This window comes from Mytilus edulis, chromosome 13 (assembly GCF_963676685.1).
Source record: "Mytilus edulis chromosome 13, xbMytEdul2.2, whole genome shotgun sequence".
NCBI classification, from domain to species: Eukaryota; Metazoa; Mollusca; class Bivalvia; order Mytilida; family Mytilidae; genus Mytilus; species Mytilus edulis.
Genome location: NC_092356.1, coordinates 61,400,915 through 61,473,003, shown reverse-complemented (window position 1 = coordinate 61,473,003; position 72,089 = coordinate 61,400,915). Strand labels below are relative to the sequence as shown.

The 72,089-nt window shown below is 33.2% G+C and overlaps 3 protein-coding genes across 5 annotated transcripts in view; 2 read left to right on the top strand and 1 right to left on the bottom strand.

Moving 5' to 3' along the window:
* The window catches only part of LOC139500025 (peroxisomal sarcosine oxidase-like), an 11,662-nt gene extending 1,291 nt beyond the window's left edge, over positions 1-10,371 (top strand). The window contains exons 2-6 of one of the 2 annotated variants that reach the window (XM_071288716.1): positions 1,566-1,710; positions 2,649-3,138; positions 4,628-4,746; positions 9,474-9,620; positions 10,072-10,371. In XM_071288716.1, the coding sequence (XP_071144817.1) occupies positions 1,566-1,710; positions 2,649-3,138; positions 4,628-4,746; positions 9,474-9,620; positions 10,072-10,316 (1,146 nt within the window). In that variant the 3' untranslated portion in view covers positions 10,317-10,371. The remainder of the gene's footprint in view (positions 1-1,565; positions 1,711-2,648; positions 3,139-4,627; positions 4,747-9,473; positions 9,621-10,071) is intronic. The other variant, XM_071288717.1, reaches the window with a different exon arrangement.
* Positions 10,372-12,496: 2,125 nt separating this feature from the next.
* On the top strand, positions 12,497-21,082 carry LOC139500023 (N-methyl-L-tryptophan oxidase-like). Of its 2 annotated transcripts, XM_071288714.1 has the most exons (6): positions 12,497-12,806; positions 13,476-13,620; positions 14,809-15,298; positions 17,805-17,923; positions 18,945-19,091; positions 20,526-21,082. In XM_071288714.1, the coding sequence occupies exons 1-6, from the start codon at positions 12,690-12,692 to the stop codon at positions 20,765-20,767; spliced, it is 1,260 nt and encodes a 419-aa protein (XP_071144815.1). In that variant the 5' UTR covers positions 12,497-12,689; the 3' UTR covers positions 20,768-21,082. The 2 variants fall into 2 exon arrangements, with proteins under 2 accessions (XP_071144815.1, XP_071144816.1); XM_071288715.1 differs by lacking the exon at positions 13,476-13,620 and having other exon boundaries at positions 12,659-12,806.
* Positions 21,083-27,970: 6,888 nt separating this feature from the next.
* On the bottom strand, positions 27,971-63,798 carry LOC139500597 (uncharacterized). The gene is made up of 13 exons (XM_071289351.1): positions 63,700-63,798; positions 61,336-61,431; positions 57,169-57,255; positions 53,002-53,097; positions 47,209-47,273; positions 44,870-44,927; positions 43,439-43,759; positions 41,483-41,896; positions 40,780-40,904; positions 39,025-40,242; positions 34,974-35,442; positions 33,321-33,650; positions 27,971-29,390 (listed from the first exon to the last, which is right to left on the bottom strand). Coding segments are annotated over exons 1-13 (3,345 nt in total). The 5' UTR covers positions 63,764-63,798; the 3' UTR covers positions 27,971-29,388.
* Between the last annotated feature and the right edge of the window lie 8,291 nt (positions 63,799-72,089).

The window sequence follows — 72,089 nt, the reverse complement described above, 5'->3', positions numbered from 1 at the left end:
ATTATGAACATTCATTAAAGATGGGGTCGGGGCAGAGGCGGATTTGGGGGCGCCCCCCCCCCCTTTTCTGGAAAATAATTGGTTGCTTATATAGGGAATCACTGAAGCATGACCGGAGCGGGCTCCTCTTAGGCAGTCAACGGGCCCCTGCGTATGAAAATTTCTGGATCCGCCACTGCGTAGGGGCCCTGATCCCAATATCCCGGGCTTGAAAACATGAAATCCCGAGATTATGAATTTATTATACAAATTAAATATCTCGACATCCCGAAATTCGAAAAAAGAAATCCCGGATCCCGAAATGGTCAATCCTGAAATTTCGATCTTAAAAACACCCGTTCCAGACGTCCCGAAAGTGTATTTTCTTTTTACAGTCAATTCTCAGTTTAATAATTGATCCACAGCGGTCATTAATATATTATTCAGACCCTCTCTATTAAATAAACCCTGTGACTGCCGTGCCGTGGATAGTAAACTTGAAAATGATATCAGACAAAAAATACACTTTATTCGTAGTATATGTATTTGTTTCAAAGTAAAAAGAAAAACGCAAACCGGAGGTCTAATCTGACTTAAATTTCGTCCAATGACGGATATAAGACAGAAAATACACTGTATTCGTAGTATTAATGTATGTTCAAAGTATACAGAAAAACGCAAACCGGAAGTCTAATCTGACTTAAAATTTCGCCCAATGACGGAAACATATCCGGACGTCTTTTTTCTCGTTTTTCACCCAAAATAACTCAATCTGAATAATCATATGAATGGATGACAAATACGATTATGCACTGTACCCATAGGACACAGAGGCATGATGATTAATTTATTGTGGAAAGAAGAGAAGCGACACCAAAAATGAGGTCTTCTCATTTAATAGTATAGATATGTTGCTACGTACTGCTCCATTTCTTTCCGCGGCGAGAAACTTATCTTCACATGTGTACACCTCTGATTCCTGCAACTTGTGATGCAGAATATTCGTTTTTCTCATATCTTCTGCAAAGTTATTCATCTTCAAATCTTACCAGACCAACATATTTATTTTCAAAATCCCCATGCCCATCCCCCCAAACTCCTAAGAAAATAAATGACTGTCTACATTTTTAGCATCATCATTACAGGAGTTACATTTATGAAGAAATAAGAAGAAGTGGTATGAGTGCCAATGAGACAACTCTTCATCCAAGCCACCATTTGTTAAACACAAACCATTACTATGTCAAAGTACAGCCTTAAATATGGACCATTGGCTCACACCGAGCAGCAAGCTATGAAGGGCTCAAAAACGACAATCGTAAAATAACATGAACAGGAAAACCAACGGCATGCACCAACAGGAAAAAATCTTCACCCCAAGCTGACATAGTAGCATAACACTATACAACATAGAACAACACACTATAACATATCAATTGAAATGGCTTCACTCGATCAAAAAGCAATATAAACAAAAACAAGTAAACAGACACTGATACGAATACATTTGATCTTTGACACAATGTAAAAACAATATGTAAAACAATGTCAAAAATACACATATATTGTTTTGACTTAATTTACAGTCACGAACACTAGACGATGCTCGAGATATTTATGGAGCTCATTATGATGAAGGTCGAATGACACGATGCATAGCACATGATCCTGTATGGGCAACATTATGTCAAAACTCCATTGCTAGGTATAGAAAACTAGAGGCCGACTCAGGTATGACATAATTATAGAAAAACGTAAGTCAAGAATAGATGAAAATTGATATGGACAATTAAAGAAGATCGTTTGGTTCCTATAAATTAATATACGAAAACATAGTTTTTTTTTTTTAAAGAAACTATTAGAAATACAAAGATCGGCTTCATACGATTTCTGAATAGAACTGGAGTCAAGTCTGTCATTTGAATATTTATTACAGAACACAGTACTCTACACACCGACATGATAACTTAGAAATGACTTCATTCAATATCATTGTTTCGAACTTTTTCAAGGTTCAATATCAATTAAATTCATTGAAAAATCACGGTCTTCTCGGCATTTGATACAGACAGTGATTGTTATTCTCTAGTGACAATTAGATTGGTCATATGCACATTTCGTTTATCCTCTTCATTAGTTAAACTTGAGATCAAATGAAAGAAATTTATATTTTTAACACCGTAACTTTACAAAAAAATTTAGAGTAGAATGAATTTTGCAACAACAGAATTATCTTAGAATGTACCACCAAAAGTATGGTATCTTTGATAAGTTTTGTTCACTATATATAAGTTTTGTTCACTATATATAATAAGTCGGATAGCACGAATAAGAAATAGATAATAAACATAATAAATAAAAATAATAAATAATTAACATATTACAACATATGCAAGTATCAAATGATATTGATAAGATAAAAGCAGATTTTTTTTATGAATCAAATTCGTTTGCTGCGACTGTCGTACAAGTGAGAGCTTTAGCGCTATAAAACCGGGATCAATCCACCATTTTCGGCATTTGAAAATGCCTGTACCAAGTCAGGAATATGACAGTTGTTGTCCATTCGTTTGATGTGTTTTTTCATTTGATTTTGCCATTCGATTAGGGACTTTCCGATTGAATTTTCCTCGGAGTTCAGTATTTTTGTGATTTTACTTTTTTGATAGGTATATCCTTTTATGATGAAGTTGGGACGTTAGTGCTTGGTGAAAATAATTCTGAATATATGAACCAAAACGAAAATGTGATAAAGGATCAAAATGTGAAAATAAGTAGACTGACATATGCTGAACTTAAAAAACAGTATCCGTATTTAAATGTTTCGTCCAGGGATTATGGTTTATACGAGGGTACAAATGCTGGTTATATCAGTCCCCGAAAGGTTGTAAAGGCACAGATCCAGCAGGCTAAACTATACGGCTGTACTTTTATTCCGGAAGTCGTTAATGAAGTGTCTAGAGTGGTACAAGATGGCGAATATTATATGCGCATTACCACTGACTCCAAACATATACTGGCACGAAAGGTTTTATTGGCTACTGGAGCATTTACTCCATTTAGAAACCTTCTACCACGTGGTCTTGAACTTGACCTAAAGTTAATCCCGATAACGGTGGCAAAGGTGGAGATTTCCGACTTAGATTTCAAGAAAATAAAGTAAGTAAAGTATATTGAAAAACTACCCAAGCAACTCTATTACAACCAAGAAATGATCCTTGTAAACTCTTCGATCCTTTTAATAAACTTATTATAAAAAATTACCAATTCAACACTGTAATTTGATCATTCTGTAATTTGATCATTGAATGTTGTTTTTATTGGTGTTAATATTGATTTTGTTATCAGTAAATTAAAAGCACACTAACTATTATTGCTATAGACATATATACACATTCATGGATCAACAATCTGTTGATACCTGTATCTTAGCATTGCACAAGGTCATGTTTTTCTCTGACTTTTTATGACGTCTACACTTAATCAATTGGATGTTGGATGTGAACTGATTGATATTTTTTCAAATGATGCATGGTTTATATTTTAGTTGTAATTGGCTTTGAACTAGCTGCCAGTAACTGCGAGTACTCTCAGATCAGTGTTGAGTGTTTTTTTGTCGTTGGGGTATACAGGTACATGGCCACGTCCTCTCTGTGTTTTTGTCAGATGTATTTTTATTTGTGTCCATCTGATGAGTTAATCCTTTTTAACTGAATTTTATAGTTCGTTCTTATATTGTATTGTTATACCACTGTCCCACGTTAGGCGGAGAGTTGGGATCCTACTAACATGTTTAACCCCGCCACATTCCGTATGTATGTGCCTGGCCCAAGTCAGAGCCTGTAATTCATTGATTGCCGTTTGTTTATGTGTTGCATATTTGTGTTTGTTCTTTTTTGTACATAAATTAGGCTGTACGATGACCTAGGCCTATAGCGGTCAAGTTCTGTGCCATTTGGTCTCTTGTGTAGAGTTGTCTCATTTGCAATCATACCACATCTTCTTTTTCATATCATGTACTAAACTATATATCATTTCAAAAGCAAACACTTTGATAAGGTATCCGAAACCAATATATATTTAATTATGAATGGTATTCAGTATTGTCCAGATCCAAAGTTTCGATTTTTTGTAAAAAATCGTTAAATTTGTTTTTGTTATAATTAAAATTTATTTGCAATTTGCCACTCAATGAATTTTGAATCGAACCCTTTTAGAGAAGCCTCACTGGGAAACATACAATTATGAAGGTTCCTGGTTCGATTCCCGTTTGGGATGAAAATTTCAGGAACTCAATTTTCGGCTCTCCCTTGACACCATCTGCGAGTTTGGTCTTGAGGAAACGATGATAGTCCGTCGGAAGGGGACGATAAATGGCTGACCCGTGTGAAGAGAGAGCCATATCTCTTGCACGTTAAAGACACCCTTGTAGATTTCGAAAAAGAGTAGGCTAATTCCGCTACAAGGCAGCAATCGCACCCGCAAAGTGAAAAGGGATTAATATAAGTTGCAAAACTTGTTTCCCAATCCACTATAAATAAATATGTTTAAACTAACTCACATACTGACAAATGACTTTAAATTTGTAATTTTGTTTTTGCAAATAGAGAAAAGAGGTTCAGTGGAAATCCTTTTGTTTTAATTCCAGAGACATGCCTGGTATGGTTTATTTTGGAAAAGGTACTGACGATTGGACGAAGGCGTTTCCACGTGATCAAACTGGGGTAATATGCTGGTATATGTTACCTCCAGTAAAATACCAGGACGGTAATATCACATTATTTGTGTAAAGATATATAGGTACAGGAAGATGTGATGTGAGTGCAAATGAGACAGCTCTACATCCAAATAACAATTTAAAAAAAGTAAACCGTTATATGTCAATGTACGGCCTTCAACACGGAGCCTTGGCTCACACCGAACAACAAGCTATAAAGGGCCCCAAAATTACTAGTGTAAAACCATTCAAACGGGAAAACCAGTACCGGTATTTGAAGTTAATATTTTTGTTCAAATAAAGTTTTTGCGTTTGAAAAGATAATACAAGTTTCAAGAATTGGATTTAAATAAACTTGCATTTCAGAGGAAAAACTTAACCCGCCAAAGCACCCGCCTTTCCTCCTTTTGGAGTGCATGCGGTTTCCCAGTTTTTTGTATTGTTATATCTTGATTTGTCTTCCGAATTGATTGATGATTTATGATGTCGGTAAACTACTGCAGCCTTTATTTAAGACAATCCGTATCAAGACAAACTGTTTGGACCATTTTTAGCTCACCTGGCCCAAAGGGCCAATTAAGCTTTTCTCATCACTTGGCGTCCGGCGTCCGTCGTCGTCCGTCGTCGTCCGTCGTCGTTAACTTTTACAAAAATCTTCTCCTCTGAAACTACTAGGCCAAATTGAACCAAACTTGGCCACAATCATCATTGGGGTATCTAGTTTAAAAAATGTGTGGCGTGACCCGGTCAACCAACCAAGATGGCCGAACATAGGAGTAAAATGCAGTTTTTGGCTTATAACTCAAAAACCAAAGCATTTAGAGGAAATCTCACAGGGGTAAAATGTTTATCAGGTCAAGATCTATCTGCCCTGAAATTTTCAGATGAATCGGTCAACCCGTTGTTGGGTTGCTGCCCCTGAATTGGTAATTTTGAGGAAATTTTGCTGTTTTTGGTTATTATCTTGAATATTATTATAGATAGAGATAAACTGTAAACAGCAATAATGTTCGGCAAAGTTAGATTTACAAATAAGTCATCAACATGACCGAAATGGTCAGTTGACCCCTTTAGGAGTTATTGCCCTTTATAGTCAATTTTTAACAATTTTTCATAAATCTAAGTAATCTTTTACAAAAATCTTCTCCTCTGAAACTAATGGGCCAAATTAATCCAAAGTTGGCCACAATCATCTTTGGGGTATCTAGTTTAAAAAATGTGTGGCGTTACCCGGTCAACCAACCAAGATGGCCGCCACGGCTAAAAAAAGAACATTGGGGTAAAATGCAGTTTTTGGCTTATAACTCAAAAACCAAAACATTTAGAGGAAATCTGACAGGGGTAAAAATGTTTATCAGGTCAAGATCTATCAGCCCTGAAATTTGCAGATGAATCGGTCAACCCGTTGTTGGGTTGCTGCCCCTGAATTGGTAATTTTGAGGAAATTTTGCTGTTTTTGGTTATTATCTTGAATATTATTATAGATAGAGATAAACTGTAAACAGCAATAATGTTCGGCAAAGTAAGATTTACAAATAAGTCATCAACATGACCGAAATGGTCAGTTGACCCCTTTAGGAGTTATTGCCCTTTATAGTCAATTTTTAACCATTTTTCATAAATCTAAGTAATCTTTTACAAAAATCTTCTCCTCTGAAACTAATGGGCCAAATTAATCCAAAGTTGGCCACAATCATCTTTGGGGTATTTAGTTTAAAAAATGTGTGGCGTTACCCGGTAAACCAACCAAGATGGCCGCCACGGCTAAAAAAAGAACATTGGGGTAAAATGCAGTTTTTGGCTTATAACTCAAAAACCAAAACATTTAGAGGAAATCTGACAGGGGTAAAAATGTTTATCAGGTCAAGATCTATCAGCCCTGAAATTTGCAGATGAATCGGTCAACCCGTTGTTGGGTTGCTGCCCCTGAATTGGTAATTTTGAGGAAATTTTGCTGTTTTTGGTTATTATCTTGAATATTATTATAGATAGAGATAAACTGTAAACAGCAATAATGTTCATCAAAGTAAAATTTACAAATAAGTCAACATGACCAAAATGGTCAGTTGACCCCTTTAGGAGTTATTGCCCTTTATAGTAAATTTTTAACCATTTTTCGTAAATCTTAGTCATCTTTTACAAAAATCTTCTCCTCTGAAACTACGTATATATATATATATACTGGGCCAAATTAATTCAAACTTGGCCACAATCATCTTTCAAGTACCTTGTTTGAAAAATATGTCCGATGACCTGGCCATCTAACCAAGATGGCCACCACGGCTAAAAAATAGAACAGGGGTAAAATGTAGTTTTTGGCTTATAACTCTGAAACCAAATCATTTAGAGTAGATCTGACAAGGAGTTAAATTGTTAATCAAGTCAATATATATCTGCCCTGAAATATTCAAATGAATTGGACAACCGGTTGTTAGGTTGCTGCCCTCCAATTGGTAATTTTTAAAGAAATTTTGGCTGTTTTTGGCTATTATCTTGAATATTATTATAGATAGAGATAAACTGTAAACAGCAATAATGTTCAGCAAAGTAAGATTTACAAATAAGTCAACATGACCTAAATGGTCAATTGACCCCTTAAGGAGTTATTGCCCTTTATAGTCAATTTTTAACAATTTTCATTAATTTTTACCAAATATTTTTCTCTGTTACTAATGGGCAACGTTCATTATAGATATAATTGTAAGAAGCAAGAACGTTCAGTAAAGTAAGAACTTCAAACACATCATCACCAAAATACAATTTTGTCATGAATCCATTTGTGTCCTTTGTTTAATATGCACATAGATCAAGGTGAGCGACACAGGCTCTTTAGAGCCTCTAGTTTGTTTATTGTATTGTTTTTGTGTTTCATTCTACTTTAATTGTCAGATGTTAGAAGAAAGTAAAATAAAAACAATGCTGAACTCCGACAAAAATTAAAAACGGCCCTAATCTGGCAAAATCAAAAGCTGAAACAAACACCTCAAACGAATGGATAACAACTGTCATATTCCTGAATTTGTACAAGCATTTTCTTATGTAAAAAGGGTTGATTGAACCTGGTCCTATAGCAAGCCAAACCTACCACCCGCATGACAGACGCATCAAATTAACCACATTGACCAATGATGTGTGAAGAAAACAAAAAGACAACAGGCAAGCATTACAAAACTAGAGGCTATAAAGAGCCTGTGTCGCTCACCTTGGTCTATGTGAATATTAAACAAAGGAAGCAGATGGATTCATGACAAATTGTTTTTTGGTGATGGTGATGTGTCTGTACATCTTACTTTACTGAACATTTTTGCTGCTTACAATTATATCTATCTATAATGAACTTGGCCCAGTAGTTTGAGTGGAAAATGTTAGTAAAATTTTACAAATTTTATGAAAAATTGTTAAAATTGACTATAAAGGACAATAACTCCTTAAGGGGTCAATTGACCATTGCGGTCATATAGACTTATTTGTAAATCTTACTTTGCTAAATAGTATTGTTGTCTACAGTTTACCTCTATCTATAATAATATTCAAGGTAATAACCAAAAACAGCCAAATTTCCTTAAAATTACCAATTCAGGGGCAGCAACCCAACAAAGGGTTGTCTGATTCATCTGAAAATTTCAGGGCAGATAGATCTTGACCTGATAAACAATTTTATCTTGTTAGATTTGCTCTAAATGCTTTTGTTTTTGAGTTATAAGCCATAAACTGGTTTTTACCCTTATGTTCTATTTTTAGCCATGGCGGCCATCTTGGTTGGTTGGCCGGGTCACCGGACACATTTTTTAAACTATATACACCAAAAATGATTGTGGCCAAGTTTTGATTAATTTGGCTAAGTAGTTTCAGAGGAGAAGATTTTTGTAACCGATTACTAAGATTTACGAAAAATGGTTAAAAATAGACTAAAAAGGGCAATAGCTCCTAAAGGGGTCAACTGACCAATTCGGTCATGAGACTTATTTGTAAATCTTGCTTTGCTGAACATTATTGCCCTTTACAGTTTATCTTTATCTATAATAATATTCGAGATAATAACCAAAAACAGTAAAATTTCCTTAAAATTACCAATTTAGGGGCAGCAACCCAACAACGAGTTGTCCGATTCATCTGAAAATTTCAGGACAGTTAGAGCTTGACCTGATAAACAATTTTACCATATCAAATTTGCTCTAAATGCTTTGGTTTTTGAGTTATAAGCCATAAACTGCTTTTTACCCCCAATGTTCTATTTTGAGCCATGGCGGCCATCTTGGTTGGTTGGCTGGGTCACTGGACACATTTTTTAAACTAGATACCAAATGATGATTGTGGCCAAGTTTGGTTAAATTTGGCCCAGTAGTTTCAGGGGAGAAGATTTTTGTAAAAGTTAACGACGACGGACGCCGGACGACGACAACGGACGCCGGACGACTACAACGGACGACGGACGCAAAGTGATGGGAAAAGCTCACTTAGCCCTTTGGGCCATGTGAGCTAAAAAGGGATAAAGCAGTCAGCGTTGAGTTACAACCTCAATCACTACAAAACAAACAAATATGTAACAAAGTAGCACAAAAGGGAATAAAGAAAAAAATATTAGGAAAAAAAATAAAAAAAGAATACAAAAATATACCATAGGACAGTAGTGTCTTCTGTACCGATGCTAAAATGTTCTGATGTTGTTGATGATTCCTGATTCGCCAAATGTTGATAGGAACTTTATAATGTAAGTTTTCAAATGTTTCGGTAACACACGGACATGATTACAAATGTTATGGTTGGTATATTTTAGGTAAAAATTATATTAAGCTGGGGCATTTTCATAATGCTTTTCCTACACATTTTACCACCAGCAAAGATATGAAGACATGGTTTTGTAGTACTGGGGATAAACACATTGTTGACGCTACTGCTGATTTGATTGGCAATATTGTCAAAGGTAAGGATTGATCAATACCAAATAAACTCATCTTATATATAAGGATTGACATTTTGTACGACAGATCTGCGTTCCGTCTACAAAATAACCAAGGGGGGTTGTAAATGTATGAATTAATAGTATTGCAAAATTTCAATCACTTAAGATTCAAGTCTTATTCGCATATTTCGACTACAAAAGACTATTAAGTGTTATGTCCTTGTTTGAACAACGGTCAAATGTTGACTTATATGCAACATCTATATCTATTTTATTCTGAAATAATGAGCTGAAACCCTCTATCAATGAAAATATGATAAGACATACAAGTCAGAGAATATCACATCAACTGGGAGATATTTATTCCATGCCTTCCATATGCATACATAAGCGCTGTTTAAATGTCCTTTTGGTATTGTTCGTCTCTTTTTAAGCATCCGGTGAAATAACTATTTGAACATACTTATTTTAGGTGTCAACAGGGTTTCATATCATGGAGATTGTTGCGTTATAACAGAGACACCAACTGAAAGACCCTACATTGATATGTTACATTCCCAACTTGGTGTTGCAATAGGTGGCAATGGGTACGGTGCCAAGTCCAGTGATGAGATAGGACGAATCGCAGCGGCAATGGTATTGAAAAATGAATGGGATTCAACTATTCCGAGGACAGTATTTCAGGCTAGATTTAAAGATGTGGATTCAAAGTTGTAGACAACATACAGATGTGTGCAAATTTGTAAATTAAAGAGATTCAATTTGTGAAAAAGTATATATAAACAGAATTAATTGATAATATGAAATTAGATATCTATATTCTTTTCTATTACTTTATTGGATCACAAATAATTGGTATAGAGTTTTGATTAAACTATTTCCAAATATTGATTTTTATGCAGAAAGAAATTCGTGGATGTTCACTGCAAAGTCTTTATGTTTGTTTTTATATCTTATAAAAATAACAACGCCAGTGATACGGAAAAAAACTATTATTTTATTATGGTATTATACTATAAAATTCAAGTATTTTAACTCTCTGACAAACCGTAGTTTCACCAAACATGTAAACTATATCAGAACGTATAGATTAGCGAACCGTTTACCCGTCATTGGTTATGTGACATGTTAGGATTTTACACAATACACGAACACTTTAAAGTGATTGAAAAAACCTCAACCATGTTTTGAAATGTAAAAAAGCTAGTATGATTATATATTATATAAAATACGGAAAAAAACCTACATAATACCGTTGTATTTTCTACATTAGCTAGTATATAAATAGTCTGTACAAGCTGTGTGCCGTGTTAACTACCTCATGACAGGCGTTTTAAATATAAATCGACCAGAGCGGTTCTCTATTTGTACTTGAATAACATTGTTTATGATAAAATGTTTGAATAAAGTGTCCCACAACTATCTTGGATTTCTTAATTAAACGTAGCTTATTTTGGCATGAGCATTTGTTTTTTCTTACGAGCCAAGATTGTGGAAGGCTCATATACATCTTATGTTAATGGATGTACTAACTGACACACATTTGTTTGGTACCGTTGAATGAGTTGAAGATTTTGCCACTCATTTTGTAGCGATACCAAGAGAGCCGAAAGATGCCAGATGGACAATATAACGCGTGAGTAGAAAATAAACTGACAACGCTATGGCTAAAAAAATGAATACTCAATATATAAGCTAAAGTTTGAACATCATTTATTACATTAGAATATCTTTTAATCAATACTCCTTCTCCAGTTTAAAGTTTTTGTCCTGATACAGTTTTAGATCTTTGAATTTCATAGAGTAAACGACAAAAGAATACCAAAATTTCACTCTATAAAATTTGTGTGATTTTCCTAACTTACCTTCAACAGGACCGTCCAAACCCCTATAATAATTGAAGGCTTTTCAGTTATTCAGACTTCAAATTTAGTTTTTTCATAATTCTTCCTAGGACTTTTACCTCATCATAACTAGATTCATAAATACATTGTTCATTTGAGAAACATGTTCAAACGATTGTGAGTGCACATCTTAATTTATGTGTTTGTTTTTGAGTTAATCCAACACAATAAAGATGTTGATAGGTGTTTCATTTACCATCAAAAATAATTCAAAATGACTACAAAACATATGAATATTCAATACTGAAAGCAGGTAACACACTTCATAATCATTCAATACCAACATGTATTGCGAAATTTGTGTCGATTATTTTTTACCAAAATGAGTTTATAACAATGTTTATAAAACCTACGGATACAAAAAGACTAAACCAGAACATATAGAACATATAGAAAAGATTCCTATGATGAAATGTATATCAAGATCTCATCGCTTTAACTGAGCTGTATTGGGAAAACGTTTACGAAGTTGTGGTCCTCAATACTCTTAAACTTCAGAATCGTATTTGGCCTCTTCAACTTTTCTATGATTCGAGCGTTACTAGTGAGTCTTTTGTAGATAAAACGCGCGTCTGGAGTAAATACAAATTTTTAATCCTTGTATCTATGACATGTATGATGAGTTTATTTATTTAACTCGTATTACAATAGTGAGCAATATTCAAGAACGTACTAGCTGGAACCTAGAAAATTACAAAGAATATCAATACTGACACAATGAATGATTATTGCATGACATACAAATAACTAAAGCTAAAATTGTAGAATTGTATGGCAGTATCATATGCACAGCTAGACTGAATACATTCATTTATGTGTATCGTACCTGTATAATCGTCAATAATTATGTACACACATTTTAATATACTTGACACATAAGCATATTTTCTTGATTAGAGACCATTATTTATATAGTGGCAGTAATCTAAATAATGACCACTAAATCACTGATCAATACTACGACCAATGCAAAGGTCTCAATAATATCATTGCATTCGAATTAATAAATTGAAAAATAATGTTGTTTTTTAAAATGTCTAAAAATAACTTTACACTGAGTCTTAAATTAGAATCCACTTTACTCATTTCAAGGTCAAATAACAATAAAATTTTAAAGTGTTATAGTTACGTAATTTGATATTATGTATAATTAGTTGTTTACCAACTGTTAATCATATAAATCAAAATGGAGGACGATGTGTATGATTTGTGTATAGTTGGAGCTGGAATGATAGGGTCTGCAGTAGCAAAATATGCATCAGAATGGGGTCGTGTTTGTTTAGTTGGACCAGAAGAACCAAAGGTATCATAAAGACTGTAGATATGGATTTTTTAAAGACAATGCATATTCTGGCACGTTAAGGTGCAATGTAAAACCTATTAAAAATGTTATAATAAAATTGACAATGGAAATAGGGAATGTGTCATCAGAGACTTCAACTCTACTGAAGAGCAGTTGACATCTGAAACTCTTACCAAAATAATATACATTTAATACAACATAATAGTTATCAAAGATTCCAGGCTTATAGCATAAGTGCGATTCGACGATTGATGTGATTCAGACCAGGTGGGTCAGCCGAGTTCGCTTTCAACTCTTGAGTTCATCTATTCATGTCTGAAACAAACAAAAAATAATATTCTTGTAACGATATGAAAATGAGGTATGATGGCCAATTAGACAAATATCAACAAGAGTTTAGATGATGTAGATATAAGCATGCAATTAATGGTCATTATACGGCATTCAAAAATATTAGGTTATTTTATTTACATAAATCAAGTCAAGAAAGGACCAGGCAATCACGAGAATAAATGCAACATATCACAGATATTTTGAAACAAGAATAGTTGAATAAAATCGAGTATCTTTCAATTTAATGGAAATAATTGAGATAAAAGAGAAGCTTACTTTAAAAGGAAAACAGTAACGGTTACAAGCTAACAAATAACATAAAATTGATTGTCTTAGGAAAGGGATGTTAATTGTAAGAGAGATATATTTGGATGCCATTACGATGAGGGAAGAATCGCGAGATGTTTAGCTCATGACCCTATCTGGACACAGTTGGCACGTATCTCTATGTCAAGGTACAGACAAATAGAAAGTGATTCAGGTAATGAAAATTCGAAATGAGCTAAAAATGCTTCCGTAATTTATACAGTATCAATATTTTTTGGCATAGCTCAATAAATAATAATATGTATCGGCACGAAGAATGTTTTTACTGCTATGATAAGATACAGCGATATTGGTACCAGATCTATTGATTTAGAAGGTACACTCGTTCTCTTATGATTCGTTCTGTATTCAATCAATACATTGACACGTTAGTAGTAACTATTCGCTTTGCTAATCATTGTTTAATACGAAATTGATACTGCATTGCCATATCTGTGTCTATTGCATTGTATATGTCTTTGTCTTTGTATAATCAAATGTCACCAATAAACAAATACTTAAATCTGGTATGATTGCCAATTGGAACACTTTCTATGAAGGACCAAAGTACGAGATAATATATCAAAATAAAATAAAACTATATACCAATAAACATAGGACATGTACAAGAAAATATGTAAAAAAAAAAAAGAAGGATCAATATAACTGATCAAACATCCTGAGAATGGTTCAATAATTGAATAGAATTCACATAAAATCTATATTTAAAACTGTATGTAAACTATTTTAAAAGTACCTGAGTGTTCTCTTAAACTAGTATAGATGATTGTTACAAATTGGTGTGTTGTGAAAACAATATATTTCCGCTTTAGCATTGTGAAATATTTGTATACTTCAGTTGGGGTAGGCATAAGTCAAAAATGTAAATCCATAAAAAGTGTTTTTTCGAATTTTTTACAACCAATATCGTCACAGATTTGTTAATACATAAAAGTAATTGTAATCAAAATCTTATAGAAGTCTGTGGAATGATCCATTACGTCGTAACTACAATCCCCTTCCCTTTCATGAATGTGACCTACCGTATTAGACTATTTACCGGATTTGTTATCACATAAGCAACAAGACGGGTGCCACATGTGGAGCAGGATCTGCTTACCTTTCCGGAGCACCTGAGATCACCCCTAGTTTTTGGTGGGGTTCGTGTTGTTTATTCTTTGGTTTTCTATGTTGCGTCATGTGTGCTGTTTTTTGTTTGTCTTTGTTTTTTAGCCATGGCATTGTCAGTATGTTTTACATTTACGAGTTTGACTGTCCCTTTGGTATCTTTCATCCCTTTACTGTAACTTGATCTTTTATTACGTTTTTAGTGACTTACGTTGTAATCTTATTTTTGATTTAGGGATTGATTTTTATGATGAAGTTGGGTCATTGGTAGCCGGAGGAACGGATACAAAATATATGATTGACAATGAAAGGGTATCAGAGGAACAACAACTGGAAAGCGAGATTCTGTCAAACGAGACACTCAAAACGAAGTTTCCACTTTTAAATTTCTCTGACGTAGATCATGGTTTATATGAAGTAAAGGCCGGACATATCAGTGCAAGAAATTTGGTCAGTGCTCAAATAAAGCTAGCTAAATCCAAGGGTTGTACATACATCAATGAAATTGTTGAAAAAGTTACTCAGATGGAAGAAGATGCCAATAATAAAATGATTGTAATAACAGAATTAGGCAAACAAGTCGTATGCAGGAAAGTACTTCTAGCAACTGGCGCATTTACAGCTTTCAGAAATCTACTTCCTGTAGATCTAGAACTGGAAGTAGGATTGTGTCCCCTTACCACTGCTATGATTGAAGTAACAACTGATGATTTCACGAATATGAGGTTAGATTGTGTTTCTCATCTTTAACATACATTTTTGTACACATTCATCTCAGTACCATTGACATACACAGTCATCTCAGTATCATCTTTGACATACACACTCATCTCAGTACCAGAATCTATGACAAACGAGGAGAATTTGATTTTAAAATTAAAAATTTTCCCACCTTAGTAGCAATATACCAACTTCACCTGCATATGTGATATACATTTCTCAACTTTTTCGATATTCAAGAGCTTGCAGCTTCTACTCAGACTTTGTAAAACGTCACCAGTGTCTGAGCAGAAAGTTGATGAGCCAGGGGAATGTCAAAGAACGTCTCGTCCCTTTTCTAAAATAGTTCATCAGAAGGTACCAAAACCTTGTTGATAAATATTCCGTTTCAAGTAATACATGATAGTCTTGATGTATAGATTCTGCGTACTGACGTTGTTTATCATCTTTACAACGTGTTTTATGGTTCTTTCCTTTGTCTCTGTTCTATTATTAATATTACTTTTACTGTTTGGCTTGTTATCTGTGATATCCATTTGACGTCAATGTGTTTTTATTATCTTTCATTTTTGCTATTTTGTTTCTTTGGTTCTGATAACGTGACTCTGTACTTTACAAGATCCCGTCGGTATGTTATTGTTTTATGATATGTCATTATGTTATTGTTCTATGATATGTCATTATGTTATTGTTCTATGATATGTCATTATGTTATTGTTCTATGATATGTCATAATATTATTGTTCTATTATTAATTGGAAATTACTTTGAACGAAAACGATAAAATTATTTACTCGCGTAATGGTATTTACCGTAATATGTGGATTCTTAAAAATTCTAAAAAAACTTCTAGACAGTTTTAAGTCTTGGTCTATTTCTGAAATTAATTCTAAAATAATTTTTGATTTTTTAACCCTGTATACCACCATTCCCGTTGTGAATTATAATTGTTTTGAATAAACATTGAACGACAAACTTTCTTTCTATGTGACGTTTACATTTTCTGACATCAGACAGGCGAAGCAATGAATATGTGTTTTTTTATTTGATAGATGCTTTTGTGATTTTTTGTAAATGATTGTTTGTTTTGAGATTTTAACACAGTGATGACCCATATTTTGACTTTTATTTATTATGTCTGTTTTGTTCAAGCATCGTTGTAAATATAACGGATTTGATGCGACTGTCACATAAGTTAGAGGTTTAGCGCTATAAAACCAGGTTTAATCCACATTTTTCTACATTTGAAAATGGCTGTACCACGTCAGGAATATGACAGGTGTTGTCAATTCGTTTGATGTGTTTTGTCATTTGATTTTGTCAATGGATTAGGGACTTTAATATTGAATATTCCACGGAGTTCAGCTTGTTGTGATTTTACTTTTTTTCTCCCTAGTAACTATGATAAACATTTCCAGTCTACATATCCAATTACATGTTGGAAGATATTTTTTGTTAAAAACATTAAGTAGGTACAAATGCCAACGTCATTTCGGAACAATGATTTACAATATATTTTCCATATATTTATGATAATCATTCCAGCACTCAAATTGATTTGTTTAAGCCATTAATGTGTTACTGATATTGGTATATTTTGTAATACGGAGGATCATGTCATTATGTATAACGTAACAGTACCCAAATTGCACCGAGTACCCAAATTGCACCTATTTAGCAAAACTAGCAGCGAAAATCTTACAAGATTTTCTAGAGACTAAACAATTTTTATTTTTTTTTATGATTTGATACTAAGCACATCTTTCAATATAGGTAAAACTATTTAGATATGCACAAAACGTTCACAGTATCTATCAACAGATGAAGTATTTACTGAAAAAGCAAAATGTATTGAAACGTCGCCATGCGACGTCATCAAAACGTCATCTTTTTAAAATGAGCAAATACAATATGTTACAAGTATCCATTTAAAAAATAATGAAGAGTAAGCATGGACTAATATCCAATTGTTCAAAATATTTTAAAAAAATTAAACAAAAGCTCTGTTATTAGACTTTTGACTATGTGAATTTAAGCATGGAAGCAATTTGGGTACTCCTCATTTCAGAATCATTGATGATGGCGATCAGTTTAGACCAATTTTTCTATGATTCCATATGGAATAAAAATCAAATTGGTGTACCTTTATAATAAAGAAGGATAGGGCTACAAAATAAACACAGAATGGACATTTTTGTTTTCATCATAAAAAAACGTAGATGAAAAAACTGTCAAAATAGGTGCAATTTGGGTACTGTCACGTTAGTTATGTTATAGTCTCTCTTATGTTTGCAAAAGTAAAATTTATAATCTATTAGTATTAACACGTAAAACTTCGATAGTCACTTAAGCAGGTTATCAAATGAAAGAGGCAAATTTAGTATGAAACTTTAGTATGCAACTGCTAGAAAGTAAAACATATTCTTATTTTAAAAAGAAATGATTTAAAAAATATATTGTATCATTTACCTTGCAAAAATGAGTTATGTTAATGTTTTTGCCTGTTTTTAGAAAATATCCCGCTGTGATATATTTCGGAAAAGGAGCCGATAATTGGAAGAAGGATTACCCGCGCTCAAAAGAAGGTGACTACAGCTGGTATATGTTGCCGCCTATTAAATATCCAGATGGTAAATATATAAATAAGAATTGCATATTTTTATCTATTGTATTTATTTTTGATGTACAGGTTTAAAAAACTCAATTTAAAAGAATTATTCAATATTTTTGCGATAACTAAGTGCATTATAAATTTGTCTTCTTTTTACAAAAATGTTCAATATACTTGATGTTTGAGTGTAAAAATACCTTTATATTGTTTTAAAAATTCATATACAGTACTATATTGAAAGAATAAGAAATCCAATTCTGATATCTGTATGCAGAATCTTGAAATCCCTATGAATAATCTCACATTGATGTTCATGCTTCTAAAATCGTATTAACAAAAGCACTCCATGATCTCTGAATTTACAGTACCGCATTTCCCTGTTGTTTTGAAAATCTCATAATGTCGCCCATGTTTATGTTCCCTAAATGGTCCTTTAGTATTGATTTTTAAGACGTATGGTATAACTTTCCTGCATAAATGTGAAAGTAAGAAAAAGATGTGATTTTCCAAAACGACGACTCTCCACAAGAGAATAAATGACACAGACGTTTACAATTCTATTACACAGTTAAACCTGCAACAATGAGCAGAACCCATATCACATGTTTTGGGATACATTTGAGAAAAAACGATTAAGACAAAAATGATAGCTAAAATGTAACAGTTGAAAGACTTAAAAACCAAAAGGAGTTGCAACCTAAGCTTTACTTGAGTTATATCGTTTGAAGAACTAGACATTGTAGACCAAATACCATTTGGATGGTATCAGGGATTCCGACTGAAAGTGTCCATCATCAGTTGTTCTGACCTAGTGGGGTCGAGTGCATGCAAACGATTTGCTGAAACTTTCAATTAGAAGGTTAGCTCATCTATCCGTGATCTATGTTAAATGTGTGGAATTTAATTTTTATTCAAACAGTAAAACCGTTACATAGTTAGTTTGATGCGTCTAACAATAGTGTTGTTATTTATTAAACATCCTATGCTATGGGTGGTATTTTTTGGGTTCAGACCGTTATAGGTTTTCATTCTCATTTTAGAGAAGTACTACATAAAGCTGGGACATCTACAGCATGCAACAACTAAACGTTTTACCAACAGTGGTGAAGTAAAGGAATGGTATTGTAGTGGTGGAGACAAAAAACTCGTCAATGATACAGTTGATCTTTTCAAAACTGTCGTTCGAGGTAAGGTTTCTATTGTAAAAAATAAAAGAAGTTTACTGAATCGGATTGATTTGGCTATGACAGGTTTCGTAAATTTAACACGATATTGTGTTATTATGTGATTAGGAATTGTAATTGTCGGTTAGTATACTAGCGATTTGATTCATTTCGGATATTAGAGTTGTATCATTTAACACATGAAAGTACGGACACTGGGTTTCAACTATTTAGACGGGTAGTTAGTTTTGCTCAATTACACAACAGGAAGATTTAACTCTTTAGATTTCATGTCGCCATCTTGCAAAATAATGAATCGAAAGCATAAGGTTGTTCCAACTAATCAAATGATTTTCAAAACGACGAAATAAAACCCAAACATTACAAATGTTGCAAACAACTTAAACACGAAAAAAGAAATTAACAGTATCGTTTTACTTTTCTTTCCGCTATATAGATGATGTTCTCTCACTTAATAATTAAAAAAGTTGGTAATTTTATTGGACGCAACTATTCCATCGAACTTGACATAAAGGATACAACAGATACAGTTAATTATGCCTCATATTTTGACTTACGTCTCGAAATTGATACTGAGGGTCGGAGGGAAGCAAACCGTTACGATTTTACGACATAAAAGATGATTTCAGCTTCCCAATTGTGAGTTTTTCATTTCTATATAGCAACATTCCAGCAGCGCCTGCATACGGAGTATGTATCTCCTAGTTCATACGTTATTCTAGGATTTGTATTTCCTATCGTCATGATTTCCTTGATAGAGGGTTGTTGCTCACATGAAGTTGTTAAGAGTTTCAAGTGGGGAAGTTTCAATCAACACTTCGTAAGTATAGACGCAAGAGTTTCAAGTGGGGAAGTTTCAATCAACACTTCGTAAGTATAGACGCCATCACGGCTTGGTTAAGTGGTATGGAATATCCGTTTCACTGTTGGAAGCGGATATGTTCAAAATGTCCAAACTACAATCCTGTCCCCTTTTCTTGAATGTCACTACCGAATTAGACTTAGGGTTTGTATTAAGCAGCACGATGGTTTCTTCCCTTTCTTGTAATATAATATTTTAGATGTAAAATCTATCAACTGTACTGATTTTGAATAAAAGACTATTATTATATACGATTGCGAGTATCAGATCAGTACCTTAAAGGTAAGTATGTACATCTGTTAACTCTTCTAGAGCACCTAATATCACCCAAGTTTTTGGTGGGGTTCGTGTTGCTTAGTATTAATTTATCTATTTTGTGTCTAAGGTACTATTATTTGTTTGATAGTCTGTTTCTTTTTAAGCCATGACGTCAGTTCATTTTCGATCTATGAGTTTGAATGTCTCTGGTATCTTTCGTCCCTCTATTATGAATGGTCATATGTTAAATATGGAGCTAGAATTATATCTGCATTATTTGTTTTATAAAATGTTCTTCTTTTGTGTTTTTATTGTAGGCGTTAAACCGATTTCCTGCCATGGTGATAGCTGTGTTATAACAACAACCCCAACTAAACGACCATACTTAGATACAATACATCCACAGCTAGGTGTCGCTGTAGGTGGGAATGCGTACGCAGCAAAATCAAGTGACGAGATAGGAAGGATAGCTGCTGTGATGATGATGAAAAATAAATGGGATTCATCCTTAGAAAAGACAGATTTTCGTTTCAAAATGAAAGAAAAAAGGTCAAACTGACAGTTTATATCTGCAAATGGTACCTAGCTTATTTCTTTGAATGACCCAACAAATTCAGGAATATGGCAGTTGTTTTATGTTAGTGTGATGTGTTTGAACTTTCCATTTTAAATTTTACTTGGAATTATACATTCGTTATTTTTTCCCTACTACTCATTAATCTATGATTTCAGCAATGTTTACGACACGATCTACTGCAACATTTTTCTATTTTTCTATTTTTTTTATTTCACTATATTTTATTGAACACACATTAAAAAGAACTAGTTATTTCTTGTGGCTAATCTAAATTCTGAAATATATATTACTATATTATTATGTATCCATTACTTTTTAATTTTTAGTGGGGTCCGTGTTGTTTTTGTACCCCTATTAGTGACATTTTGTTCACGTATCGTTGTCAATGTGATGGAAATTGATGCTACTTTCATACAAGTGAGAGGTTCAGCTAGCTTTAAAACCAAGTTAAATCTACCATTTTCTACATTTAAAAATGCCAGTACCAAGTCAGGAATATGACAGTTGTTGTCCATTCGTTTGATGTGTTTTATAATTTGATTTTGCAATTTGATTCGGGACTTTCCGTTTTGAATTTTCCTCGGACATGTCTAAGTTCAATGTGTTTGTGATTTTTCTTTTTACTTCCATAGTATAGTCATCTTATTATCATGGTTTGAAATTTTCCTACAGTTGTCTGCCCTTAAATTGATTGGTTGGAAAATTGATTCGTTTACAAACAAATATTTGGTATTGACTAAAACAGTCTAAATGATGCAATATACATAACATATTTTCTATATCTCTATTTAATTGACCAGTGTTACACACATTATGTAGGGAAAGAACTAGACCGCCTGTGTACTGCTATTTTACAATCCAAAATGGTGGTTTTCTGTTTATTTTCCATAAGTTAAAATTCCGGTTTAATTGGCCTTGTTATACACACTAAATAAATTAAGGCAACAACAATTTACAGCTTTTCAATATAAAAGTTAAAAATCGATTAAGCAAAAACAAACCGGGGTTACAATGCCAAATCGATGGAAACACATCAACTATAAGAGGAAAACAACAGAACAATAGAAAATCAATCTGCAGCACAAAATAATGCATAGAAAAGAAATATTAACTTCGATGATGACCAACGATCATGGTAAATATAGTCACGGCCCATTCATAGTTCAAAGTATCTGAAGCAGGAAATCGGTGCCTGACAAATAAACAAAGAGGTTAGTGCATTACTAATCGTCCCTTCAAAACCAGTGACCAAATATGAAGAAGTTATCCTGCTCAGTAGTACTGACACAATGTGTGAACAAAACACATAGATATATTAGGTAAAAGTGTCAAAAAAGGTTAAAGCAGTAATCATTATGTTATGATCTTTATCAATATAAAATCAAACAAATTTATCTACAAAGAAACACAAAATGCCACAAAGACAAAGCACATCAGCAAAAACGTAAGACAAACATATAACGTGGATTTAAGCTATATACCTCAGCCACATTCTACATCTTGTAAGCGATATCGATAATTTTTCATGTTAAATTAATCAATCGTTAATTGATCTTGCTGACTGAGTAGTTCTTGTACGGTCAGGGATATCACTGATTTTCTGAGGTTTGTGTCGATCGTGCGACCTATGTCGCAGGAACCTTAACATATAGATAGTGATCCGGCGGAGGCGTTGGCGTTTACTAACTTCTTAAAAGCTTTATATTCAAGAAAGTTGAAGATCTGGATGCTTCATGCTTTGTTTATAGATGCCTTATGTTACAAAGTGTCTGTCTGTCACATGATTGTCCTTGACCTCATTTTCATGGTTCAGTGACTACTTAAAAAAAAGTTAATATTTATTGTAACGTTAATTTCTCTCTTATTACGGGTAATAGGATAACTATATTTGATATGTGCGTACCTTTCATCATGCCCGTCAGGCCGTTTTCACTTGACCACGACCTTATTTCATGGATCAGTGAACAGGGTTAAGTTTTGATGGTTAAGTCCATATCTCAGATAATATCTACATAAATATATAGGTCTAATATATTTGGTGTATGGAATGATTGTACGGTGTACAATTAACTAACAGGTGTCATCTGACTTTGACCTCATTTCATGGTTCAGGGGTTAAATTCAAGTTTTGGTCGTTGGTTTTTCTAATACTATATGCAATAGGTAAACTATATTTCGTGTATGGAAAAGTGTGTGATGTACATACCAGTCTCTTAGGTTTCATTTTACCGTGACCTCATTTTCATTGCCAAGTGTTAAGTTTTTGTGTTTTGGTCTGTTTTTTTTAAACTATAAGCAAGAGGTCAACTATAGTTATTGTATTGAAAGATTGTAAGCTGTTCGTGTCTGTCTGGCATGGTTCATCTGACTGTTACCTCATTTTCATGATTTATTGGTCAATTTTAAGTTTTCTTGGTCTGATTCTTAGAAACTCTAAGCAATAGGTCAGCTATATTGAATTGAATGATTGTAAGGTGTATATGTATTTCTCGTTTGGTTTATACGACCTTGCCCTCATTTCTTTGATCATGTTAAGTTTATGTGATAGTTGGGGTAAAGCTTAACATTTAGGACTATCTACATAAACTCAATGGTTAGTAATGAAGACGAGGCATTGCAGGGTGTGCACTCATGTTTACAATGAATGACAAAAGAGATGAGTTTAATTTCCCAATAGTGAACTTTCCATTTCTTTTTCGCAACAGTCCTGTCGTGATAGCATATGGAATAAATATCTTCAAATTGACACGATATTCCAGAACATGCATCTAATATAATGATTTCCTTGATATAGGGTCGTTGCATATATAGAAGCCATTCAACCACATCGCTCTTACCCCATATGGAATTTACTAACCCCTTATATATCCTATTAGGTCAATACAAAACTATGTTTCTAATAATATGGTCCGGGTAATTAATACGATGGATGTTAAAAATATAATATAACTGTAAAGTGTATAAGGTATGAAGGAGCTTTCAAAGAGTTACACATTGTAAGTGAAAAGTTTCTTAATTTTAAACGCAATTTTGCATGATCATTACGTAATTTTCCATCCGAAAATGAGTTTGTCGACTTCGACTTTGGAGAATGATTTCAAGAAATGTTAGTGAATCATAGTCATATATTTTAAGTCATAGGCAATGTGGGCTTCAAATCAATTTTCTTGTTTAAATAACAATACTTCATATGTGATTTCCCTCAGTTTATGATTGGGTTCAAGTTGCTCAGGCCCAACTTTTCTATGTTGTGTTTTATGTACTTATGTTTGTCTGTTTCCCTTTTTTTTGCATGGCTTTGTCAGTTTTATTTCGACCTATGCAATATAATTTCATTGTGGTTTCTTTCATCTTCATCTTAATGTTTTTGTTTTTCTAAGTTAAAATTGGGTGTTATTGGTGAATTACATCCCTTTATTTAGCGCCCATGCCCTTACAACTATGGGCCCAAGTATAGAATACGTTTAAGTAGTTCCGGCAATATTCGAAATATCCATACGCCAATACTTTAAATATGTTTAGGCGCGCAACAATCTGAAGGCCTAGTTCCGGCAATAATCGAAATATTCATTCGCTGAAACATTAAATATGTTCTTGTGGGTCGGTGTTTTTGGGGGTTAACATAACAGCTGTTAATATGTCAATGTGGATAGGGACTAGCATGAGGTTGGATACTCAATTAAATAGTCAGCAAGTTTACAGGTAGACAGGTCAGCAGGGCGACAGGTCAGCAGGTCGACATGTCAGCAGGACGACAGGTCGACAGGTCAGCAGGTCGACAGGTCAGCAGGTCGACAGGTCAGCAGGACGACAGGTCGACAGGTAAGCAGATGTTTCATGTTATCCATAGATTTTTTTGTCATTAAGTCAGGATGTTGTGTAGGGGGAAGTTGAGTACTCAATAAAAATAGTCAGCAATACAAATAGACAGGTCGACAGGTCAGCAGGTCGACAGGTCAGCAGTTCGACAGGTCAGCAGGACGACAGGTCGACAGGTAAGCAGATGTTTCATGTTATCCATAGATTATTTGTCATTAAGTCGGGATGTTGTGTAGGGGGAAGTTGAGTACTCAATAAAAATAGTCAGCAATACAAATAGACAGGTCGACAGGTCGACAGGTCGACAGGTCAGCAGGACGACAGGTCGACAGGTAAGCAGTTGTTTCATGTTATCCATAGATTATTTGTCATTAAGTCAGGATGTTGTGTAGGGGGAAGTTGAGTACTCAATAAAAATAGTCAGCACTACAAATAGACAGGTCGACAGGTCGACAGGTCAGCAGGACGACAGGTCGACAGGTAAGCAGATGTTTCATGTTATTCATAGATTATTTGTCATTAAGTCAGGATGTTGTGTAGGGGGAAGTTGAGTACTCAATAAAAATAGTCAGCACTACAAATAGACAGGTCGACAGGTCGACAGGTCGACAGGTCAGCAGGACGACAGGTCGACAGGTAAGCAGATGTTTCATGTTATCCATAGATTATTTGTCATTAAGTCAGGATGTTGTGTAGGGGGAAGTTGAGTACTCAATAAAAATAGTCAGCAATACAAATAGACAGGTCGACATGTCGACAGGTCAGCAAGTCGACATGTCAGCAGGACGACAGGTCGACAGGTAAGCAGATGTTTCATGTTATCCATAGATTATTTGTCATTAAGTCAGGATGTTGTGTAGGGGGACGTTGAGTACTCAATAAAAATAGTTTATTTGGCGCTATTTAACAGTATGTATAGGCTAATACAACAGTAGCATGTCAGGTTTGAATACCGGTTGTGAAATAAAATTTACATGTAGTCTGTTTATGCGTTTTGTTGTGTGATATAAACATAATGGTCAGTGTAATCATCGCTATTCAGTGTGTTAACCAGTATGGAAAGATTAAGTAAATGCATATTCATGTAACAGTATTTCTCATGTTTTTATTTGGGAATTGTTATACACAGCAAAGTTTAAAAAAATATCACACTTTCATGTTCTTTTTTTTTTCAGAAGTCCAAACTGCCTCTACGAAAACTGATGGAACTAGTTTACTACTTTGGAATAGATCTTCAAATTTACGAAGTGGAAAAACTTTCCGATATCAGTCATGTCAGTGTTATTGAATGGTATGACCAGTTCCGGATAGTATGTAAGGAATCGTTAACAAATGATCCAGTCTTATTGGGATCAAACAGTGAACATTTGATTGAAATCGACGAAAGTCTCTTTGGAAAAAAAAGAAAATATCATAGAGGTACAGGAAAACAAGATACCTGGGTTTTTGGAATGGTGGAGAAGGGGTCAAGGAAAGTGATTTTGCAAATAGTGGAAAAAAGAGATCGTAAAACCTTGTTACCAATTATTCAGGAAAATGTTGCCGAAGGAGCACACATTAACTCTGATTGTTGGGCGGCGTATAACACATTGGAAAAGGAAGGATTTGTGCATAAAACTGTAAATCACAGTAAAGAATTTAAAGCACAAGATGGAACCTGCACAAATGAAATTGAAGGCATATGGGGGCTTGCAAAACTGAAAATCAAATCAATGAAAGGAGTGAGACATGAAAGAATCGGTGACATATTAAATGAATTTTGCTACAGATACAGATACGGGTTTTCAAATGGAGACGTTTTCCATAAATTTTTAAAGGACATTGCAATCTTTAATGAAAAAAAATGAAACGGCCAATAAAAGATGAACTAAAATGGATTAAAAAGCGCCACTGTAAACTTAAAGAAAAAGTAATTGACGAGTTTTGTTTTGTTGAAATTTAATTTTTCCTCTCAAATAAAATATACAATCACTTCTTTTATATATTAGATGAAAAACTATAAATAGCTTATACTGTTATTGAATGTGTTGATGCTTATGTTTTTTTATCTGTAGAACCGTTTGCCTAAACTTTTAACAATTATAAAAAAATAAATAGCTACATTTTCGACTTGACTTACTGTCAATCAAGCTAATTGTTGACATGTCGCTGTCGATCTATCGACCTGTCGGCCTGTCGACCTGTCGGCCTGTAGGCATGTCGACCTGTCGACCTGTCGACCTGTCGGCCTGTCGACCTGTCGGCCTGTCGACCTGTCGGCCTGTCGACCTGTCGACCTGTCGACCTGTCGATCCAAACTTAATATGGCGATTAAACATAACTACAATCTTCAAATAATAAACCTGGAAAAATAATTTAACTTGTATAAAAACCGATTTACTTCATTTGACTTAAAAATAAGTCTGATGGTACTACAATTATGTAATTTGTATAAGAACCGATTTACTTCATTTGACTTAAATATAAGTCCGATGGTACTACAATCACGTATTCTATACTTGATCCCAACTATGAAGGTAACTGTAGAACGTACCATATTCCAACCCTTGAACATATTAGCTAAGGAATACCGATGCGTACAGTTTGTGCTAAATTATCTGATACTTTTGTGTTTGTTTTTGTTTTTTTTTGTTTTTTTTTTCTTAGAAGAAACCGTCATTTTATAATATGATTTTTTAAAGTTGCATGTAATTTTGGGGATAACTAATTATGGTCAGATGTCAAATAATTGATGTCAGCACATCACAAGCTCAATTTCCAAAATTGTTTAAAATTGAAAAATTAACCCCTAACTATTCTAAATATGTACCATTTGTAGCTCAACTATCATGTCATTAAACAAAAATTATATTTTTTTATTCCATGATTAATTTTTAAGATATTTCATATTTGTACCTCACTGAACAAGAATGTGTCCATAGTACACAGATGCCCCATTCGCACTATTATTTTCAATGTTAAGTGGACCGTGAAATTGAGGTAAAAACTCTAATTTGGCATTACAATTAGAAAGATTTTCATCATAGGGAACATGTATACTAAGTTTCAAATTGATTGGACTTCAACTTTATCAAAAACCACCTTGACCAAAAACTTTATCCTGAAACTTGCACTATCATTTTCTGTGTTCAATTGACCGTGAAATTGGGGTCAAAACTATAATTTGGCATTATATTTAGAAAGACCATATCATAGGGCACATGTGTACTAAGTTTAAAGTTGATTGGACTTCAACTTCATCAAAAACTACCTTGACTCAAAACTTTAACCTCAAGCGAGACAGATGGACGAACGGACGGACGCACAGACCAGAAAACATAATGCGTCTCTACTATCGTAGTTGGGGCATACAATCACAAGACCTCATTCCTTTAGAGATTTAAATTTATTAAACTGTTCATTTCATAACGTATCAGTATAAGTACATAACAGTGACACGAAGAATAGGCTATAAATTGATGCAAAAAACACATTACACATTTATCTAATAATCCTCAAAATCTTGCATTGAAATATAAACGTCAAATATCTTGTTGTAGTTCACCACCGAAACACGTTGTTTGTGTTAGTAAGTTACATCTGCTGCTGCTACTACACTAAAAATAAAAAAACTCGTAAGACAAAAAAGGGACATTTATACTCGAAGGTCGAAGGGAACGTTACAACTCTATAGTAAAAATATTAACGTAGATGCAAAAAAAAAACCCGGAACAAACTACCACATGGAAATGTAAGGACTGAGGAACACACATTCTAGTAAATACAGCTTACAGGAAACAAAATTTCTTTAACTTTATCTCCCACTTTATAGATAATGTCTTCTGACTGTTTTGAAAACAATACTTTCATTGCAATTCTAAATAGAGAATATCATAGCGACAGTCACGGATATATCATATAATGATCTAAATCATGACAGTAACAACGGACGGATGAGGACAATGTTTTTACCAAAAGAGATATTTAAACCTTAAACAGTGGTATGAAAGCCAAAAATATGCACAAACTGTAAACATCAGTTGACAAAATCTATTGACCCACAAGATTTACAATCACAGAAAATACATAACTAGTTAAAATTACTAAAGATACATAGCACCGATTTAAGAGGAGTACTCGCAGTTACTCAACACTATATCAAAGCAATTTTTCAAAAATACTAGGGGATGAATAATGTTTAAGACGTCATAAAACAATATAAGCAATATAAAAAGAATATTGTACAATGTCAAAATGTAAGCATTGAAAGTTTGCAGGTCCTTAAGTGTTGTGTTGTCTTTTTGTTTTATTGGATTATATTTTTGATATAATCCGATAAAGGTTAAAGTATATATGACACAATGATTGGAGCTAATATTATTCGGATAGCAGATAATAAAGGTATAATTGTTTTCGATGCAATCAAACTTAAATAATATGATTTCTAACGAGTATGACACTGATGTGTTTCTGGGACATGCAATTAAAATCATATCATACATGATCATTTGACATCAAACGTTTGCTTTTAAATAACCAACTGCGAAAGTCTTCAGAATTTGCTAATTTAAATTTAGACTATGAATTGCTCCCAAATATTATACAGCGTTAAACAAATCCTTAAATAATAATTTCATACAATAAAAATGCACATATATACATGTAGCTAGTATAAAATGTAAAAGCATTATACATTAAGCTAAAATACAAAGTACAAATTCTGATTAACCGTTCTTCATTCTGTAAATGGTGTTTATGTTAACTCCGACTATATCCACTGAATACGTCACCTTTCTGTACAATATTTCTAAAAAGAACAATCACATATACGAATAAAAAGGAAATATTTTGAAGAAAAACTTTTCAAACAAACGAAAAAGGCAGAAACATGAAAATGTATGAATCAATATAAAATATACAGTTATTAACAAGGTCTCAAAGATTTAAATCCGTACGATAAAATTGAATCGAGTTTCAGTTACATTTTTCCTGTATATATTACGCGTGTGCCTGTTCACAGATTTTATTTATAGGTCCAAAATGTTTTGTAACGGAAATCAACGCCGCATACGTTCTGCGTTCACAGCTGCCACCAATAGAGTTAGGTCCTTCACCGGAAGAATCTCCAATTATGCGCGTCTTTATGGCGTCATTTACCAGAAATAGGGGGCGTCTGAGTCCCTGCACTATCAACGTGTTCATCAAGCGTCTTAGTGATCGTCATTGTGCAGTATAAACTTAAATAATGTTTGTTCCGTAGGTAATTTATCATAATTTACCTAATGACAACAAATCTGAATGCCAATTATGATAATTCAATTGCCAAATAATTCGTAAAGTATAAAATCATATTTTCCCAACCACTAGCTCAACATGCGAACGGAAGTGACAATGATTCTGAACGCATGAACAATGTTCACTGAAACCCCTGTTTTTGACGGATATGCATCGAACTCGAAAATATATAAGTTGAATTTTGCGACATGTCTGTATCCAACTCAGGTATGGAATTTTTGATGTTCTTAAATCTAAAGAATTTAAGATTATCGTCTCATCAAAATTAAAACGAATGTCTACTGAACCAAAACATTACAATTTTGATAAATCCTTAATTTGCATTCGTACAACAGCAGGCGTTCACCCGATCTAGATTTTTCTTTTGATTTCTATGTATATCATGAACATTTCCTTATTTAAGTTTTTTTTTATGTTTTGAGTTAATTGTCTCATGGACGTTCAAATGATGAATACTTTCAATTATTATAGTACGGTGACCAAGTAGGAAAAGTCGCTTTAAAATTTAAGGATTTTAATCGTCATTCGGACTATACGGCTATACATCACAGTATTGGTAGTTCAAAGGGTACACTTCACATTTTGACTTGTCAAAAAATCGTATGGTGCAATTTTTGTAAAATGGGCTTTGAAGTACGCTTCCTTACTTTAAAGAAAAATGGACTTTCAAAAGTTTTTAGGTCCACATTCTAAATGAACATTCGTGAAATGCTTTCTGTTATTATATGCATTGTTGTAACATCTTATTTTAATAATTTCAAACAAAGTAAAGCAAAAGTAATCCGTTATTGAAGAGTTTTTGTAAAAATTGAACACTACGAATATTTTGTATTTAAAAGAGTACGTTTCAATTCATTTCCATCATTTATTTTTACGCAAAAAGTAAATCAACATTTATATGATATTTCAAACCTTTATTAAACACCAATATCAAAATCATTTATCTCAGAGGCATTATTTCGACTTGTGCATTGCAACAAAATATGCAAAATCGAAGATACAGGTTTTCCTCTGGAAATTCGACATGAACACAAATGTTTTACCAGACCGATAGTTTTATTTTAATCTATAAATTATATTTCGTATAACAACTATTTTTCATTGCTAAAATTTGTTCAATTCGATCTATTTTGTTTGTTCGTGTTCCCATTTCCTGTTGGTTATCGTGTTTTTTTAAGGTTTTGTTAAGGTATTTTTATTTCCGTACGTTTGGTTGATATGTTTTTTTTTTCTTTTTATATATATCAAAAACGAAGAACCAAATCTGAATTTGGACTATAATTATCTGGAAAATGTTTGAATTAGAAAGTCCTTTACGATAAGGTCCTTGTAGTTCTAAAAGGCCAAACATGTGTTTTAATTTTAAAAAGTGTATCGTTTGCCAGAGAAGAAGTATTGAACCAGTCACTTTCTTTACTGTTAAGAGTAAACGTTGCTTCTATAGTTCAGTTGAAAGACGTAATGATGGAGTCTGCCAGCAATTTGTTGCAGAGAACATGTTGTTTGTTGAAGTTATTGATTTGGTGAAGCAATTCGAAGTGAAGTCTATTGTGCACTTTCCCTACCTTCCTTTGACCCATCACTCACAACTTACATCAGTTCGAGAGAAGATATTACATTGGTTTAATGTATTGGTGATAAGAAAAGTAATCTTGCAGATGACTATTATAAAAATTATAAAAATATGACCCATTTTTTTCTCTAGCAGTTGTTTTTGACCGCTACGAGATGAAAAAATAAAAAAAAAGTCGTCTGCAATAAGGAACGCCACACAAAGATTACAGCTTCCACCTAAGTGTATCAGATTATTGAAGGGAGAAGAATTCCTGGCTGGAAGAAGTTTCTTTCTATTACCAGCATGGCTCTCTCTAATTTCTTTGATAGTGTTTTTTCCTTCAAAACTATGACAAATCCCCTATGATTCCACCTGCTAGTGAGCTTAACTTAGCCAGAACGTTTGTAAATCCCGAAATTGACAAATTTATTTCAGACAATAATGTTAATGACTGTCGTTATTTGTTTAGCACTCAACAAGGGCCAAAACTCGTATGATAATTAATGCCTTTTACTTTGGCATGAAGTTTAGAGAAATGGGAAAGAGCAGCAGAACAATCATACGGATCGCTGATACGGGTGTGATTTTTCTGTGTCCACTACTTCAAACAGATGACACATATACTAGCGAGTTATGGGTACAAATGGGGAAAATAAGCAGTGTAAAGAATGGGCGAAGATTTTAACCCATCACCAACTATGTGCTTGTCTCCAACAATTTGTAAACTCACCAGATGCGACACAACTTCGTTCTTGTTTGGATTAGGAAAGAAAACAGTCTACAAGACTTTGATGGACACGCACGATTATGTTAGGTGCAGAGCTTCGAGAGTACTGACAAAGATGAAACCCTTGTTTCTGCAAGAAAATTATTTTCATAGATGTTTGATCTGAAGAATGTATTTAAATCATTCCATCATGATAAGTATAAAATGCGCGTCTAGCTTGCCACACGTAAAGATGTAGGTTAAGTCAGGTAACCTCCCTGTGAAGCGGCAATCTTGACCGCCTCACACATTCCGTCACTTTTAGAATACGGTTGGCGAAAATTAAAAAAATCATTACACCCCGTGTATTTATAGGGCATATGTCAGCAGAATTCTTGCAGGATCTTGTGTGATATTGTTAGAAAACTTCATGTAAAAAGTCATGTTTTTTTTCAAGGTATTAAGTGGGTTTTGGTTGTAATGAATTACATGCATGAGTTTTTGCAAAATAAACGGTCAAGATAGTTAGATTCAATTGAAAACAACATTTATCATTTATTTTTAAGGTTGAATGTCACCCGACAAGGTAAATAGTGTAACTCTTACTGGAATTTTATTGATCTTGTATAATAGATCAAGGTCTTTTTTTTTACATTTTCGAGATAATTAATTGTTAATTGATGCGAAAAACATGTCTGTATTTGAAATTTATCACAAAATGCTGCTTATATATTTCAATTTTGAAAATAAAGAAGGAAAACAAGAAAACAGTATGTTTATCTTCGACCTTAATTTGTGCAAAACTGTTTCCACATTTCGTTTTGACGACATCGATATTCCAAAAGTACTCATTTTGACGAATCCAATGATTTATAATACAGCCATATAGTATGTAAAAATTGGGTTAGGGTTAAGGGTTAGGGTTAGGGTAAGGGTTAGGGATAGGGTGCGTTGTTATTTTAGAATTTAAAGTTTACTAATAAAAAAAAACATCATAAGAAAATATGGTGTGACTTCCGATGAGACAAATATCCACCAGATAACAAATGATGTTGATGCGAGTAATTTTAAGTCTTTGTACGGCTTTTGATAATCAAACCCCTTATTGGATCATGTGTATAGCGTACTATACTAGGCATTAAATTTGCATGTACATATCTATTTTTGAGCGTGGTACTTACATTTATTCACATGTAAACATGTCTTTGGCCATGTGATATTTTCGTCCATGCTTTCAGCGCTCTCCTCTGGATACCGTATCCTACAGGAATAGTGTCCTTCATCTTCCTTTGTTGCACAAAATATATTAAGTGATGGGTAATCGAGTTGCGATCCTTTGTATTTGTTTGAGGTGGTCTCATCCACTGTCAGCTCTACTTGTTTGGAGTTTTTCTCCTTAACCCAATATACCGTCGATCCATTGGGCAATGGTACTACTGTTTCACATTCGAGTGTGCATCCGCCATCGATTTTCACTTCAAACGAAGGCTTCAACTTTAGTCGTGGAAATTCTAAGTTTTAAAAATAAAATTGACATGAGAAAACAGTTTCCAGTTCCATACTTACACAGAAATCAATGACCAATGTTTTAAGGATTTCAGTTTACATATTTAGTTTCAATTTTTGTTGGAATCAGGCCATTTAAAAGAATTTCAATACATGGTAGAAAAACAATCCCGCCGACCTAACCATCCTATTTTGTTACTCTATTCCTAAATTAGAAATGGTAGGTATTTCGTTTCTCTGTGTCATGTAATTCGAGAAATATCCAGTTGAATGTTGTTTACAATAATAGCTAATTATGGAGACAACTTCTTTTTTTGTAATTTCTAGTGAATTATCTAAGCCGTGTTTGGCACAACTTTTTGGAATTTGGATCCTCAATGCTCTTCAACTTTGTACTTGTTTGGCTTTATAAATATTTTGATATGAGCGTCTCTGATGAGTCTTTTACCTTGAACTTTGACCTAGGAAGTTATTCCTATATTATGACACACCCTGGCCTCTAGTGTTGGTTAATATACTTGTCAAGTTTACTAGATATAATAAGATGGGGTATGAGTGCCAATGAGACAACTCTCCATCCAAGTTACAAATTGTAAAGGTAAACCGTTATAGGTCACAGTATGGTCTTTAACAAGGAGCCTTTGGTCACATCTAACAGCAACCTATAAAGGGCCCCAAAAATGACTAGTGTAAAACCATTCAAACGGAAAAACCAACGGTCTAATCTATATTAATAACGAGAAATTATAAACACTTACGAACTAGATTATTAAATTACAAACACTGAAGATCAGGTTTCTGACTTACGACAGATGCAAACACGTCAATAGGTACCGACCTCCACCCTACCAATAAGCATTGAAATCATAACTGATCTCAAGATATAGAGCGGACACAATCTTTACCATAGGGCATTGGATTTTCAACTAGGAAGTTGTACAAACATAATGACAAACCCACTGGTGTTCATTTATACATACCTGTCAAGGATAAAGTATGAAATTATAACGGTTCTCTAGATATAGATAGGACACAATTTGTAACGGATGGACAAACTGATAACTATAGGGAGACCCAAAACTAGAAGGGGTCCTAATAAATATAATTAGAGTAGCATCAAACCTTTTGAAAGCTGATAATGACTTCAGGCAACATTTGTTCAGATTCTTACTGTCTTTGAGCACATCAGATTTGACATATATTTTCGAAATAATTTTGTTTTAAGGTATTTTAATTCGATATCTTGCAAGATATGGTTATTTTATAATAAACAAACAATCACACCCACCTACCCACTCAATTCACTTCCCCCACATACCCTAACTTACCGTAAGTTATTTTCTTTTGATAAGTTTGCCAGTCTTGTAATTTTGTCTCTTTCTTTTTCACATTTTTCATTTGGTCTGTGTAGAGCTTTCCTTTCCCGTTATAGGTTTCTAAACGATAGAGGACTCTCTCTAAAATACCACATAGTTCATAATATTTATTGTCATCTAACGAGAACTTCTTTGAGTGAGCCATATCATTTCGAGCTAACCTAATGCGTTCAATATCGTCACCAATCAGAATGTGAGAATTCTGAATATCGGACCACTTACATCCCCAACCATGGCTTGGAATATGCTTGTTGTTCCTTCGTAGCTGTGCATATAAATATGTTATATCACACTCGTCTCTGGGTTTAACTGAGAAACTACCCCTATCTGAGATTAACAGGTCATATAAGGCAGTGGTCAGAATTTCTAAGATGATGATTGCCATTCTTGTTGCATTGATTTGCTCACGGCTAAAGATTTTCTGAAAACATAATTTGAAGTGCTGACTACCATTATGTTTATCAAACAAATTATACTGTAAACTTGGGCGACTTTTAAGAGTAGAAAAATAATTTTCGGGAATACGTAAAACTTGAATCCTTCCTTATTAAATTAAACCAGGCAAATTCTTAAAATGTCGAAAAATGGGCGAGAAAATGCTTAACGCGAAATTTACTTCGAAAAAATAAGTTGGTTCATAATTGGTTTAGAAGAAACTGACAACTGAAGATTAATGGAAAAACAGTTTCCAGATCATAACATTGAAAACCAAAGATTGAGCAACACAAAATATACCAAAACCTTGTACAGATCGTCATGGGTCCTGATAGATAAACAGATCATGTTCCACACAAGCCACCAGTCGTGTTGCTCATCAATGTGCTAATACGGTAATACATTGCTTTCATAACTGCAACAAGTGTATTGCGATAGTTCTCCACTCTCTCAACAGTTAAATAATTAAAATTTAACTGTTGCGAGAGTGGAGAAATATCATAATACACCAGTTATAGTGGTGGAATCTGTTTCTGTAATTATGTTTATCTTTCCTTTTTAAAGATTTGAAGAAAGTTGTGTACTTTCTATGTGACGTCATCAGTCATGGTGGCCTTCTTCATGACGCCACAATAGGAAAATGCAGAAGAAACCGAGACAATTTAACGTCACAATTAAATTTTGACCAATCATCTGCCTAGAACAGATTTCTCACTAGTAAGGAGAACTATTTTTCTCAAACCGATCAAGAAATGTGAGTATATAGCACAAATTAGAGAAACCATATCTTAAGAAAACAGGTGAATAATATAAAAAAATTTAACAGAATGATGATAAGAAAGAGTTGAAATGTACATATAATAAGTAGTATCATTTTAACTGTCCAACACCAGTTTTAACCTTTAAATGAATACGCATGGTTCTAATAACAATTAATCAAACACATTTGCAAAAGTTAAGGAACTTCAACTGTCATGCGGGTTAAAGTTTTAGCTAGTTATAAAAGGCAGGTTTAAACCACAATGTTCTACATAAGGAAATGCCTGTAACCAGCCAGGAATATAACACTTGACTTCCATTCGTTTGATGTATAAACTTTTGATTTTGCTATTTGATAATGGAATTTCCATTTTTGAAATTTCCCTGGAGTTCATTTTATTTTGTATTTGACATACAGTAGGACATGCAGTTATTTATTGTTTCGCAACATATTTTGAAACATATAGGCTTAAGTACTCGAGATTCACTGTCTTTCAAAATTAGAACATTGCTTCAAAAATATTGAACTATGATGATCGTTTATTATATGATTAAACGCCCTTTTAAAGGAATTTATTGGTGTATAAACTCGACCAGTTCACTCACAACAAATAAAAGCGAAGAACTTTTATGATATGTTTGTGAGTGACTTGGTACAGTTTATACACCAATGAATTCCTTTAAAAGGGCGTTTAATCATATAATAAACGATCATCATAGTTCAATATGTTTGTCCACACTCGTAACCTATATTAAACGTTAATTGTATATTTGTGGCATTGAATTGGTCTGGCGCATGCAAATATGTGTTGATTAATGCAAAAATTTGAACGCAATGAAATTTGCATATTATAAGACAAATCATTTGTAAATTGTTAGTCTAATGTGAAAAGAAATCCGTTTAAAAATACACAAAAATTGCGCAAATCATGACTTCTATTACGCACAGCTAATCAAATCTTCTTGATATTTTCAGGATAATCTTTTATGTTAAATAATTTTTATACCAACATGATTATATAATACAGAGACGACTTGATAAACAACAAATAGTATACTTTTTTACCAGACATATTTCATTATGTTAGTAGTTCAATGATCAAAAACGTACTTTATTGTTTATTTCCATTATACATTTTTCACATAACACAATCGTAAATAGATAGAGCGTGATTATTGAAAAATTTACACTTGTTACATGATTGTCCAATTTCCATATTGTTTTTCTTATACTTCAGAAGCTTTACGACTGTTCAGATCTTGGTGAAAAAATCAGATGTACCCTAACATTGTATGGCAAGAACTAGACATATATATGTAGGACTCTAAAATGCGAGGGTACGCTAAAGTGCGATGGTCTACGCTAAAATACGATGGTTGTTTGTTTTCTAAAGTGCGATGGTATAGAATGCTAAAGTGCGATGGTATAGAACGCTAAAGTGCGATGGTTGGTTGTTTGCTAAAGTACGATTGGTGGCTACGCTAAAGTGCGATTAAACAATATGGAAAGGTTCGAGGGCTTAAAACATTAGAGTACATGGATGTTAAAAACAAGTCTTTTTGCAAGACCTAGTAAGCTAAGATATAATATATAATGTGATAGGCTTTATGATTTACCTTTAGGTTATGCGATTGTTTATAAATTTAGAAAACTGACCACGTAATAATTGTTAAAAAGGTAATTTAGATGTGACAACACAATATATTTCCTGTAAATAAATCTTTATCAATTCGGGCGTATTGGATGATGGTGTAGCTTGCCGTTCACACGGTATAATGTGAACACCCCCCCTTACAGTATAAGTAACATTTATTTGTATAAGCTTTAATTTAAACGACAGAAAAGGGCTGTGTTCGCCTCGCTTTCCCCTATGTCGTACCAATTACAAATATGTGCTATATTTGACCAGAATGTACAAACGCATCTTAGAGCCGACATCTATTTTTTACGCTTGAAAAATTACCTTTATTTTACCGATTTTGTTTTTCAATAAAATAGATGTGTATTTTTACGAAGACCACAATGAATAAACAATGATTTAAATGTATCCGTTCACTTCCGAAAGAAGCCGGATGCAGGATACTTATATATCATGGTAATACTATTTTGTATCTATATATAGCAAAAATTGTCGACTGCATGATACATGTCCTTCTTCCATCACCCCAAAACTCTTTTTTAGTTTGTATATACGACTGTTAACGTCATAATACACCTGCGTTTCTTTCGTCTCTACTTTTGCGGACCATCGCACTTTAGCGTATGCAGGCATCGCACTTTTGCGAAGACCATCGAACTTTAGCGTGACCATCGTACTTTAGCGTCTCCGTCGCATTTTAGAGTCCTACATATATAATGCATTATAGACCTGGTATTTCCTTCATTTAGAGAGATGAGTATATGATAATTACTGTCCGTCAATAATACTTCTTGTATTGTAATTTGTGGTCCTATTTCCAATACACACAAAAAAGAAAAAAATATTTCATTTTGTTTTTACAGCAATAGCATTAACAGTATCAATTTTACTACATCAGATGCGTTAATGAAATACAAGTTTATTTCCAACAGCTGTTCTTTGACGAGGGGATAAGATGGCTACGCAGTGGAGCTGTCGCAGTAGTGAAAGGATTCAGTACGGGTTGTAACCTTAATTGCAGGTGGACTTAGAAAAATAAATACAGTCTTGCAGTGTAATGCTATTAATGCTTTAGACATATGAATTGATAATTTATTTAGATATTTAAAAGTGGAGAATAAGATATGATACACAAATAAAAATTCAGATACCTATTTAAATGTTTTTACCTGCTCAATTTCGCCTACCCAGTCAAAGTAGATTTCTTCTGAACTATGCGTATTACCATGTTCTTCACAAAAGTACTCCTTTTGAGGTTTGATGACTTTTAAATCAACCATTCCATCCAAGCATTCGTAATCTGTAAATTTGCATTTGAGTTTTAGTTCATACGACAAGCTCGGTTGAATTCGGATCTGCTGCATCTCTTCTATAATTCCTAATAATTTTGCCTTGACATCGTGATACGAGCGCTTCTCTGGTTCTCCCCATTTCCAGATTTGAATCTGCAAAACATTCTGATAATTAGCAATGAGAAGCTTTTCGCAACCGGTTGCATCTAAATTGTAAATCGCAAAATCTCTATAGAAGGCAGGATGTCTTCCATCATTTGTCTGTGGACCTTTGGCGACTGTGTAGTATCGGGTACATGCAACTAGTATCTGCGTTGCAAATGATGGCGGAAGAAAATCGAATTCAACACAAAGACATGATGATTTTGACGGACAGTTAAAAAACTTTTCTTTGATATTGCTCAGTGATGTTTTCTTTATCATACATGGAACGTAGTAGTCTGACTCTTCGTTGATTTCATTTGCATCAGACATTGTTCTTGGGCGAACAATAATGTTGAATTTTTCCATGATTTTCAGTAAATGTGCCCTGTATTTTTTAATGTAGTCCTCTTGATGAAGAAAAATTTCATTCAGAAGTTTTTCACTCAGACGTCCATCTTGTCTGAGCTCTTCCCACTCTGTTTGATGCACCAAATTTTTCTGGAATTGGTTGGCTGTTATTATGCATTTAAAAGCACTTTCCAACCATTGTGGATCTAACACGACGTATTCGGGTAGGTCTGAAAAGTAAACATATGTTCCGATACCATTATGATACGTGAGAAACCGCTCTAATTCCTCTTCGTCTGTGATAGGTTGAATAATGTTGTTTGCAATTTCTGCAATGTCTGATTTAGCAACTACAGGTTTCCCGTATGAATTTTCAAAAAGGGCTTTTTCAAGGTGGATCCATCTAGCAGGAGTTTTGATATTCCACTGTTTTCGGCTTTTTGCAATTTCAACTAAGTCTCTTCGTAAAATGTCGAATTCATCATCCGTATCATCTGTATTAGATATCACATACATTTTTCGTATATTTCTTCGTATCTGGGAATTCCTTACTATCTCATGTACTTGGCGCTGAAATTTTGTCTTGCAGTCAATGTTGTTTCCCTACAAAACAGGTAAAACTGGTTTGACACAAATTAATACACAAACATACACAACTTCAAAGTATAATATTAACAGACTTGATGATTCCAGTCTTTCCAATTATCAAGTTATTATCATTCATTAGCAAATTAAACTGTTGCCCATCGTATGACATATACATATATCAATTTATGCGATACGCTCAATTTAGATGTTCGAACACATTATACGATTTTAGTCACAATTATAAATTGTTTGACCGTAACGATGATTTTGTCTCTCAATTCTCTAGTGAAATGATTTAGAGGACACTAGGTTGAAATTATATTATACGTTTATGTATTATCATAATAATCATGATAATACAACAATGTCAAAGTCAACATAAATATGTCGCATCGTAACAAAGTTAAATCGAAAAGGTTTCTATGGTCATCAATATGAATACGCCGATAAAACGTATCTTCGCAAGCAAATTATTCGTATTGTATCACAAGGTGTTGCCTGAAATGTTCAAAGTTGTATAATGTTTATGTTAGAGTGTTTTATACTACTTACTTTAAACTTATCTTTGTGTGTTCCTACAATGATAACGGGTGGTTCCTGATATTCATTGTAGTATTCCTCGTCGGCGGGTAACTTGCAATGGCAACGAATAGTTTCAAGCCAAAATGCCAGACCGTCTGCCAAAAAAAGTTTCTAGTTAAATAGTTTTACAGAGCGAATAGCATAGTTGTTTATATGCATAATATCAACATTCAAACAGTCGATTAGAATCTGCTTTTCATAATTACAAAAAATTCACAACATTTTAGTCTCTTTCTCATCAATGGTATCCTTCGAGTGAATACTTGAAATACACACAGCTATGCAAACGACACTCAATTATCAAAAAGACATTATTTTAATTCGTAAAGGATACGCGTTTGGATTCCTTTAAACTACAAATACACGTAGAAATTTAGTACTGCATAACACTGTGACAATAACTAATCAAGTTAAACGATATCAAATTAAAAGTGGCGAGTGAACTGATGGACAATATTATTTCTTTAAAAAATGATGACGCTTTGGCAGCAGTAGCTGCCATGTACTGCTGCCATGAAAAGTCGACGGTTGTCAACATTTGGATATAATTATTGGATTTTTGTAATAAAAAAGCTTGAACCTGGAAAGATTTTCACTGGCAGACACAAATTTCCTGTGGACAAATTATGTATCATCTTGTTACACTGTTTTTCGCTTGTATACATGAACTTACATTCTGGGTCGTCATTTTCAATAGTGTCCATCACATTTGTAACAACAACATATATGGATTCCTGGCCAAAAAAGGTCTGAAGTGTATTAAAGTGTTCTCGGTCTCCTGCAAAATCCCATATTGCGATTGGTGCAGTATCTTCAGCGTCAATTTCAGCATAAACGATGTCACAAAGATCGTAAAAATCTTGTACTGGAACTTCTTGTGCTTGATAAAATGTTGTCGGGTTCAGATCTGGTTCCTCAAGGTTGCACGCATTAAATTCGTTGTCAGCCTTTTCTGACACACTCTCGTCTGGTCTTTTCGAAGACAAGTAGCCTTTTGCCATGTTTGAATCGAGCGAAGAATTCGCTTTACTTTTCGCAATACAGCATTTCAAAAGCCTTGAATATATTTCATTTTCATACGTACGACCTGAAAACGATACGATATAAAAATTTACCCCTGAGTTTCAAAAGAATAAATCAATGTCATAATTCTACTAAACAAAAGACTAGATGGAATATCTAGAAAAACTATGTTGTCTATTAACAATCAAGTCCCTAGGTTATAACATTCTCTTATCTCATTGTGTTTGAATCAGAATGATGATAGGGTGTGTTTTTTTTAGCATTACATAACATTTCTAACGTGTTATAATGAAAATAAATTCTCCTAAATATCTGTTTGCAATTGTTAAAAGAGGGACAAAAGATACCAGAGGGACAGTCAAACACATAAATCTAAAACAAACTGACAACGCCATGGCTAAAAATGAAAAAGACAAGCAAACGACAGCACACATGACATAACATAGAAAACTAAAGAATAAACAACACGAACCCCACCAAAACACTAGAGGTGATCGCAGGTGCTCCGAAAGGGTAAGCAGATCCTGCTCCACATGTAGCACCCGTCGTGTTGCTTATGTGATAACACATCCGGTAAATAGTCTAATTCGGTAGGTCACATTCATGAAAGGGAAGGGGATTGTAGTTACGACGTAAGGAACATATCCGATATCATTTGTGAAACGGTTATTCCATAACGGTCAACCAACTCGTGATGGCGTCCGTAAAATTTACGAAGGGATGATTTCAACTTCACCATTTGAAACTCTTAGTTTAATAGCTTCCTTGTGAGCAGCAACCCTCTATCAAGAAAATCATGATAGGAAATGCAAGCACGGGAATATCGTATCAATTGGGAGATATATATCCCGTATGCAGGTGCTGCTGGAACTGCATAACCTCAAAACATAGATGGGTTCTAGCTTTAAAAGTCCTCTGATTATTCTATAAAAATCGTAAAGCGTTTCAGTACTTCTTAGAAGGGGACGATTTGTTTTACTTTTCCATTTATAACCTGTTAATCTTATAGGCTTTAGAAACATAGTTCTTACGTTTATATGTATACACATATTTCCAAGCCAGCTGTTATCTTGTTTTTCTACTTTCTAACACAAATATTTGAAGCACAATGAATTTTGAAACGATAATTGAAATGTCGATTGAAGGGTCCACGCTTCTGATACCTGAACGATTACAGTCGTAAATAAGGGGTTTCGTTCTATGACTATTGTTATATAAATACATGTTAGCTACATTTTAGTAAAACCCGACTATGAATGCTGAGCTTTTAACAAGTTTTAAGTTATATGAGTTGAATAAAATCAATAGTTGACAATAAGCAATGAGAACAATGAATCAATACACTGATGGATTTATAATTTTTCGAAATACCAAGGATTAATTGAATCTCCAAGAATAGATTACTTCAGCGGTACATTCAGGAATTTTGGTCCTCAATGTTCTTCAACTTCGTTCTTAATTTTCGAATTTGAAATTTTGTGATTCTAGCGTCACTGGTGAGTCTTCTTTTTTTTTTTTAAATAGAATGAGTGTCAGATTTTCAAAGATCAAACCTGGGAACTGTGATGATATACGGCGGATATTTTTGATTGAGTTATAAACTTACCATCATGAAAGATCCAGTCCCCTTCATCTACTTTGCCTCTGCACTTCAGTGTATGTATTTCAATTCCATTTGTTTTCTGCACATGTTCAACTGATTCCCTTAAAAGTCGTTTTGTAAGGCATGTCTTTCCAGTATTTTTTCGTCCTACAATTGCCAGACGAATCCTATTGCTTTTTTCTTCGCCATCTTTTAAACAATTAAGATAAGTCTTTACCGATTCGTGATCCAAGCGAGTAAGTACCTCGGGAATTAACCTTTCGGAATTTCGTCGCTGTACATCTGTAAGTGGTGTCTTATCCCACAAGGAACTGTAGCTATACTCTTTAATATAATACATATGACAAGAAATAAAAAAGATAAACACACACACCTTGCAGTAAAAAAGCACACACCAATCAGATCATCTTGTACTTGCACAACATTTCGAGCGGTTTTAAACTATTTGTAAGTTCAAAACAAAATTGCAAATGTAAAACTTTAATAAAAGAAAATGCTGTTGTCGAATTCGTATATCTATTTAATTGTTCAATAACTTAACTCTTTTCAGTTGTCAAAAAAATGTAGATAATTTGTGGTCTTGTATTCCTGTGATTTTGTGTTACAAGGAACCTATTTAATAATATTCTTAGAATGATAAGGTCATCAATAGCCGTTCTCTCATGAATCAAAACAGATAAAATACATGAATAAAAAACAAGAGAAAAGGGAGTCACAGTAAATTCTAATACATAAAAATCGACACAACTTGCTGAATTCGCAACTTTATAAAATTATTTTCTCCGCAATACCACAAACCCTCTATGAGTGCAATGACTCTTATGGACGGTTGACGAAATATTGAAAGTGTTCAATATAGAAAAATTAAGTCGTTGATACATAAATCTGCACTCTTGAACTTATTACCATTTAATTTACATAAGGCCAAACGGTTACAGTTTAAGTCAACTATGACCATTTCCCTTATCAACTTATGTCAATATGTCTGAAAGCGAAAGAGATACAGAAAAATAATTTCACATTTGTTTACGGAAAAGTTACCACTGGGGTCTTCCAATTTAAAGCTGTAGAATTGTCGTACGTGGTTATTACTCAGAAACTATTAGTCGTAGGGACACAGTGTCTTCACAATTTGATGTCTTGATAAGTGGCCTTTATTTAGATATTAAACACACCTTGTCACCAGTAAAGTACTTTGCAATACGACTGAGAAGAAAAAGAAGAAATTCTTTATTTGTAGTTAAGAATTAGTTCAAGTAAGATTAAAGTTTTCCAAAATGATTTTGCAGATAGGGCGAACGAGAATAATGCATAGTTAGGTAACTATCATTATTTACTTAAGAAAACTCCTTCGTATGGCATTTAGTAAACACACAAATTGCCACAAAATTATTTTACTTTATCATAAAAAATTCAGAATGAATGATGATTTACCATTTTTGTAGATGACCTTAGCAATGCACTCCTGATATTCATACTCTTCCACCGGTTCCTAGGAAAGAGACAACAATTTTTTAGACAGGAAATTCACAATCAAAATCACTAGAAAATTAATACGTTTATTTATTGCAGAGGAAAACAATAAGAATTGTAAATCCAAAACTAAATAAAAAATAGATATTAATAGAAAAACACTATATGGTTAATATTGCGACATTTTGCCGATCATAAAATAGACGTCTATGGAGACTTTTTCTCAGAAAAGTTGGCTATGAGTTTAGTTATTTGCAAAATGAACTTTAATCTTCGTATATCAATTTTAATCTTATCTGTATTTATGAATTCGAGCGATTTGTCTTAACAGTCATCAATGGTTTCTAGTACGAATATAATATAACCCGATCATTACCAAATTTTCTTTTATTTAACAATTATCAAAAATATGCGTAACTGCGTGCGCACACAGTCTTTTTCCTTGATGTGGCAAAACATTGAATGTTGTACTTGCAGCATTGTTTTTTAAATTAATTGTTGCATGATATTACATCATCTAAGTTAAACCTGTTGAAGGTGAAGGTTTGATAGAAATTCAGACAAAAACATTGTTCTATGTGTATTAGTTACAACATATTCACATTTTGTCTTATTCATGCTACATAGATTTATAAAGATGTGGTATGAGTGCCAATGAGACAACTCTCCATCCAAAGCACTATTTGTTGAAGTAAACCATTATAGGTCAAAGAACGGCCTTCAACACTGAGCCTTGGCTCACACCGAACAGCAAGCTATAAAGGGTCCCAACAATGAATTTTACTTAACACGTGCAACTCATTTTTGAGTTTTTAAATTAAGGATTTAATTGTTTATCAAAATTATGGTATACAAATATTAGATATTAGAATTTCGGTTATGTTGTTCATTGAAATGACTGATGTATCTATACTACGAAAATAACGAGGTCCAATTTGTTAGTCGGCATAACTTTATGTATTACAATTGAATATTTATATGAAAGTTTTAAGGATATGTGCATAGGTGTCATTGTGATAAGTCAGTTTTAGGCTGACATAGATTCCTATATTGAAGGTGTCATCATATCATTTATTACTAAATTCCTTGCAATGACATAAACGGTACAATTTTTTTGCACCTGATGCGACGGTACCATTTTTTTGCACCAGATGCACATTTCGATAATCAATGTCTCTTCAGTGATGCTCGAGGTCAAAATATTCGAAAATCCAAAGCTTATTAAGAAGGATGAAGAGCTATAAACCAAAAAGGACAAAATTATAGCCAAAGCCGGGCAAGGAATCAAAGCTTTACATGAGGGAGATACATTCCTTAATTTTTGTAGGTTACAACTCCAATTTTTAGTGAGATTTGTATTCCTCATTCCTTAGTTTTCTATATAGTGTTTTTTAAACAGTTGTTTCGTCTTTTCCAAGTCGTTTACCACAAAACAGTCCTCCGAATAAAATCTGTGTGCAACTCTTCATATGATAATACAGTGTTGGAATAATACATTCATTTTTAACAAAGTGTCGAAAAGATTTTTAATGTATTTACTAAGAAACCTTAATGAACTGCCTCTCCTATTTAAAAAGAAAGGCAAAAGATACTAAAGGGATATTCTAACTCATAAGTCGAATACAAACAAGTTCATTAAGTGCAGAAAAAAGAAACTTTTTTCAACTGCATTGTAGGTCAACATTTGCCGCATTACCATATACTTTTATGGCTGTAACACAACCATCACATTGCTAGTAACAGGAATTGGTACCCACTTTTTTGGTTTGTAATGGTAACCTATTTAAATTACATTCCGAATAATTGAATTCCTGTACCCTATACAATGACTGAATGGTTACGGAATCCATTGAGTGCAGGAGAAATGTTGGAGCACACCTAAATGTTTAATGGTTTTCACTATTCGCTTATTAAGTGTTGTTTGTCATATAAATTGCCGTTAAATTGAAAAATGATTAACTACAGTTTATTTCAATTGTATTAAGGAGCTCTATTGGAAAGGGACTTTCCAGGCTTATTTCATTTTATCAAGCTGATAAGTTAAGCAGAGCAATCAATTTGTCTATTAAATAAGATTTATTCGGATACTTCACAATTCTAGTACATTGTAGTATAATATAACAGTAAATAATAAATCAAACATTCAAACTGATAGAACAAACTGTACGAATCACAATTCTTCTTTAGGATTAGATTCAACCGATTGCATACTACCTACAGTTTTTCCTCAAATGCATAATAAAAAGGATCTAGATAAATTTTAACAACAATATGTTCTCACAATGATATCCGATACTTACTTGATTATCGTGCTTGAAAGACACGTGAAGATAATGGGAATCCACGTCATCATAAGTATGCTCCGCTAAATAACAAATGTATTTTATATACATAAAAATCATGTATTGGCATTTTCATAGCCTCATGTTGGTATCACAGAATATTGTAAGCTTTTGTGATCGTTTATTCTGGCTTTTATATGTAAAAATTAGTTATTAACAGACAACCAGTTTGTAGTGCCTGATATATGTTTGATTAAATATTTTATACCTTCCAAATGTAATTTCTTTTTTTTAATTTTCTAATTGACTAATTAAAAGACAAATTCATGACGGTATTTAATACAAAAGCCTTGTACAAATGTTATAGTTCTGATAAGATACCAGAAGGACATTCAAACTCATAAGTCGAAAATAAACTGAAAAAGCCATGGCTTAAAAAGAAAAAAAGACAAACAATAGTACACAAAACACAACACAGAAAAAACTAACGACTGAGCAACAGGAACCCCACCAAAAACTGGGGGTAATCTTAGGTGCTCCGGAAAGGTAAGCAGATCCTGCTCCACATGTGGAACACGTCGTGTTGTTCATGTTAGTACAAACCCGGTAATAAGTCTAATTCGATAGGTCACATTTGGAACTAGAGGCTCTAAAGAGCCTGTGTCGCTCACCTTGGTCTATGTGAATATTAAACAAAGGAAGCAGATGGATTCATGACAAAATTGTGTTTTGGTGATGGTGATGTGTTTGTACATCTTACTTTACTGAACATTCTTGCTACTTACAATTATCTCTATCTATAATGAACTTGGCTCAGTAGTTTCAGTGGAAAATGTTAGTTAAAATTTACAAATTTTATGAAAATTGTTAAAAATTGACTATAAAGGACAATAACTCCTTAGGGGTCAATTGACCATTTCCGTCATGTTGACTTATTTGTAAATCTTACTTTGCTTAACATTATTGATGTTTACAGTTTATCTCTATCTATAATAATATTCAAGATAATAACCAAAAACAGCAAAATTTCCTTAAAATTACCAATTCAGGGGCAGCAACCCAACAACAGGTTGTCAGATTCATCTGAAAATTTCAGGGCAGATAGATGTTGACCTGATAAACAATTTTACCCCATGTCAGATTTGCTCTAAAGGCTGCGGTTTCAGAGTTTTAAGCCAAAATCTACATTTCACCCCTATGTTCTATTTTTAGCAATGGCGGCCATCTTGGTTGGTTAGCCAGGTCACGGGACACAATTTTTAAACTAGATACCCCAATGATGATTGAGGCTAAGTTTGGTTTAATTTGGCCCAGTAGTTTCAGAGGAGAAGATTTTTGTAAAAGATAACTAAGATTTACGAAAAATGGTTAAAAATTGACTATAAAGGGCAATAACTCCTAAAGAAATAAACAGACCATTTTGGTCTTGTTGACTTGTTTGTAGATCTTACTTTGCTGAACATTTTTGCTGTTTACAGTTTATCTCTATCTATAATAATATTCAAGATAATAACCAAAAACAGCAATATTTCCTTAAAATTACCAATTCAGGGGCAGCAACCTATCAACGGGTTGTCCAATTCATCTCAAAATTTCAGGGCAGATAGATCTTGACCTGATAAACAATTTTACCCGATGTCAGATTTGCTCTGAATGCTTTGGTTTTTGAGTGATAAGCCAAAAACTGCATTTTACCCCTATGTTCTATTTTTAGCCATGGCGGCCATCTTGGTTGGTTGGCCGGGTCACCAGACACAATTTTTAAACTAGATACCCTAATAATGATTGTGGCCAAGTTTGGTAAAAATTGGCCCAGTAGTTTCAGAGGAGAAGATTTTTTTAAAAGTTAACGACGGACGACGGACGACGGACGACGGACGACGGACGACGGACGCCAAGTGATGAGAAAAGCTCACTTGGCCCTTTGGGCCAGGTGAGCTAAAAAGGGGACGGGATTGTAGTTACGACATTAGAAACATATCCGCTATCATCTGTGAAAGGAATATTCCATAACGGTCAACCAACTCGTGATGGCGTCTGTAAAACTGACGAAGGGGGATGATTTCAACTTCACCAGGGAGATACATACTCCGTATGCAGGTGCTACTGGAATGATGCAACATAGAAATAAAAAGTTCACATTTGGGTAGCTGAAATCGTCTGTCTTGTCGTAAAGTTTTGTTTTCAACTGACCCCCATTGCCTATTTTTATATGTAAGTCAAGATATGAGTCAGACTTACCTGTATCTGTTGTATCCTGTATCACAAGTTAGATGGGATACATGTGTTCAACATAGTCACCAAATGTTGAATTATTTAGTGAGAGAACATCATCTATATAGCGGAAAGTAAAGTTGAAGAATACTGTTAACTTCTTTTCTTTCTCCTAAGAAGTTTCTTATGAATTCAGCCTCATATGAATAAAGGCAAGAGTCGACAAGAAGAGGGGCACAGTTTGTTACCAAGGGACTGTCGATTGTTTGTTGAAAAACACGTCTTCCAAACGTAATACTAGTAAATATGTTGTCAATCAAGAAATCAAGCATCTTGATAATGTCAGTTTCAGAGATTTTTTTGTTTGAATCAGAGCGATTTTTTTACAAAGTAGGATTTATTCCTCCCTAAGACAAGATACTTGTATTTACGTTGGCCATTCTTTTTATGAAACAAAGCAGGACCAACTCTGTCAATTTGTCTTTTAGATTGGAATGGGGAATACTTATTAAAGTGTAGAAAAGTGAAATGTTTCAATATTATTGCAAGATGAAAGAGTCTTAGATTGTATGTACTTTAAAAGATCTTTGGAGTGATTCAGTATTGTTAATTTTGAATCAACTTCTTGATAGGCATCTTTTGCAAGTCTTTTGTTTTCATTTATCTCATTCATTTTGTAAAACATACGTATGTTTACAGCAACCGCAATTATCTTGGTGTTCATGTAGCGTGGACAAATTTGTCTTAGTGTAAGGGTTACAAACCAAAACAGAGGAAAACACATCAACTATAGAGGAAAACATCTGAATAACAAAAACACTGAACAATAACAATAACAAACGCTAACATACATAGAAACGGACTATTTGATAACAACAAATATCAATACCATGTATATTGAAATTTTGTATAATGTATATGATATGGATTCACACATCACAATAGTTCGATTCAAATAAAATAGACAAGTTCGATTTATCTTGAGATTAGGGATGATATATCTTGCTTTCCCTCAATATTGACACATATGTATAAAAAAAGAAGATGTGGTATGATTGCCATTTCCCAGACAACTCTCCACAAGAGACCAAAACAACACAGACATTAACAACTATATGTCCCCGTACGGCCTTCAACAATGAGCAAAGCCCATACCGCATAGTCAGCTATTAAAGGCCCCGAAATTACAATGTAAAACAATTCAAACGAGAAAACTAACGGCCTACTTTATGTACAAAAAAATAACGAAAAACAAAAATGTAACACATAAACAAGCGACAATCACTGAATTACAGGCTTCTGACTTGGGACAGACACATACATACAGAATGTGGCGGGGTTAAACATGTTAGCGGGATTCCAACCCTCCCCTAACCTGGGAAAGTGGTATAACAGATTAGTGATGATATCTTGCTTTACCTCAATATTGACACATATGGTCGACTTCAAACTAAAAAATGGAAAACGCAATGATTTCAACTTCAAAATTGTCCACTTCCGATTTCTCATCAGTAACATACCCTCATCCTCATTCGTATGGCGCTTGACTAAATGTGGATCCGGGTGGCGGGTGGTGCATGCATATCAAGAGACGATAACATTGTCATCCGGTTTTGCTCTTTTAAAGTTCGTCGATACCCTAGGTTTTTAATAAGTTCCTTGATTTGTGAGATTTGTCCATCAGTAAGATAACGTTGCCTGAATTTTTCAAGCTAAAATTTTAATATGTTATTTAAATTTACCCTAAAGACCAGAAAATCAAAAATGATAACAATTAACATCATTATATACGGAAGGGTGGTTAAAATGGTTCTCAAATAATCGAAACTGTTGATCGGCGAGTCAACTTGAAAATCAAAATGATATACGAGAACTAAATGTTAAACATGTGAATGCAAATCTTTAAGAGAAGTTTACATGGATGAAAGTTAATGTAGGTGAGTGAAATTCAACTAACAGTCCAATGAGAATAAATATTACAAAACTGTGGTAAACAAAAACTAAGTAGCAGTAAATACAGATAACAGAATAGAAACAGCAACGCAGTATAAATTCTGCAAGAACGGAAATTCTGTCTTAGTAATTAATCAGTTATTTGTTAATAAACATTTCAGGAAAAAAGGAAAAATCTTAATTTCTAATATATCTATAAGTTTTAATTGAAAGCTTATCCATATAGGTTAAAAAATTCCAGACAGTTAAATTCACATTTAACAAAGTCAGTTAAAATATATACAATGTATTCACCTAGGAGTCTTGAAAAATTGTCTTTCCATATAAGTGCAGAAATTAGACACTTTTATCAACTGCATTGTAGGTTAAGTTTATGCCGAATGACAATGTACTTAAATTGGTTGTAATGCAACGATGGATTTATAGTAACGGGTACTGCAACCAATTTTTTCTAGATTGTTTATTATTCATGAGATAAATTTGGAACACTTCTGGTACCCTATGGAAATTGCATTACAAATAAATGCATCCCTGTAACCTGTAAATTGACTAAATGGCCATTGAATGAGTGCAAGAAAATTATTGGAGCACATTAAAATATATGATAAAAAGGGCCATTAAAAATCATTTGTTTATTCAAAATGTATTCTTATAGTAACCGTGAAAGTAAAAAAAACAAAAATTAAACTAAATTTTAATTATGTTTCGACGATTGAATTGGAAGCAAAACTTTTAAATGTATCACGACTGGTAAGAACACAATATGTGTCTTTTGGAATGCTCTTTATACATGAAAAAGGTAGCAGTTATGAACACTTTTAAACTTCGAGTAACCGTTATATTTGATTTTGTCGGCTTATTTCATGTGAATTAAGCGGATAAGTCTAGTAGAGTAAATCAATAATGATCAATTAAAATCTATTCTGATAATTCATTTTAACTATACTAGTTCATTTTACTATGATCTAACTGTAATCAATCAATCAAATAGGCAAACTACTAAAACAATCAGAACGAGTCTCTATTCTTCCTAGCGTTTATAATCAGCTGATCGTAAATTACCTTCAGCTTTTGTTCAAATGCATTATAAAAAGGCTTCAGATAAATGTCAACAAAATAGTGTTTGCAATATGATCTCCGGTACTTACTTTGTGTTTTTTTAAATATAACAATGTGATGTTATCGTTGAAAGCAATTCAATATCTGTATTACTTACATGTTCTTTTTCCTGTTTACTGATGAAGTATATATTATATTACATATGAATGGAAATTTTTTGAAAAAATAGCATCCAACATATATTTATATATACATTGGTCATAAGCCATTACATCTCTCTGGTTGTCAGTTTATTGTTGAGTTTGCTATGGTTGAGACTTGGTCGAGTATAGTCCAGACTCAAGTCAAATGTTGTTCAGACTCTATATTCTAATATTTATTAAAACAAAATAATCAAATTCTGAACGTTCGAGTAAGAATTCAGAACAGCCTAGTACAAATTCGTACCATTTTAAACTTGGTTTGTAATGTATAAGAATGTCATTTGATGACAATCTGACAACTTACAGAGTTTCTGGTTGATAGCTTACGTGTATGTATGTGTATTAATATTGATTCAAATATGTGTTTTGCGCATATAAATACCGTTGATATCTTCTGCAGGAAAACGTGGTGGTGGCAATCGTCTTCTTGGTGGCAATGCAGGAGGCAAGGATTTACTTTTTGGCACATTGCCTACATCTGAAAAATAGAAATTGTTTAAATACTAAAATAAACAGATACCACAACAGTTTTACTTAATTTTTTGTTTATTGTTTACCAGAAGTCACAATGGCGTGAACTTTTATAAAGATATTAATGTATATAATCTTTTGTTGTGGTAACATTTAACAAAAAACGTTTCAGACTATGAACAAATTTCATAAAGGTAGAAATGGTATCAAGTGATATGATGCTTCAAAGTTAGACATATAAACCACATATGATGTTATGTATATTGATTTACACATAAAACTAATTACACATATTTAAAGGATGATTTCTTTACGGTACCTTCCATAAATATTTACAACTACTGATCCGTTGAAATTGCTGATGAACATTCTATCCCCGTTGGTATCATCAGTTATCAGAGGTTTTCACTCCTTTTCAGATAATATTATGTTCATAGGGACAAACAGTGTTAGATAGTAATATGCTCACTTTTTACCGGACATAGTTGCTACAAGTGAGACACGAAGACACATCTGTTTCTGATAGGGATAGGGTTAAGATATTTAGGATCAACTGATACTTTGGTCTTAACCTGTTAATCAACACTTTATAAATTTCATTCGTCCGAAGCGCCTTATGGTCTTGACCTTCATCAGGAACGCAGAACCCAGAATATTGGAAAGCCAAGAATGTATTAGAACCGAAACAGTCGACCGGCTATATGACCAGAAATGACATAATAATGATTTCCATATCTATCTACGGCCAACTTGGCTTGAGATAGTTGAAACCATAGTTGTTTTAATATTTTTCAAATTGATGAACTGCAGGTTCGTTAAAAATTATGTCAAAACCGACGTTCTGACTACTGAGCTGATGGTACAACGGAGACTGACGATAGTTCACCAGGTTTTTCTTTTGCAATGTTCCTTTACGTGAACTGTTAGAAATTATAGATTATTAAGGAATAATGGGCAGAAGAAAAAAATGCTTTTATGTGTTTGGAATACATAATTTTAGTAACTACTATCGACCGACAGCAAAAACAAAATTCAATAGGCCTGTGTCATGTACTATTTTATCAGTTTTAATAAACAACTATTTTCACTTTTAACCTATTTTCCTTAGATAGGAGAAAAACAGTTTGATAGTTTGAAATATAAAAAAGTCTCTGCCTGTCAGAGAAAGCTTTCAATGAAACAAACACATCATTAGCACATACTTTCTTGTTACTCAAAGCACTAAGGTTTATCTACCCCAAGGTATAGTTGTTCTAACTGTTTTAGCACATCGTTTTTGATATTTAAATATTTGGCTCGCAATGCTCAACAACTTCGTGTTGTATTTGGACCTTCCATCGTTTGATTCGAGCACCACTGATGAGTCTCATGTAGACGAAACGCAACGTATCTTTGATGAGTTTTTGCTCCTTTCACTGAAAAGAATATATTCATTTCTTGATTCTGATAGCAAGCAAAGTAACCAAAAGTCCTGTTTCTTACTGCAAACTCACGTCAATGAGCTGTTATAAGATTTTATAAACATCATAGAGAAAAAGGTTTCAGCATAAATTTAACATTTTACAACCTAAATAAATGTTATTAAACAAACACAACAGTAGAATACCGTTGTGCAATAATAATAAATCTATTAAAAGAAAACAAAACCGGGTAACAAACTAAAACATAGCAAAACACATTTACTATAAGAGGAAAACAACAGAAACACTGAACTACAACAATAACAAACGATAATATACATAGAAACGGACTATTTGAAAACAACAAATATTAAAACCATGTATATTGAAATTTTGTATAACGTATATGATATGGATTGACACATCACAATAGTTCCATTCAAATAAAATAGACAACTTCGATCTATCTTGAGAATAAGGATGATATATCTTGCTTTCCTCCAATATTGACACATATGGTCGACTTCAAACTAAACAAATGTAAAACGCGATGATTTCAACTTCAAATTGTCCACTTCCGATTTCTCAGCAGTAACATACCCTCACCTCAATCGTATGGCGCTTGACTAAATATGGATCCGGGTGGCGAGTGATGCATGCATATCAAGAGACGATTACATTGTCACCCGGTTTTGCTCCTTTAGAGTTTGTCGATTCCCTAGGTTTTTAATTAGCTCTTTGATTTGTTGAGATTTGTCCATCAGTAAGATAACGTTGCCTGAATTTTTCAAGCTAAAATTTTAATATGTTATATAAAATGTACCCTAAAGACCAGAAAATCAAAAATGATAACAATTAACACAATTAAATACGGAAGGGTGATTTAAATGTTTCTCAAATAATCGAAACTGTTGATCAGCGAGTTCACTTGAAAATCAAAATGATATACGAGAACTAAATGTTAACCATGTAAATACAAATCTTTAAGAGAAGTTTACATGGATGAAAGTTAATGTAGGTGAGTGAAATTCAGCTAACAGTCCAATGAGAATAAATATTACAAAATTTTGGTAAACAAAAACTAAGTAGCAGTTAATACAGATAACAAAATTGAAACAGCAACGCAGTATAAATTCCGCAAGAACGGAAATTCTTTCTTACATATTAATCATTTAGTTTTGAATAAACATTTCAGAAAAAAAAATCTTAATTTCTAATATATGTATAAGTTTTAATTGAAAGCTTATCCATATAAGTTAAAAAATTCCAGAAAGTTAAATTCAAATTTAACAAAGTTAGTTAAACTATATACAATGTATTCACCTAGGAGTCTTGAAAAAATGCCTTTCCATATATGTGCAGAAATAAGCTGCATTGTAGGTTAACTTTATGCCGAATGACAATGTACTTTAATTGGTTGTAATGCAACGATGGATTTATAGTAACGGGTACTGCAACCTATTTTTTCTAGATTGTTTATTATTCATGAGAGATGAATTTGGAACACTACTAGTACCCTGTGGAAATTGAATTACAAATAAATGCATCCCTGTAACCTGTAAATTGACTAAAAGGCCATGGAATAAGTGCAAGAAAATTATTGGAGCACATGTAAATATATGATAAAAAGGGACATTAAAATGTTTAATAGTTTTTATCATTTGCTTATTCAAAATGTATTCTAATAGGAGTAACCGTGAAAGTAAAAAAAAAAATTAAACCAAATTTCAATTATGTTTCGACGATTGTATTGGAAGCAAAACTTTTAAATGTATCACAACTGGTAAGAACACAATATGTGTCTTTTGGAATGCTCTTTATACATGAAAAAGGTAGCAGTTATGAACACTTTTAAACTTCGAGTAACCGTTATATTTGATTTTGTCGGCTTATTTCATGTGAATTAAGCGGATAAGTCTAGTAGAGTAAATCAATAATGATCAATTAAAATATATTCTGATAATTCATTTTAACTATACTAGTTCATTTTACTATGATCTAACTGTAATCAATCAATCAAATAGGCAAACTACTAAAACAATCAGAACGAGTCTCTATTCTTCCTTGCGTTTATAATCAGCTGATCGTAAATTACCTTCAGCCTTTGTTCAAATGCATTATAAGAAGGCTTCAGATAAATGTCAACAAAATAGTGTTTTCAATATGATCTCCGGTACTTACTTTGTGTTTTTTTAAATATAACAATGTGATGTTATCGTTGAAAGCAATTCAATATCTGTATTACTTACATGTTCTTCTTCCTGTTTACTGATGAAGTATATATTATATTACATATGAATGGAAATTTTTTGAAAAAAATAGCATCCAACATATATTTATATATACATTGGTCATAAGCCATTACATCTCTCTGGCTGTCAGTTTATTGTTGAGTTTGCTATGGTTGAGACTTGGTCGAGTATAGTCCAGAATCAAGTCAAATGTTGTTCAGACTCTACATTCTAATATTTATTAAAACAAAATAATCAAATTCTGAACGGTCGAGTAAGAATTCAGAACAGCCTAGTACAAATTCGTACCGTTTTAAACTTGGTTTGTAATGTATAAGAATGTCATTTGATGACGATCTGACAACTTACAAAGTTTCTGGTTGATAGCTTACGAATATGTATGTGTATTAATATTGATTCAAATATGTGTTTTGCGTATATAAATACCGTTGATATCTTCTGCTGGTGGTGGCAATCGTCTTCTTGTCGGCAATGGTTGAGGCAAGGATTTACTTTTTGGCACATTGCTTACTTCTAAAAAATAGAAATTGTTTAAATACTAAAATAAACAGATACCACAACAGTTTTACTTAAGATTTTTGATTATTGTTTACCAGAAGTCACAAAGGCGTGAACTTTTATAAAGATATTAATGTATATAACCTTTTGTTGTGGTAAAATTTAACAAAAAACGTTTCAGACTATGAACAAATTTCATAAAGGTAGAAATGGTATCAAGTGATATGATGCTTCAAAGTTAGACATATAAACCACATATGATGTTATGTAAATTGATTTACACATAAAACTAATTACACATATTTAAAGGATGATTTCTTTACGGTACCTTCCATAAATATTTACAACTACTGATCCGTCGTTGAAATTGCTAATGAACATTCTATCCTCGTTGGTATCATCAGTTATCAGAAGTTTTCACTCTTTTTCAGATAATATTATATTCATAGGGACAAACAGTGTTAGATATTAATATGCTCACTTTTGACCGGACATAGTTGCTACAAGTGAGACATGAATACACATCTGCTTTTGATAGGGATAGGGTTAAGATGTTAAGGATTTACTAATACTTTGCTCTTAACCTGTTAATCAACACTTTATAAATTTCATTCGTCCGAAGCGCCTTATGGTCTTAACCTTCATCAGGAACGCAGAACCCAGAATATTGGAAAGCCAGGAATGTATTAGAACCGAAACAGTCGACCGGCTATATGACCAGAAATGACATAATAATGATTTCCATATCTATCTACGGCCAACTTCGCTTGAGATAGTTGAAACCATAGTGTTTTAATATTTTGTATATTGATGAACTGAAGGTTCGTTAAAAATTATGTCAGAACCGATGTTCTGACTACTGAGTTGGAGGTACCACGGAGACTGACGATAGTTCACCAGCAGCGAGTTTTTTTTTGCAATTTTCCTTTACGTGAACTGTTAGAAATTATAGATCATTAAGGAATAATGGGCAGAAGAAAACAAATGCTTATATGTGTTTGGAATACATAATTTTAGTAACTACTATCGACCGACAGCAAAAACAAAATTCAATAGGCCTGTGTCATGTACTATTTTATCAGCTTTAATAAACAACTATTTTCACTTTTAACCTATTTTCCTTAGATAGGAGAAAACAGTTTGATAGCTTGAAATATAGAAAAGTCAGGGAAAGCTTTCAATGAAACAAACACATCGTTAGCACATACTTTCTTGTTACCCAAAGTACTAAGGTTTATCTACCCCCAGGTATAGATGGTCTTAACTTTTTTTGCACATCTTTTCTGATATTTGTATATTTGGCTTGCAATGCTCATCAACTTCGTGTTGTATTTGGACATTACATCGTTTGATTCGAGCACCACTGATGAGTCTCATGTAAAATAAACGCAACGTATCTTTAATGAATTTTTGATCCTTTCACTGAAAAGAATATATTCATTTCTTGATTCTGATAGCAAGCAGAGTAACCAAAAGTCCTGTTTCTTACTGCACACTCAAGTCAATGAGCTGTTATAAGATTTTATAAACATCATAGAGAAAAAGGTTTCAGCATAAATTTAACTTTTTACAACCTAAATAAATGTTATTAAACAAAGGTAACAGTAGAATACTGCTGTGCAATAATAATAAAATTATTAAAAGAAAACGAATCCGGGTAACAAACTAAAACAGAAGGAAACACATCAACTATAAGAGGAAAACAACAGAAACACTGAACTATAACAATAACAAACACTAGCATACATAGAAACGGACTATTTGAAAACAACAAATATTAAAACCATGTATATTAAAATTTTGTATAATGTATATGATATGGATTCACACATCACAATAGTTCCATTCAAATCAAATAGACAATTTCGATTTATCTTGAGAATAGGGATAATATATCTTGCTTTCCTCCAATATTGACTATATGGTCGACTTCAAACTAAACAATGGAAAACGCGAGGATTTCAATTTCAAATTGTCCACTTCCGATTTCTCAGCAGTAACTTACTCTCACCTCAAACGTATTGCGCTTGACTAAATGTGGAACCGGGTGGCGAGTAGTGCATGCATATCAAGAGACGATTAAATTGTCACCCGGTTTTGCTCTTTTAAAGTTCGTCGATTCCCTAGGTTTTTAATTAGTTCCTTGATTTGTGAGATTTGGCCATCAGTAAGCTAACGTTGCCTGAATTTTTCAAGCTAAAATTTTAATATGTTATATAAAATGTACCCTAAAGACCAGAAAATCAAAAATGATAACAATTAACACTTTTATATACGGAAGGGTGATTAAAATGTTTCTCAAATAATCGAAACTGTTGATCAGCGAGTTCACTTGAAAATCAAAATGATATACGAGAACTAAATGTTAACCATGTAAATACAAATATTTAAGAGAAGTTTACATGGATGAAATTTAATGTAGATGAGTGTAATTCAACTAACAGTCCAATGAGAATAAATATTACAAAATTTTGGTAAACAAAAACTAAGTAGCAGTAAATACAGATAACAGAATTGAAACAGCAACACAGTATCAATTCTGCAAGAACGGAAATTCTTTCTTGGTTATTAATCATTTAGTTTTGAATAAACATTTCAGAAAAAAAAGAAAATCTTGATTTCTTATATATGTATAAGTTTTAATTGAAAGCTTATCCATATAGGTTAAAACAATTGAAGAAAGTTAAATTTAAATTTAACAAAGTCAGTTAAAATATATATAATGTATTCACCTAGGAGTCTTGAAAAATTCCCGTTCCATATATGTGCAGAAATAAGACACTTTTGTCAACTGCATTGTAGGTTAACTTTATGCCGAATGACAATGAACTTTAATTGATTGTAATGCAACGATGGATTTATAGTAACGGGTACTGCAACCCATTTTTTCTAGATCTTTTATTATTCATGAGATGAATTGGGAACACTACTAGTACCCTATGGAAATTGAATTACAAATAAATGCATCCCTGTAACCTGTAAAGTGACTAAAAGGCCATGGAATGAGCGCAAGAAAATTATTAGAGCACATGGATATATATGATAAAAAGGGACATTAAAAATGTTTAATAAGTTTTAACATTTGCTTATTCAAAATGTATTCTTATAGGAATAACCGTGAAAGTAAAACAAATTAAACCGAATTTCAACTATGTTTCGACGATTGTATTGGAAGCAAAACTTTTAAATGTATCACGACTGGTAAGAACACAATATGTGTCTTTTGGAATGCTCTTTTTACATGAAACAGATAACAGTTATGAACACTTTTAAACTTCGAGTAACCGTTATATTTGATTTTCTCGGCTTATTTCATGTGAATTAAGAGGATAAGTATAGTAGAGTAAATCAATAATGATCAATTAAAATCTATTCTGATAATTCATTTTTACTATACTAGTTCATTTTACTATGATCTAACTGTAATCAATCAATCAAATAGGCAAACTACTAAAACAATCAGAACGAGTCTCTATTCTTCCTTGCGTTTATGAGCAGCTGATCGTAAATTACTTTCAGCCTTTGTTCAAATGCATTATAAGAAGGCTTCAGATAAATGTCAACAAAATAGTGTTTTCAATATGATCTCCGGTACTTACTTTGTGTTTTTTTAAATATAACAATGTGATGTTATCGTTGAAAGCAATTCAATATCTGTATTACTTACATGTTCTTCTTCCTGTTTACTGATGAAGTATATATTATATTACATATGAAAGGATTTTTTATGCAAAAAATGCATCCAACATATATTTATATATATATTGGTCATGAGCCATTACATCTCTCTGGCTGTCAGTTTATTGTTGAGTTTGCTATGGTTGAGACTTGGTCGAGTATAGTCCAGACTCAAGTCAAATGTGGTTCAGACTCTACATTCTAATATTTATTAAAACAAAATAATCAAATTCTGAACGTTCGAGTAAGAATTCAGAACAGCCTAGTACAAATTCGCACCATTTTACACTTGGTTTGTAATGTATAAGAATGTCATTTGATGACGATCTGACAACTTATAGAGTTGCTGGTTGATAGCTTACGTGTATGTATGTGTATTAATATTGATTCAAATATGTGGTTTGCGCATATAAATACCGTTGATATCTTCTGCAGGTAAACGTGGTGTTGGCAATCGTCTTCTCGGTGGCAATGCAGGAGGCAAGGATTTATTTTTTGGAACATTGCCCACATCTGAAAAATAGAAATTGTTTAAATACTAAAATAAACAGATACCACAACAGTTTTATTTAAGATTTTTGATTATTGTTTACCAGTAGTCACAAAGGCGTGAACTTTTATAAAGATATTAATGTATATAACCTTTTGTTGTGGTAAAATTTAACAAAAAACGTTTCAGACTATGAACATATTTCATAAAGGTAGAACTGGTATCAAGTGATATGATGCTTCAAAGTTAGACATATAAACCACATATAATGTTATGTATATTGAATTACACATAAAACTAATTACACATATTTAAAGGATGACTTATTTACGGTACCTTCCATAAATATTTACAACTACTGATCCGTTGAAATTGCTGATGAACATTCTATCCCCGTTGGTATCATCAGTTATCAGAAGTTTTCACTCTTTTTCAGATAATATTATGTTCATAGGGACAAACAGTGTTATATATTAATATGCTCACTTTTGACCGGACATAGTTGCTACAAGTGAGACATGAAGACACATCTGCTTCTAATAGGGATAGGGTTAAGATATTTAGGATCAACTGACACTTTGGTCTTAACCTGTTAATCAACACTTTATAAATTTCATTCGTCCGAAGCGCCTTATGGTCTTGACCTTCATCAGGAACGCAGAACCCAGAATATTGGAAAGCCAAGAATGTATTAGAACCGAAACAGTCGACCGGCTATATGACCAGAAATGACATAATAATGATTTCCATATCTATCTACGGCCAACTTGGCTTGAGATAGTTGAAACCATAGTTGTTTTAATATTTTTCAAATTGATGAACTGCAGGTTCGTTAAAAATTATGTCAAAACCGACGTTCTGACTACTGAGCTGATGGTACAACGGAGACTGACGATAGTTCACCAGGTTTTTCTTTTGCATTGTTCCTTTACGTGAACTGTTAGAAATTTTAGATTATTAATGAATAATGGGCAGAAGAAAAAAATGCTTATATGTGTTTGGAATACATAGTTTTAGTAACTACTATCGACCGACAGCAAAAACAAAATTCAATAGGCTTGTGTCATGTATTATTTTATCAGTTTTAATAAACAACTATTTTCACTTTTAACCTATTTTCCTTAGATAGGAGAAAAACAGTTTGATAGCTTGAAATATAAAAAAAGTCTCTGCCTGTCAGGGAAAGCTTTCAATGAAACAAACACATCATTAGCACATACTTTCTTGTTACTCAAAGCACTAAGGTTTATCTACCCCAAGGTATAGATGGTCTTAACTGTTTTGGCACATCTTTTCTGATATTTGAACATTTGGCTTGCAATGCTCATCAACTTCGTGTTGTATTTGGACCTTTCATCGTTTGATTCGAGCACCACTGATGAGTCTCATGTAGACGAAACGCAACGTATCTTTGATGAGTTATTGCTCCTTTCACTGAAAAGAATATATTCATTTCTTGCTTCTGATAGCAGGCAAAGTAACCAAAAGTCCTGTTTCTTACTGCACACTCACGTCAATGAGCTGTTATAAGATTTTATAAACATCATAGAGAAAAAGGTTTCAGCATAAATTTAACATTTTACCACTTAAATAAATGTTATTAAATAAAGGCAACAGTAGAATACCGCTGTGCAATAATCATAATATGTAGGGTATTCAACAATGAAAGAATCGTTAATACCCTACAACAAGGTCAAGACGGCCCCTAGCGTCGATTAAAGCGGTACTATTTATAAAAATAAACCATGCACAGTTCACCTTCTTGCTCCCCACCCATGTCGGAATGCCAACTTGTGCGATGCTTGTGTACAACGGTTCTCCAGTCGAAAGCACCAGGGATACAAGAAAAGTGCAGTAATTTTGAAAGACATCGATCGCCACTAAAATATGCTTGAAGTTACACAAGTCGGGAGCAGTCAGTGAATTATATAATTTATAATTACGGGCGAGGTTTATTATTTATATTATTTTGTGCGCACATTATATTATTTTGTGCGCACAATATATTTAAGTTATGCGCACAATATATTTAAGTTGTGCGCACAATCTGTATGTTTTCCTTTGCATGTCCCTAGCAGGGCTCCGTACTATTTACTGTGTGTGTCCAATTTGCTTGATATGATCCAAATCTTCGTCTTCGAATTCTTTTGAACATTTTTTCTTCATAATATCTTAATGATTTACAAACACCAACTTTTAAGGATATAAGTTATATTCAGAAAAAGGTATTGAAATAAAATATTGCCGTTGAGAGAATCGAATTTACGTATATTAAGACAATATTCACTTACGAATTTTCTTGAAAGGTTGGCGTATACTTCTGTAAGCAAACTGTTTATCATACTCTCTGTTCATTTTGTCACATTTTCTTGAATTGTTTGATAGCTGTGTATAATAATATAAGTGTGTTATAAGATAAACAAAAACAAAAACAAAAACAAAAACGCAACATAATTTTTATTACACTAATCGTCAAGAGAAAATCAAAAGCTTTGGTAATCCCATTACAGTTCTGGTAAGTATATATTGCATAATCTTTTATTTATCTTTTCAAATTTACAGTTTCACCGAATTCAGCAAATACTCGTATATATGTTTTCAATCAGACAGTTCAATCGATCATTTGATTAAATTGGAATATGTTTTTTAAACGGTTGTGTGGAAGAGTAGAGACTCCATGCACAACAAGTCATCAATCCAATATGAAGGACTATTAAAAACGTTATTTATTATTACACAGCCGAAATGAAACGATATTTTACGGGGTAGTCGTGTTGTTTAAGTAGCCAATATATAGCAGGGAACTTATCATGTTCAGAGGTGGCCTTAAGCTGAAATGTGTTTGTAAGTTGTAACTGTTTACCATTTGATACTAGATGGCTCGTACGGCCTTAAAAGTAGATGAATTAATAATTTTATTCTGAAGATTTTTCTAATTGTATTTAGTCTACCATCAATATTTTGAGCAGATTGCATATGAATATCTTGTTCGATGTCCAATAAAAATTATAAAATAACTCAAACACAGTAACAAATTTAGAGAAACATGTTAGACTTCATTCAAGTTGTTGATAATCTAACTCATGTACCTACTTTGATATTGGCAAGGCTTCAAAAAAAGAGTAACGAAGTGTCGTAAAGAATGGAAAAAAGGTGCAAGGTATACGAATAAACCTGTAGTAAACAACATACTAGAATGTTTTGGGGTGCACGTTTGGAAAAAAAATCAAAATGCTTACAATGAAAAATAGTTCCAGTAAATCATAATTCTACGATGATACGCAAGAAAAAAAACTTTTTGACAATCATTGCTTACCACGGCCTTAACCAGTATCAATCATTGAACTTTGTATATATATGTGCCTATAAACAGCAACAGATAGCTAACAAATTATGTGAATCGCTTTTACAAATCTATTTGAGTGCAGATTAAGGTGTCAGACCACCAATTACTCCCTCCAATTTAGAACGTAAAAGTAGCCCTACTCTGACACAAAATAGTGCTTTTGATGTCCTTGTTCACTTAAACTAACCAACAAATTTGCAGAAATGAAACTTTTGGTGAAAGACAAATATATCTAGACCATTTTGAGCCAAAATTTACTTGTCTATGAGTTTGCATTAAAAATTGAGGAATAATGCTCTACCTAGTATACTAATTTAAGATTTCCAGAAAACTAGGGGTTATTTTTGGAGTACCTCTGTTCGAAGGTCAGTTATTTTGTTAGAAGGCTTTACAGGTATACATGGTGAAAATTGGCCTGTAGAAAGCTGATACATATACCATTCATGATATATCTGGTTTCTATGAAGTTTCACTTAAGGTAAAATATTTAGAAAGATGTGAAAATTGCAAAATTTGGTTGAACAGATAGGAATTTTTAATTGGTGGTCTGACACCTTAATCAGTACAAAAATTTATGCAATGAAAAACCAATTGTTCAGAGAACAATTGAAGGTCTTTCAACCCCAAATGATAATGTTTTGATAGGAAAATATTCACTTTTAGTTTAAAATATCAATTCTAATATCAGATAATAGAAACATATACTCTGATTTCAAAAAAATATGATTTCTCTATACTGTTGCTAAATAACTTTTAGGGTGATAAGTAGGTACTTCTGGTCTTTTTACTTCCGGATTCATTAGAACCTTACTTCACACTAGTTCTAGTAATTTTTACATTAAAATAATGCAAAAATGGCTACTTCCGGTTGACCATCTTCAAGGTCATATGTCTGCAACACAATGTAAAATACCACATTACTTTATCATGTACCAAGAAGAAGTTAAAGCAAAGGTCAAGAACGTCAAATTAAACTTTGACCTTGACTTTAATTTCAAGGTCATAATGCAAGGACCTCAAATCAAAAGACCATATTACATATGGTTAATGAGTTATATCACCATACACGTAATTTTTAATATGAGAAGGAAGATTGATTGATTGATTGTTGGTTGCTTAACGTCAAGTGGCAAATATTTCATGTATATTCAGGACGAGAACAAGTTCACACTAATTACAATAGGTAGGTCTTGTCATAATAGAGTACATAAGGGTTATTGTCGGGGAAATTTCGACTGCCACTGGAAAATGAGGGTATATTGGATAGGGACAGAAATTTTTCCTTACAACAGGCCACCTACGGGCCCTCAAAGAGTTGTTGTAAGGGTTCTTAACGTACAAAGAGCGTGGCACTCTCTTTACACGAGACATCGGACTTAAAGTCCCCATTCTGACCGGACGTGACTGCGAACTTAATACATGTCCCGCACAGTCAAACGGACGCCCCACTTCGGCAAGCGTTTGACTGCCGGTCGGGAGAAGACCAACTGACCATATTTGTATTCCCCAGTCACCCTTGGGGATGAGAAGGAAGAAAACTCCCATTAAATGTCAATGTACCCTTTGAAGAAATAATTATCTGTTACGTGTTGCAACTAACTATTTAGTAAAAATATTTTGTAGATATCTTTAACGGTTTTTTAAACATAAACTTAGTTTAAACATATTTATTTATAGTGGACTGGGAAACAAGTTTTGCAACTTATATTAATCCCTTTCCACTTTGCGAGTGCGAGTGCTGCCTTGTAGCGGCATTAGCCTAAACATAAACTTGACCTATGCTCATGACCTTGTTTTCTTTTTGGTGGATCAATGACATCTAATCAAAAGACCATAGGTCTCTATCACTTATTGTTTACCAGTTACAAATGCATATCACTTATATCATGAAGATGTAACGAGCAATTTTGTCAACTAAATTTGTCGGGTTCTTTTACTGATGCAAATGAGAAGTCGACACAATAACAATGTCTAGGAGATAACTTTTACAAGAAAAGTGTTCTGTTAAATAGGGTCAGTCTCAATAGCATATATAAACTGTTTGATATCACATACAAAATATCCAAGCAACATCTTGTGAAACAACAAAACTGCACAAGAAAGAAAAAAGTTAGGCGGGGAAAAAAATTATCAGAACAAAATCAAAAGGTCTTTCCACGGAAAAGTGGAAAGACTGAATTACACAAAGAAAGTTTAAGATTACCTAACGTTGTAATGTTAACACATTTTTAGTAAGTGAACACAAAGAATATTAACGAGGCAACCTACTTCACCTCCCGGTCGCTATAAATATTAACGGAGAAGGAATTGTCTATTTTGTAAAGCTGCCAATACTAGCAGCTCTTTCATCAGCTCCTTTACAATGTGTACAAGACAAAGCTATCCCATCTACGCAATATTCGAACTGTGAAATGGAAAACTCAATGTATGTATTAACTTGTAACATCTGTGGATTTAAATAAGCGGAAGAAACAATGGTAAAAATTAACTTCATTAAATGGTATCATGCTAATTGTTCGACTAATTCAGGGAAATAAAACATTTTAAAACAAATTCGGAAAAACTAAGTGGTTAAAAAAGTATTTCCGATGTCACTTTGTGGTCTGACCCAAATATCAATATATGTTCGATGAAATTTCCTCATTTAAAAAAAAGTATGTAATACACTGACATTCAAATAAGTATATAGTCATCAGAAACGCTCAGAATCAAATCATTGAAAGCCAAAAATGTATCAGTACATAAACACGTGAAGGGCTGTATGACAGAAAGGTACATACGTATAATAACCAAATCCTTCTGAGGTCAACTTTACTCGAGGTTGTTGGAACTTTAATTTTTTTCTTTATAATTTTTAAATTTATGAACGGGACAATTAAAAAAAAAAAAGTAAAAAAAAGATGTATATAGTTTACCATCCTAAATATTTACAAAAAGATGTCAGTTAATGAATATTAAGAAAACACACACAAATCTGATAACATGCCATTATGTACGTGTGATTAAGAATTAATAAATCAAACCCAAGTTCATAAAATTACACCATCACGATATAATAGTTTCTCTAATTCTTACCCGATTTATCCTTTTCCTGACCTGTTGATTATTTTTATTTAATCAACGTGTGGATCGTTTGATCTCAGATACTCATTAGTCAAATTTCGATTATGACGTCAAGTTATCTTGCTTTCCTCTGAATTTCCTATTGTGTCGTCATGAAACAAGGCGACCATGCCTGATGACGTCTCATAGAAAGAAGACATCTTTTTGCAGATCATTTGAAAAGAAGGAACAAGTTCGCCTGCATATGCATATTGTTTAAAAATCATTAGAGAAACAGACTCCACCACCAAATCTCGTGTAATACGATATTTATCCACTCTCGACAGTTAAATTTGAAAATTTAACTGTCTCGAGTGAATAAATATCGTATCACACTTCATGCAGTGGTAGAATCTATGTAAACATATCTAGCTTTTTAATATGTACACATGTATTTATACATGCAATGTGCGCTTTCACAATACGTAGATAAACTCATAAACCTTTTGCTGGCATCTTTATCAAATTTACTATCAACTAAAACATCTTTTTGTTGGTGCCTTTGTTTGCTTGAATTTTTCAGTTAATTGTGATGTATGTTTACACAATTTTTGCCGCTGGATCCCAATTATTGTTACATTTACCATATGTCTGTTTGGGTTGCTTATCCAATTTTGTCAATATAACGTTACTATAAACGACTGTTATACAAGTGGGAGGTTTAGCTAGCTATACAAGCAGTTGTAACCCACCTTTTTCCCTTGGGAAATGCCTGTCCCAAGTCAGGAAAATGGTTTTTTTTTCACTCATTCTACATAAAAAGAAATCTACATAAAAAAAATATAATTTGTAATATTTATTTTTAAATGACGTGTTTCAATTTAAATCATGTAAAATAATTACAAATATAAATATTTATTCTCACCTTTACATAATGTATGAAAAACACATAAAAGCAAGTGGTATGTTAAAAAAACAAGTGTTCAGCAATTAACTTGATTGTCTTTTGACTTTCAATAAAAAACCAACTTAACAGGAAGTATTTGTGAATAAAGTTCATACATTAATCTAGAAACTTTCTATATGCGTTACCATTCCTAATAGAAAAAATATTTATCGATCCAAAAATCCCGATGAATTTTTACACATATCTTTAATGGTCATGTTCCTTACAAAATACAAAATTGTTAAAAACGAAATGGATATTGCGGATGATTATCTGAGTAAACTGTTAATTCATATTAATTACCGGCGTTTCATCAAGGAGATGCATGAATTTCTCTAGTCGTTCCTAAAACACTACTGTGGTATTAAATTTCGAACACAACCTTTCTGAAATTCTGTCTGAAACCACATTAAAAAAAGACCTTTATAATAAGTTAGGAATTGATAAATTCTCACTCAAATAAATGAGAGAAACAAGTACTTCCATTAAAAAATCAAAGCACTGTAAGAACTATAGGACATTAATCAAAAACATGATGAAAACTGTGGCAGTGTTGCTTAAATTGTTTATCACAGCTTGTTATATCTCATGTTTCAATTTTTTTGGGTCATGTTTTAAAAAAAAAGAAACAAGAGTGCACACACTGAAATGTCTCGCCTTCTTTACTAATCATTGATATTATGTAAATAGTCCTAAATATAAAGCTTTATTACAACTGTCAGATAAACTTAACATTGACCAAGAAAACAAGACATTGACCAATGAACCGTGAAAATGAGGTCAAGGTCAAATAAAACCTGCGCGACTGACATATAGATCATACAATATTTTCATACACCAAATAAACAGTTGACCATATAGTATCAAAAAACAAAGACCAAAACTCAAAAACTTAACTTTGACCACTGAACCATGAAAATGAGGTAACGGTCAGATGACATCTGCCAGCTAGACATGTATACCTTACAATTATTCCATACACCAAATATAGTAGACCTGTTGCATACAGTATAAGAAAAACAGACCAAAACACAAAAACCTAACTATAACCACTGAACCATAAAAATGAGGTCAAGGTCAGATGATACCTGCCAGTTGGACAAGTACACCTTACAATCATTCAATACACCAAATATAGTAGACCTATTGCATACAGGATAAGAAAAACTGACCAAAAAACAAAAACTTAAGTATAACCACTTAACCATGAAAATGAGGTCAAGGTCAGATGACACCTACCAGTTGGACATGTACACCTTACAGTCCTTCCATACACCGAATATACAAGACCTATTGCTTATTGTATCTGAGATATGGACTTGACCACCAAAACTTAACCTTGTTCACTAATCCATGAAATGAGGTCGAGGTCAAGTGAAAACTGTCTGGCGGGCATGAGGACCTTGCAAGGTACGCACATACAAAAAATAGTTAACCTATTACATATAATAAGAGAGAATTTAACATTACAAAAAAATCTTAACTTTTTTTTCAAGTAGTCACTGAACCATGAAAATGAGGTCAAGGACATTAGACATGTGACTGACAAAACTTCGTAACATGAGGCATCTATATACAAAGTATGAAGCATCCAAGTCTTTCACCCTTTAAAATATAAAGCTTTTTTTTAAGAAGTTAGCTAACGCCGTCGCCGACGGATCACTATCTCTATGTCGAGTTTTCTGCGACAAAAGTCGTAGGCTCTACAAAAATAGTACACAACGTTAGGGACGACATCAAAAGTTCAATGTAGGATAAAAAACTTAATTCATATAGTTTTTTCACTGACCCCCTACCCCCTACCCCCTCTTAATTTAGGAAAAAATTGATTGACCAATAAGGATATATAGAAAATCGATGTCAATTAAACAAAACTTGCAGCAAATTGACCCCACCCCAACCGCCAAAATGTTTGAATTAAGTTTTTTATCCTTCATTGATTTTTTTATGTCGTCCCTTATCCGTAAGAACCTGTTGAATATCTTATAGTTCTAGTCGGTAGTTGATGAATGTCTAATTATATTACTAGGTAGTTGATGAATGTTCTTTACATATAGCAGGTACCTGTTGCATGTACTATATCTATAGCAGGTAATTGTTGAATTTCCAATAGATATAGCAGGTACGTAATGATAACCTATTGTTACAGGAGGAACTTGTTGAATGTCCTAAAGTTATAGCATGTACTTGACGAATGTCCTTAATTTAAGGCAACTTGATGAAAGTCTTATAGTCTTTAAGTGTTCTCGATGAATGTCCTATTGTCATAGCATGTACTTGTTGAATGTCATATATATATAGCAGGTTTTTTTAATGAATATCCTATTGGTATAGAAGGTACGTGTCGAATATACTTTAGATAAAGCATGTACGTGTTGATTTTGTTTTTGTTATAGTAGGAACTTGTTGAATGTCCTATAAAATAACAATTACTTGTTGAATGTCCTATAGTTATATAAGGTACTCGATGATTTCCCTTTAGTCAAAGCATGTACTTTTTGAATGTCCTATAGTCATATTTGGCACTTGGTAATATCCTACAGTTATAATAGGTACGTAATCAAAGTCATATACATATAGCAAGTACTTGTTGACTATCCCATACTTAAAAGTAGATACATGATGAATGTTCTATAGCCATATAGATGATACGTGTTGAATGTTTTAGTCATAGCAGGTACTTGGTGAATGTCCTGCAGTCATATCAGGTACTTGTTGAATGTCCTATTGTTAAACATGTAATATGTAAAAGGTTTAAAGTATGTACTCAATGGACGTCATTAAAGCCAGTCACACTGTCACGTTTTACTACGGTTTAAAATGCTAAGTTTTAACTACGTTCTGAATGAAAATGTCCCGTTATTTTGAAAGCTAGGTTTTACTAGGTTTGTGCTTCGTTCTTACCACGTTTTTCTACGTATTAATACGTGTAGACCAACGTTTCCATCGCGCATTGATACGTTTCGATACGTAGTTAGCACGTTTGGTTACGGTCCGCTAAGCTTTGATACGTTTTCTAGGTTTCTACCTCGTTTCAATTTTCGCTACGTTTGTTGTTGAATTTTCAAAACATACACATGATACAGGAAGGTCCCGTTTTGAACAAGGATCACTACGTTTCGATACGCTTCGTTACGTATATTCCCGTTTCGCTACGCTTTCAAAATGTAGTAAAACGTAGCTCTTGAAACGTGACATTGTGACTGGGGCTTTACATATAGCAGGTAGTTGTTGACTGTCCTATATAAATAGCAGGTAATTAAGTGTTGAATTACAGAATATCCTATTGGCAAAGAAGGTAATCATTGAATGTCCTATAGATTTAGCAGGTAATTGTTGAATTTCCT

What these genes read in the sequence shown, in the direction of transcription:
- LOC139500023 (XM_071288714.1), top strand. Translation starts at nt 12,690, where the DNA reads ATGGAGGACGATGTGTATGATTTGTGTATAGTTGGAGCTGGAATGATA. An exon ending in GATGATTTCACGAATATGAG is followed by an intron (nt 15,299 to 17,804) that starts GTTAGATTGTGT and finishes GCCTGTTTTTAG; the next exon opens with AAAATATCCCGCTGTGATAT. An exon ending in TTTCAAAACTGTCGTTCGAG is followed by an intron (nt 19,092 to 20,525) that starts GTAAGGTTTCTA and finishes TTTTTATTGTAG; the next exon opens with GCGTTAAACCGATTTCCTGC.
- LOC139500597 (XM_071289351.1), bottom strand. Translation starts at nt 63,763, where the DNA reads ATGAACAGAGAGTATGATAAACAGTTTGCTTACAGAAGTATACGCCAA. An exon ending in CTTTCAAGCACGATAATCAA is followed by an intron (nt 44,928 to 47,208) that starts GTAAGTATCGGA and finishes TCTCTTTCCTAG; the next exon opens with GAACCGGTGGAAGAGTATGA. An exon ending in TAAGGTCATCTACAAAAATG is followed by an intron (nt 43,760 to 44,869) that starts GTAAATCATCAT and finishes ATTATATTAAAG; the next exon opens with AGTATAGCTACAGTTCCTTG.